Here is a 72,089-nt window from a genome sequence, read left to right as displayed (position 1 = left end):
TGGATCCTTTTAGTGATGTTTTTTTGTTTCATTTCATTTTTTCTTTAAGGTCTAGAGAAACCTGACTGCACTCGACTTCACTGCCAGTTGGGTTGCCAGATTAGTAGTAATGGCGCATCAATCTGCTCATGCCCACCTGGACTCCAACTGGCACTAGATAAAAGAACATGTAAAGGTAAACCCAAAGTTCTCTTGGATACTTCACATAGACCTCAACTACATCTCAGTATACTGTGATAACAAAATGGATTTCAAGCAGTCAAGCACAGTCCTGTTAAATGCTTGATTCTGGTCTGACGGTGTTCATTAATTATCTATAAGAGCAGCTCTGACAGTAGACTAATCATTTTCCATACGGGATAGTTTGAGGATTTAGGAAACTGCTGATCTCTTGGGATTTTCACACAGAACAGTCTCTAGTGTTTATATAGAATGGTGTAAAAATAACTAACTAAATAAATAAGCTTTAAAAATCCTGAGCAAGTGACAGTTCTGTGTGCGGAAGATGCCTTGGTTTGAGAGAGATTAGAGGTAAATGGTCCAAGCTACCAAGAAGGACAAAGCAATGCACTCTTTACAACCGTGTTGAGCAGGAACGCATCACAGCACACACAAAATATCGATTGTATGCATTTAGTTAGTAGATAACATTATCATCATTATATAACACAATATCGTTTATAGTAGTAGATCTGGAGTAGATCTATTTCAATTCTCACAAAATTGTGGAAATATCATGGAATTTTTTTTCATCCTAAATCCACCAGTGGCAGCTTGATGATCCTCAGAATTGAGTTCACAACCTTCTGATCAGTGGGCCAACACCTTAATCACTGAGCTATCACTTTCACTGAACTGGTAGCTCATTCATACCTTCATAATTTAACACACATTTCAAGTTTGTATTTGGGAAGTGGAAAGAAAACCAGAAACCCAGAGGAAACCCACATGAACACATGAAGAACACAAACTCCACATACACAGTGAATCAAGCTCAGGATAAACAAATAAGTTGTTTGGTTTATAAGCAAGTTAAATAATTACATAATTACATAACGTCTTGAATTACAATCAAAATTTTGCAGCTACCAGCTTGCAGCTTTTAGTCACCAGTCTGAGGTAAACTGGTGGATGATGCTGAAAGAAAGTTCTCAGAGAACCCTGGTGAGGACAGGTTCCCATGCAGTAAAAGAGTATAGTGTTTACAACCTAGTCTGTTATTACCTACCCAGTCAAGGAGACGATATTCAGTCCTGCTCACGCTCGACTAGTCCCCTTTATCATGAAATTCCCAAAGCAATGCCAGGACCGATTGCCAAATGTCTCTGAATTTTAATCAGTGTTAAACACATTGCCTACAGTAAGGTTTTTATTCATGTGTTTTTATTGGACTTTTTGAGAAAAAAAAAATGTCAACAGAAATGTCAGAATTCTGGAAGAATGTCTAAATTTGGGAGGTTTTGATGTTTGGTTGAGGTGGAAAAAAACAGAAGACGCAATATGGGGTGATGGAAACAGATGGAAACGCACTTACTACGTCATTGTTTATTTTTGAATAAACAACGATGTAGCAAGTGTGTGTTCCTGTCTTACACACACACACACACACACATGTTTGGCTGGTCCTGTTTTGATGACATCATCCTGTTGGTCCTCTTTAGAATATTCACCAGAACAGTAGTTGAAAGAAATGGAGGACGATTCATGTTTTCTTTCATGTTTTTTTTTTTTTTTTTGGAAATCTGCTTCATTTGGCAGAAGATTTGGACACAAGTCAACAGCTGGCAGTACTGTTACTGTTACAGTAAAGTAATAACAGACCTTACAGAAAGTCACATGGACTTCACCTGTGTTTTTTAGGCACTTTATATGTCAAAGTGGGTACAGGTTTTTTTTTACATGATTAATTTATATTAATATATGATTTTTTCATGATTCATTTATTTTAGCATGTTTTATTCACATGATTAATTTTTTTAACATGTGATATTTTTCAGTTCTTATTTTTATTTTTTTACATGATAAATTACATTTATTTATATTAAATTTCTCCTGATTTATTTATTTTAGCATGTTTTATTCACATGATTAATTTTTTTAACATGTGATATTTTTCAGTTCTTATTTTTATTTTTTTACATGATAAATTAAATTTATTTATATTAAATTTCTCCTGATTTATTTATTTTAGCATGTTTTATTCACATGATTAATTTTTTTTTAACGTGTTATTTTTCAGGGGTTTTTTTTACGTGATTAATTTATATTAATATATGATTTTTTCATGATTCATTTATTTCAGCATGTTTTACACATAATACATTTTTTCACTGTTCATTTTTCTCACGTGTACATAATTCATTTAAGCTTACCTGTAATTTTTCATTCCATTTATTTTCAAGATTCATTAACTTTCTCATGTGTATTTTTTTTTATTTGTATACATTTTTATTTCATTTACTTCAACATGATTTTTCTCAAATGATTGATTTATATTAAGATTTGATTTTTTTTTTTTTCACATAGCTTATTTTCACCTGTGATTTTTTCACATATGACTTGTTGTTTTTTGGGGTTTTTTTCACATGATTTGTTATTTCATATGGTTTGTTTGTTTTCATGAGTGATTTATTTCCTCATGTGTATTTTTTTCATTTCTTATTTTTTGGATTTTCACATTTCAGTTATGATTTTTTATAAACGAAATACACGTTTTTTCCACACAATTTTTTTTTTTATTTTCACATGGAGCAGATGTGTTTTTATTTTAAAATGGATTTTCATTTTACTTGATTCATTTATTTCAGCATGATTCATTTATTTCCTTCAATTATGTCATGAGTTTTTATTTTTTACGTGTGATTTACTCACATGAATAATTCTTTCTCACTCCCACTCTTCAGATGCTGACACGTTTACTTGAGTTCCTGTGTCCAGTTTCAGAAAATTTACCCCTGTTATATTGTTTTTTTAATCATAAACACATGGAAAGACTGTATGTGAAATGCATGTGATGTTTCCATAAGGCGATAGGGGATATATAGGACAGTTTACATATATATATATAGCATGTGCATTCCTAGGAGATTGTTTTGAATGTCCATAGTATACACTGTGTTAAAGTCACAATTAGTACGGAACGAAACAAGCATTTTAGCTGAGTTATTCACGCTAGTAGTTGACTTACCGTGGGTCTGTAATCTATTTGTGGAAAAACGAGAGAGAGAGAGAGAGAGAGAGAGAGCAAGAGACAGTGTTCCTTCAATCCTTTGTTCTTGCTTAACAGCGGTGTAGATTTCAAAGCCGTGTGATGTGGGGACTGTCAAAGCGGTCATTTACTCCAATTCTGGCTGCTTTTGATCGCAACAGGAAGGTTGTTTGTGTTTAGGGTTTTTTTGGGGGTTTTTTTTACCAGGAGTCCAGGTGCACTAAACATGTGTATGAATGTGTGTGGTTTTGATGTTTTGTGAATAAGCTTCTAACGCTGTGAATTACTGGGTGACAGGTGACAAATTAAAGGAAAAATACAACATACAGGGTGTTAGCAAGATGTTAAGTCATAACAAATCACCAGAAAAGCTTCGGTTCTCCTTGGCATTGATTCTACAAGTCTTTGTAGAGCTGTACTGGAGTGAACATGCTTCTTCTGTAAGATTTTCCTTCAGTTTGTGTTTGTGTTCTAGGGAACGCTGTCTATCGTGTCACTTCAGAATATTTGATATTTGCTTCATTAGATGGAGAGAGATCTTCATTATATGCTTTCAGAGAAGAACAGCCAGCTTGGTTCAAGATGACAGGAAGATTATAGTAACTCAAATAATCACTTTGTGCTACTATGGTGAGAAGAAAAGCATCTCAGGCTCACCAAAATTGGACAGATAAAAAGACAGAGAAAGCTGAAATAGATAGATAGGTAGGTAGATAGATAGATAGATAGATAGATAGATAGATAGATAGATAGATAGATAGATAGATAGATAGATAGATAGATAGATAGATAGACAGACAGACAGACAGACAGACAGACAGACAGACAGACAGACAGATAAACTTTATTGTCATTGCATAGTACAGGTACATAGCAACAAAATGCCATTTAGCATCTAGCAGAAGTGCAAATAGTAGAAATTATGTGCATATAAATATATAAATATAAGTACAACAAGTAAATAAAGCTATGTAAGGTACACGAATATGTGCCAGTAGTGTAGACAGCATAATATGTATAAATATATAATTATGTCTGAGCAATATGTGTGCATTGTCTGTACAACAGTAACCAAGATAATATAAAGTGTAGATAGAAGTAAACTAGGATAAGCAATGAATTTACAGTTATATACATTTATAATTATATAATGTCACCAGGTCTGATCTGAATTTCTGCTGTACCGTACAGGTGGTAGGGTTAGATGTTGACAACAACAGCATGAATTCATGGACACAGACTGCCTTGTGTCAACAGTTCAGGCTGGTGGTGATGGTGTAATAGTGTAAGGAATGCTTTTATGGCATGTCCCTTTAACACCATTCAGGCATGGTTTTTGAGTAATGTTACAGACTATGTCCATCCAGTGGTGGCCACAGTTTAGGTGTATTGTCCAAAATAATCTTAACATGTCTACTTCCAGCAGGATAATGTCACATAGTTGCCTCAAACAATTAATGGTTCCATGAACAGGACAATGCGTACAGTGTAGTTCAATGTCCTCCTCAGTCAATAGATGTAAATTCAACACAAGGTGTTTGGGATGTGGTAGAAAATTTGCTTTGTGGTTCTCGGTATGAATGTGCAACTGGCAAAAATCAATTCAATTTCAATAAAATTTTTATTTATGTAGCAGTTTTAAGAAAGGATATGGTCACAAAGGTTTACAGAAATCGTGGATATATATATTTGTTTGTCCCTAATGAGTAAGCTAACAGTGGTGAGAAAACATGAGGAAGAATTTGGGACTCAAAAGGGATACCATCCTCATCTGGATTGTGATTTTGACTGTCCAACATTTCTGAAAAAAACCTAAAGTAATCATTGGACAGAATCGCAAAGGAAAGTTTCCAACACTTATATGGGGTACAAAGAGCAAAACATTCTACTGAGTATTAAAATGCTGCCCCTAATAAAGTGGGTATTTGTGAAACTGCAGCAGGAGGTGTCCATACCTGCAGCATATATATAATACAAAATATTTAATGTTTTTCAACTTTAATGTGAATTTGGCCTCTAAAAAATATTTAGAGCAGTGGTGGCTCAGTGGTTAAGGTTACTGATCAGAAGGTCAGGGGTTCAAGCCCCAGCACTTCCAAGCTGCCAATGTTGGACCCTTGATTGAAGCTCTTAACCCTCTATTCTCCAGTGGTGCTGTATCAGGGCTAACTCTGGCCTCAATTTACTAACAAGTTGTGATATGCAAAGAAGAATATTTCACTCTGCTTCAAAGTCTATATGACAAATGGCGGCTTGTTCTTAATTGAATTAAATAATACCAATATAATTTAATGTACAGTATGTATAAACACTGCATACAAAAAAATAAACTACTATATTTAAAAGGATTTTTTCTGTTTTTGTTGCAGATGTAGATGAGTGTAAAGGAGCTTTCTCTGTGTGCCCAGAGCAGCAGACCTGCAGGAACACTTTCGGAAGTTATGCATGCGCATGCAGGTCCGGTTACATTTTGGGAATATTAGGGAACGCCATCACATGCAGAGGTAATTTCATTCATTTGTTGTAGACATGTACGGGCTTATAAAGTTATAAAACCACATTTTTTGCTAAATTTCAAGAAATTGTCACTGGATCTGGTGAACACAGGCAGTCCAGCTTTCTCTGCAGTTTTATTCGAGGTGTAAGACATGGAGTTTCATAGACATAGGGTTAAGAGGAAATATTGCAACTCTGCAATTCCAATAATGACGCTGGATGTGAAACTTCAGGGAAACTGTTGGGTTCAGAGTGAAAACTAGAATGAGCAAAAACATCACTCTGTCCTCACACTCATTCTTTTAAAAAAAATTTTCACCTCAATTACTCACAATCCTCTCAATGAGGAGACAACACCTAAATAAGAGTCCTTAATGAAGTATGCAAAAAAAATAAAGTACAGTGAAATACAAAACAAAATCAGTTTCACAGCAGCTTTATTCACAATCAGCGCTGTTCTTGTGAGGGAAAAGACACCATTTTCTCTGACTCACCTTTGTGCCTCACGTTACATCTTTTACCAAACGGCTCCAACTTTGTCTTCCACTTTAGGTATCAAAAATTTGATGCATATTTTTTAAATTGTAGAGAAAAGACTGGAAGTAAAGAGTAAAGTCTGTGTATATACTGCGTAATTACATATTTCAGCTATACAGCTATGCGTTTTTTAATTCTTAAAATGGCTTAAGTTTCTTTATCATCAAACACGTCTGCAGCTCTTTGGGTGAATACTAAAGGACCTGAAGGTCAATATAAGAATAGGTATCTATTATTTTTTAGCTAAATTTCACCCTGTGGTTCCAGGGAGAATCTAAAAAAAAAAAATCCTTGAACACACCGCTATATTATAAGTAAGTGTGTAAAATCAGTTTTATCTGAACTTCTCTGTTAATTTGTTAATTAAGCCATGGCCACTAATTGGTTTTGTTTACTGTAAAGTGCCTTATGTCAAAATTCATTGGCATGAACTATTTTAACCTAATAGTTTTTATATTCCACAGTATGTATATGTCTAAGGGATTTCTTTCACCAGCTGACATGTCGCCCTCCAGAGGTAACAGAGTGAAAAAATAGATTCAAATACAAAATTATGCAGTAAGGGACATGCTTTTATAGGAAAACCATCAACACTGAGCGGTGTGGTGTCATTTTGGAGTAACACAGCAAATCCCAATGTGATTCATTTCTCTATATCAATTTTGTCAAATATTTTTAAATATTAAATATTAATGTCACATCATACGGTTTAATTTTTTGTTAAACAGCTAGAATGATCTCACCAGTCTCACTCTTTTTAATAAGACATAATAAGACAGAATGCACTCACACTGGAGACTCTTTCCAAATATGCTAAGTAAATATCTCCTCACCGAAAACTGCACCACATTAAGCTTTATTTCTTAATTATTTTTTATGTGGAGCATCTGCCAAATGAGTCCTTGTGTAAGCAGAAACAGAAGCAGCAACATGTTAGAAAGAGAGAATTAAAATGAACCTGTGATTTGTCAGTCAGAATCAAAAATCCAACACCGCTGTGGTATAAACTTGCATAGTATTATACAGCTGGCAGCCTAGTGATGCCGAGTAGCAGGATCTTGTTTACATCATGCTAATAGTGAATTATTCAAACCAATTTGAGTCTACTCACTGACGCAGTTAGTATTGGGTTAGCCATTTTTTCAGTACACTGGCAATCCGGTATACTGGCAGAATAGCAATCGACTTATCAACATTTTCTTTAGGTATAAAAAACAATTTATTTTCTGGCTGATATAAAGTGAGTCAGGACTCTGTTAGCTTTCAGTGTAAGATGTGTGTTTTTCCCTCTGTTGGATAACCTTACACAGAATTTCAGTGATTTAAAATAAAAGCATCAAATTTCAGCTGCTTATAAACAAGCACTTGGAGCATCTCAGATATTGGTTTGATATCATCATTTACTTTGAAGGTACAAACTTTTGTGTGACAAAAAAAAAAAACCTTTCTGGGTTTGATTTTGAAACGTTTCTTTGAATAGTAGGCTTAGAAATATTTATGAAAAACCTCAAATTCTTAAACCCCTGAGTGTCTACTTTCATATGAGAGATATGTCCATTGATACTTCCATTAATCACCAATGTGGAGTGTGACATGACAAAGACATTCAGTGATGAACATGAACAAAAACCAAAACAGAAGGATTTTTTTTTTGGTAAAAAGAGTTAGTTAATATGGTATCTGGACCCCTAAGAATAATAGTAGTAGATGAATAACATTATTAAATACTTAGTTTTTCACTCGAACCCATGAAGATGGTTTAGGACTACAATTGAAGCTGTAAACAGCTTTGTACTCAAGTCTCCATGAGTGAACAGTTCAACAAAATAGCCATCATGTAATACTAGAATGAATTTCTTGGAAATTATTCATAATCACACCCAGATGAGAATGGGTCCCCTTTTGACTCTGGTTCTGGCTCTCAAGGATTCTTCCTCTTATTTTTATTTATTTATTTATTTATTTTTTTTGAGTTTTTTCTTACAACTATCACCTCTGGCTTGCTCATTAGTGATAAATTTCAAATGAATATCCTGAGTTTATAGATTTCTGTAAAGCTGCTGTGTGACATTGTCCACTGTTAAAAGCGCTTTACAAATAAAACTGAATTCAACACTAAGCCCAGCTGATAAAAAGCTGATTTTTTATTGCTCTGCACTAATGCTTTCTACAGGCACCATGCATGTGAGAACAAGAACACATTCGTTCCGCTTTCGCTAATGTACAGTGCGACTAAATTAAAAGCACTTGTAGTGGGCACAGACACGTGTTTCTGGAGCGGGGTTTAGCTCTCCTGTTCTCTAGTTGGCAACAGATGTTTCTTTTCATTGGATCAGGTTGACTCCTAGATTTGGTAGAAATACGGTTTAAAGTATTCCCTTAAACTATATTTAATTTTTAGCTACTTTGTCTACATAGCTCCAGTGTAAAACTTTGTTCAGATACTAAAACTCCATAACAGACCCAGCCGCATCATTATTATTCCATTGTTATTATTATTACTACATTATTACTCAACATTCCTGGCATCCTGCAGGTGTGGAATGTAAAACTTTCCTTTGCTCTCACACGACTATGGATCTCTTACTTTGTGCTGAATTTTTTCCTGTATCATATTTGTACTTTTCTTTCTGACAATGAAAGCTGTTTTTAATATAATATTAAAACTTGTTTTTGATCCATCTCATCTCATGAGTGTGTTTTGCAATAACGATGATTTTTAGTGAATAACTAATAACATAATGAAGGATGTAACTATGTTATTGTTTCCCAAAACGCTTCAGTATTAGAAATTTAATGAATATGTCGTAATGCTGCAATCTGTTGTATTGAGAACTCAGGAAACCCCGACATCCAGCAGGGAAACAATTCGAACATGAAAAAACTTGATCTAGTGTTATGGAAAGGTGTTTTGACAAGTTTCAATTTGTAACATAATCCATTCTGTTGATTTCATCCCAATCTTTCGAATGCATGTACAAAGAATTTGGCAGACGCCCTTATCTCATTTATACAACTGAGCAGTAAAGGGCCTTGCACAAGGGCTCAGCAGTGGCAGCTCGGTGGTCCTGGGATTTGAACTCACAGCTATCCGATTTCTGAAATATATACAGTATATCATATAAGATGATAGTGCCAGATTTATGAGGAAGGACGAACCAGACCTTTGACCTACCAACTTCTTCTTCAGCTCTCTTTAGTTTATTTCTTTATATGTTAATCAGATTCAGACCACATATAAAACCTGTAGAAACATGCGTTTGTGCATCCTTGTGAGAGCATGTGATATGCAGGTGATTTTTCAGTGCGACATATACATTATTTGTTCTGCTCACATAAACACAAATCCTGCATCCTGTACAACATCCTGCATAAAACTCTTCATGAATGCAGCCTCTTACTTCCCTTCTCATGAACCTCATGTGTCCCTTACAGATGAAGATGAGTGCCTGACAGGTCGCCACCGCTGCAGCCGCCACGCACGGTGTGTAAACGCAGACGGGTCTTACACCTGCCGGTGTGTGACTGGCTACGCTGGAGACGGCTTCAGCTGCTTGAAACGGAAAAGTGGAAGTTCACAGAACGGCATGTACTTCCAATATAAACTCTCGAAGCGAAGCAGGACGACAGATACGCGCTGATGAAAGAAGCAGGGAGAAAGTCTACAGCTGTGCTCTCTCTGGCAAGAGAGAAGTGTCAAAAGAGTGCACTGTGTGCTCCTGGTGTTTGTTTTCTCATCCATGTCTTATAACAGTTTAATTCCGTGCGCATGTGTTCATTTGAGCAGCTGGGATTATTATTAGCATGTCCATTTTTTAATGGCTGTATTATGGAATCTCATCATGTTTTGAATTATGGACCAAGAAAAATACAGTCTGCTGTCTTTCCACCCATTGTTTCAGTGTCAAGCTTTTGCTTATGTAAAACCCCCTTTTCCACCTCACACACTTTAGTCTCATTTCCATTGGAGGAAGCCAGACGAATTTCAGTTCTTCGGCCGTAGAGGAGGCTTTTAACCGTAATTTTACTTCCTATTATAAAGGCTGTCCTTCCCTGAGGTAAGAACTGTCTGTCTCAAGCTTGTAATACTGACCACTGCTAATTAGTCCTATCCAACGCTTCACATTTCAACTAACCATATAAACACCATTATTAAACTCTTATTACATGATTGCATTATGAAAGATGTATTCAACTCCCCTAAACATGCTGCACAGCAAATAAGAATTTTACTCTCATCTCTTGTCTGATACTGATATAAATGTCATGCACACACAACATAGCTACAATAAAGTACAAATCAGCATCAGCATCCTCACAAAACTAATAATGAAAATAAATCAGCTGATCATTCATGTACATTTAAACTGTATGTATACATTTCTATAGGTCCACTAAGGAGCAATGAAATGGGCTTGATGCTTAAACCAGGTTTAATAGAGAATCTGATTTACATCATTTAATCTGATTTGAGAGAGTAATGGGGAAACTATAGGCTGGTTTATACAATCTGAACTATTAAAATTGGATTGTGTAACTCAGGAGTTGAGTGAGGATTCAAATGCATGAGGTCTATTAGAATCGAGGCACTTAATTCACCAAATTCAACATAATCCATCATTAAAGGTGAAACACAATCAGGCATATAAAATGAATCCAAAGGGTAATCCAGAGAATAATCCAAAATACAAGCTCCATAACCCACACAGCTGTAAGCAAAGAATAACTACACCTAAATGATAGTAATACTTCGCAGAGTATAAAAGGGATCTGTTTTTTATTAAATAGTTCAAGACCCAGACGCCATTGCTACATTTTTGGGGAATATCTTGGTTTCTTATTACAGCTAGCATGAAAGTCGCTAATTAACATTGTAGAGAAACTGAATGTAATTTAGAGTAAAATGAGCCAAAGTTGACACATTTATACTTTAGGATACAGACTTACGCATGGATGGCTGAACAATCTGGTTCATTTGTGTAGCTGTAACAACAGATCAACAGGACAAAAAAGTAAACAATTTGCTCAGAAAAAAATTTACCAGAAAATGTTATTTAATGTAGAATATTTACATTACAGACTGTAATACCTTAGCAGCTAGCTCAACTAACATGTACCGGCTAAATGGAGTCTTTTAGTGGAGTTAATTCAGTGAGATAACTGATTGAATCAGTCGGACATAGTTCAGCATGTTGTGGTTGGTCAGTGGTTACAGATTTGAGTGACAGATTAGAAGGTTGGGAAGATTAGGAAGATCCTGGGCTCTCATCGGCAAAGCCTGGTGATTTTATTTGTATAATACAAAACATTGCAACAAAGCATGAGAGCGTCTTCATGAGACGCTACGAGTAAGAACCCGAATCTTTAAAATGGGAAAGGGTGGACTATCCACATCAGTAGAAGGTGAAGTACAAGTGCAGGAAGTTCCAAGCAGAAACAGGATTTGTTTGTAAAATACTGCTCTCTGGTGGGCATGTCCTGCAATGATTCTTGTGCTTGAATCTTTTTAATACTGTTATTCCAGTACCGTTATTTATTTTTACATTGCTGTAATCACTTTTCATAATAATATATAAACATTTAAATCAGTAACATGAGAACTGGGAAAAACCGGATGCATCTGTACAGCATTCATATCCAGAGAGAAAATAAAGAAGAAGAAAAAAGATTGAGACCTAAATCTTGCTGCGTAATTTTTTTATTTTATTTATTTATTTTTTTCTTACACTTTTTTCCTATTTATACTTGGATGTTATGGAACATCCAAGGCCTAGTAGGATCAAGTAGAAAGAATGTACGTATGTTTACAACTGCATATGAATACATTATTCACCTTGAAGAGATTATAAAGCATTTCTATATAAATACGAAAAAATGATAAATATGATGTACACTATTTGTATTTATTTAATATTTGTTATGGCTGGAAAAAAAACATGTATTTCACTAAAATATTCCAGACAGATACAAACAAAAATAATAATTGTGTGAGCTGAGTTTTTATTTATAATTTAAATATATTTAGTCTCTTTTTGAGGCCAAGAATGAACATAAGTGGTGTAGCTGAGGTTGACGAAGGTCATAGCCGGAATTCACACACCATGCTGACATTTCTATCTCTCATCTAAGGATGTTTCCAATGTTTGTTTTTTGAGAGTGTTTGGGGATTGATGCAGATGGTTTTTGAATTAAAGAAAACCTAAACACAGATATGGATATTTTGTGCATTAAACTGATACATATACACTCCTAAAGAGTATATGACCCAGTGTAAGATTGTCTAGAGACAGCAGTGGGAAGGAGCAGCTGCAGTGAGAGTTCGTCCCTGACCTCATTCATTCTCACCACAGCAGGTGTCACACTGGACCCTCAGGCTCGCACGCAGGCCAATGCAACCCTGGAACTACTTATGGAACGGCCAAGAACAAAGGGGTGAAATCAAGGAAAAATGCAGCCTCTTCGAATAACTCGCACCACAATGCCTGGAATAGCGGGGGGAGAAACCTGGTCTCTTTCTTTTCAGAGCCATCAGAAAGTGTCTCTACTAAAGCTCAACTAGAACAACATCGCGGATAAAAGGTTCCAGGCCCCTTTTATGAAATGGACCTCACACTAAGCTGAGTGTAATTCCTACCAGAAACTGGTTTATTTACCGAAAAATAATAAGATTTAATGCCAAGCAGTGACTGGGATACAAATAAAGGAAACAAGAAGGGCAAAGGAAGGAGGGAGGGAAGGAAGGAGGGAGTAGCCAGGATAGCAAAGACAGAGGAGGAGAAAAAGTGAAAAGGAAACCGGAATGTGGAAAGTTCCTGCATGTCCTTGGTCTGGTTTTCTCCATCCCATGAAGAGTCGATGACACTGAGAAGCCTGTGCCATGGTTCAGGAGGGAAAACAATAAATATGTAAATCTAATTTGGACATCTGCAGTTAAGACGACCCTGGTTCTTTAGGAACTCGGCACCCAGCTCGGCTTTCATTATGAAACAATATCGCCGTTTTCCAAGCAGCCGGGGTGAGTGATGACTCGGAGGGGTGCGAAGGGCCAACCACAATACGAAGTCCCCCCCACACACACACACATACACATACACAGAGGAGAGAGGAGGGAGAGTGTGATGGTAGTATAACCTGCCACCCACGTTGCTGAAAAGAGCGTGCACTGGAAACCCAGGTAGTGAAGTGTAAAACCACAGAAACCCCTGCTTTACCCAGACTGCCCCTTTCAGTTACAAGGGGGTGTTAAGCAGGGCCATCAGTCGGCATGTTTTCATAATGCCAGTGCGGAGAATAAGTGAAAGAGAGAGAGAGATAATGATGATTATGATGATGATGATGATGATGACAAGCTCTGTCTGAAGTGAGGGTTTTAAATCACGCTGACTCAGGACTGTGGTTACAGAATCGACTTGCTTCTGAATTCAACACCCTCTTAGACAGCTGACGCTTCACAGCAAGCATGTAATAATATTCCCTTTAAAAACACAAGAACATCATTTTTTTATTTATATTTTTTACATTAGCTTAAAGCTAAGTCAGGTCAAGCACATTCAAGGACAAACCCTAAGCGCTGTACATAACGTCATATAATGTTACATAAAAATAAGAGGTGAATCTGCAAGGGGAGATTGTTTTAGACTTCAGGACTAACCACAGAAAAGGCTCGATCTTCTTTTGTCTTAATACAACGAAGAGGACAGATAGAAGAACACACCATCAGAATTAAAACACTGATGCTTGCCTAGAACCCCAAAAACAGACCAGAACTCGTCTACCTCGAAGCATTTTTCATACCCTACACTGCACCACAGATCCTCTAGTATTGCTAAGGAAGTTACATATCAAGTACTTTAACTAGAAATTAAAAAACTTTTAAATAAATATATTACCCCCTAACAGAGTTTTTAGACTAATGGTGTTCTTAGTCTGTGTCCTATTGAAACAGTATTGATATATTCACTGATTGTGACTTTAAACCAGTGTCCATGCATTCATTGATGGAGCTTTTTATATGCTGTTCTGGATAATGGTATCTGCCAAATGATGTAAATGTACATGTTTAAAGTACTTCTGTAAGTCTCTCTGGATAAAGGCATCATCCAAATGCCAGAAATGTAAATGTACATTTAAGATGTAGGTCATAAGATCTTATTGTTCATGTAAACACTACATTCTTGATATTAGGTAGGAGATTAAGGATGGAGAAGGTCCATAACATACTGACAAGAGACCAGAGAGAGCTTTGTATATACCTAAATAAGAATCAGTTATGAACTTAACAGGAATCCAAAGAAGAAATGCCAAAACAGGAGAAATGTGATTCCACTATTTGGTTCCTGTTAGAAAAATATCTAACTGCTGCATTTTGCCCAAGATGTATGTGAGATAAAGAAGTTTGAGGAAAGCCAGCATACAGAGAATTACAGCAGTCTAACCATGTGATCGTATACGCTGATGAGGAAATGATGAGTTTGTTTCATAAAGCATCTGAATGCTCAGTTCTGTCTGGTCAATATGTATGGTTGATTTGTTTTCAAGAACAGAAGCTCTGAGAGTAGCTCTGGCTTCAGTGTTTATACAAATATATTAGCGCTTCTGTATTAAGAATGTACGCGGGAACTTTGCGGATGCTTCGCATAAATGTTTTTTTAAAATGATGACATTTTCCATAAGAAGATATTTTAGATAGAGATTTAAGAAATAAATACAGAGATTTAAGGAATACAAGATGTGCAAAAAAACAAGAGTTTACAGGTACAGACCTAGTGAGGTGATGTGCAAAAACCATTTTATTTATTGATTTTATTTAAAATTTCAATTTTTATAAGGAGTCTCCAGTGCAGTGCTTTTTAACAGTCAGAGATAAAGCTTTACATTTTCTCACAAGAACCAGAGAGCTGTCTTCTTTCTGGTTTCTCTGTAAAAAGGCAAACGTTTTTTTTTTTTTGTCTAAAGTTCAAGCGAGAGAAAGTAGACACTCACAACATTAAAAATCACTATAAACAGATTTTATTTTTAAGTGTAACATTTTGTTCTTTCATTAGAGACAAAAAGTGTAATTGTTTGGCAAATTGCTTATGTTATTTCTTATGTAAATTATAATATCCTTAGAGAAATGTTGCCGATTTCAGATCTGGCTCAGTCTACTGCCTGAAAAGGAAATGAAGAATTTCTTTTCATCTTTTCATTCAGTGTTGATCCTTTTGCCACGCTGTATGAAATACTCTAGGGCAACTCATGCCCTATAGCCGTGACATTTAAAACCACATCAACTTCCTGCAAAAGCTTAGCATCTATCAGACCTACCTGCAAGGTAGACGAATATTCTAAAGGTATAAGGTAATAATTCATGATATGACCGAATGTAGAAATTACATGCTTTTTTAAAAAAAATCTGTGAATTTTAAAGACCTTCACAAAATCAAGGAAACTATTTACTGTAGATTTCGACACTTATCAGAAAGCAGCCTGAACAACTAAACAACAAGTGCACAGTATGTCATCCAATTATGATCTTTTAACAACATGTACTTTTAACAAAGGGTTAAATATCACTTGAAATGAATTTGAACTTAGCACCAGAAATGAGTTGATAGTCTTTAGATGATTCCTGACAATCAAAAGCTTAAAACAGAAACATCTAAATATCTAAAGATTTCAGACATTCGAAGAGAAGATGCCAACCTCATGTGGACTTTGAGGACAACAACCTCCTAATTAGTACACAAAATAAGATTCTACATATGCTGTATCTTCATCATTGAGCATTTAAAGGCTTCAGTATGGAGGAGTATGTGCTGAAACTATAATGAACTCAAATGCTGAGCTAATTTATGAGTTGCTCAGGAGCTCCTGGTTACACAACTCCTACTGACTGTATATGAAAATTTATTCTTAATCACACTCTCCTGTGTTTATCACATTTCACAGTCTCCGGTGTTTATGGTAATTCACACTCTCCGGTTTCACCTAAATGAGGATGAGGTTCCCTTTTGAGTCTGGTTCCTCTCAAGGTTTCTTCCTCTTACCATCTAAGGAAGTTTTTCCTTTGCCACAGTTACCTTAGGGTTTCTCATTAGGGATAAATACAAAGAAATTTAAATATAAGTCTAATAATAATCTTGAACTTTTGTACTATATTTCTTTATGTTCTGTAAAGTTGCTTTGAGCTCCATTGTTCAAAGCGCTATACAGATAAAATTGAATTTTATTTCATTAAATATTAGTCTATAGAGAGTGTATAGTTTATCTACTACATTTTCAACATCATTTGATTGCTTGAAATTATAAACAACTGTAAACAGTTAAGAATCAGTTACACTGGTTGACAATCATGTCATATTATCAGTTAGCATATTGAAAATGTTGAAAATTAGGGACGTCGCCATCAGTGAAATGTGACGCAATATATGAGGAAAAACTAAGGTTTTATCTGCCAACCAATCATCATTCAGGATGAACTTAGCATGCATACAGCATAGGTGTGGCCTGGACCAATCAAAATCCATGTTCTCTTTACAGCCTGAGAAAAAAATGAACAGAGGATGTAAGTTTTAGCTGTAGCTGTCCTGCATTCTTTATGCTTTGTAAGAGCAATAAAATAAATGTATTTTTGCAGGTTTTATTTTGTGGAACCTTCTGGAAATTTCAGCACAGTAAAAACCTTATGTTGCAGCTAACATTAGATAACATCATATAACATTAGCATTAAATATTACTGACGTTACGTAGCTATGCAGCAGCCCTGTATTTAACAGAGTCATAAAATATGGAAATGACTTAGTATTTTAGCACTTCTGGTTCCATCATTCCAAAGTCAGTGAGTTTTATCAATGTGTTTTAAGTTAAATGCCTGAAAATGTCTAGAGATGCCCTGTGAGAGTCCCATCAAGCTATGTGAACGTATTTCTTTTATTTAACTGTAATTGCCATGAGTAGTTTTAGATACTGAACTCAAATGAAAAATGAAAATGATCCATTTAAATGATTTAATGATCCATTTTCTTGTAAGTTAAAACAAAGCTTACCTTTTGGTTATACTCACATTTTTAAGGCAGCAGGCGAACTTTTGTTTCTAAGTTTAACCATCTTGAAATGTCTAACAGTGTAGCTGGTAATATAATATGAAATATAGGTAGTGTGAGAAAAAGTGACCTCCAAACAGTACATTAACAATTACAGGTTCATGGTGAGATGCTAGGTCTCAAACAAATAGTGCCCCCCATTATTTTTTTTAAAAAAAATCATTATTTTATTAAAACCATCCTGAAATTTCCAACCACAAAAAAAGTTTCTCTCCAGAAAAACAGAAACCAAATCCTGACACAAGGATTTGCCAGAAACCAGTATCCAGGAATGGTACTAGATTCAGGAAAGATATAGAGTTTGCTCCTTGAGTGGATATATATACGTCTCTCCAGGACAGGAAAAATGTTCTATTCTAGAAAAAATCCTCATGGATGGGAATTCCTTACTGGAAGGGGAAGGAAGTGGCAAGGAGAGGAGCTGCTGCTGCTGAAAGTACTTTCTCTGTATACTGATTAGTGCAGGCGAGCTCTGCTTTGATACGACTAATTCTGCTTGAGATCACCTAATGGTAACATAACAGGCGGTCATTCACGGGTCACCCCGAAAGGAGGAATTTAAATCACAATCCTGGGTATTTGAAATATCTGTGTTGGTGGCCTGTGCATGAGAGAGAGAGAGAGAGAGAGATCCGTCTTTCAGGCTGTGAGTGAGAGAGTGTCACGTTGCTGCCTCGCACACGTCCTGTTTCCAGTGTTGAATGAGGGAAGGGGGTGCCATTCGTAGACTACAAAAAAAGAGAAAAAAAGACCATAGTGAAGGCATCAATTATGCCCCGATTAAATGAAAAGGAGGGTAGGGAAAAGGGTGAAAGCAGTAAATTTAGTTTCGAAAAGAGCTGGTCAATAACCCAATTGAAACGTGCGATCCAGGGCAGCTGTTGTTAGGGAGGGTTGGGGAGTGAGGAGAGGATGGAGGTGGTGGTGGTGGTGGTGGTGGTGGTGATGGAGGGGGATCTGGCAGTAGCAGAGATAAGCACAGATTTAATTAGTGTTGTATTGGAAGTGAAACAGTAGAAGCCTTGTGGAGCAAGACAGAACAGCTGCAGTGGACGCTTGGCACTCTTCTCTTTCTCTCTGTTCAAGATCTCGGCCTTTAAAATCGCATGCACTCTGTCTCGAAGCTCAGGTGTGCACACTTACACTAACACCTTGTCATAACAGGACTATGCAGCTTTTTTAGGTAAGGATTAAACACCTAGGAGGGCTGATGGTATTGGAAAGTAAACAGTGACATAGGTGTCTTACAGACTAAAATAAAACTATGGGCTAAAAATGTTAAAACCCTGAAAATCATTCATGCTCCACCTCATATCCATTTAATGCTGTGTATCATCCACAATATGGGTTATTTCCTGTTATGGCTTACATTATAGCAACTGTATAACATTATATTATAACAGTCATTCTTTCATCAGCCACTCTCTCTTTTTTTTAGTTTATTTAACAAAACTATGTTGCTGCAGAGAAACCACAAGCTGCAAAATTTGTTACAAAGCACTAACACTGGAGACTCCTTCCAAATATTTGAAATTAACAAAATATCTTTATAGAAAACTTCACTATATCCGTGCTTACATACGGTTCTCCTTTGTTAAATAACAGCAGATTTTTTTTTTTATCTGTTCATGATTTGTCCATCATGCAAGTGGTTATGATTAAAAAAGTATGTTGTATTACAATAAGTACATTAATTGATGTGAAAAACACTGTGATTTGAATTACAGCCAGAGCTGCTTTTATTAAAAATCACCTCCTGACCAATCAGAAGCAAGAATTTAACAGTGGTGAAGATAACAATTAACCACAACTATTAGGTTCATTCATTATATTTATATTTATATTTAAGTGTAAACGGCAGGTCACTTGTGTTTAAATGTGTTTAATACTAACCTCAATATTTTATTATATGATATAAAAATATATAAATTATATAATTTATTTATAATATAAAATAGTTCAGATTTAAATGTAGCTGGTTGAGGTTCTGTTTATCAGGAATAAAAAGAGCTACTCGTTCCCAAAATAAATTTGATTTGCTAAAAATAAATCTCTGCTTCAGAATCTTTGCTTATACCACGTGGGGTCCCTGTTTGGAAAAAAAAAAGACAAAGCATTCTAACCAGAAAGTTGTCTAAAAGCTCACTCCATATCCTGACTTCTTCCATAATATATATCTATAGCAGAAAAAGCAGAACATTTCAAGAAATTAAAAGACATAGAAAGCAAGCATGCGGAATGATATATAAAATATAAATCATTTTGAATGAAGAAAGTTTGAGTGCATTTCCGTAGTCATCCAAACAGAAAACGGTCTAAGAAAGTTTTCCGACAGGCGGTCAGACTGAAACGTGTGAATGCTGGACAAATGAGTTGGGGTTTGTCTCCTGTTTGGAGATACTGACATCTAGTGGAATATAAAACAAAAAGCAAAGCAAGAAATCATTTTTTTAACTGTTTTAATTTATATATTGCTTTTTAAAGACAACTAATATTTGCATTCTGTAACTTTAAACTGAGGCATGTTTTACACATTTTACTTGTAAAAAAAATCTTGCCTGGGCATCTTACATATTAATCTTTATAATAAAATTCTGATCTTTAATCTGAAAACTGCTTTCATCAACATGGCATCAATACCACTGCACCTGTCATTTCATAGATCGCTAACTAACTGAGCCAAGTATCTGCTGTAACTTAACCCAACTGAGTCTTATATCTGCATTGCATTCTGGGACATTGCATCCAGTAAATGGAGGTTCCACTATTTCACTTCCACTATACTAAGAAGGTCTTGAGCTAACAGTGACCTCTGACTATTATCACATGTATAAGATTACTGGATTTTTTCTTCCTATTAAACATCATTTTAACTGCTCTAGCAAGTCCGTCTGTGACACCAGCATTGCAAGAAACCACTAACTTTCCACAGCAACAAGAAAAACACAACATCAAGCAACAGATGAGCACCATTTTCAATATCTGGCTCAAGATTTTTTATTTTTAACTTGACATGTTTCTTCACAGCTAGTTTATAATCTGTAAGGGATTATTATTATAATAATATAATATAATATAATATAATATAATATAATATAATATAATATAATATAATATAATATAATATAATATAATATAATATAATATAATATAATATAATATAATATAATATAATATGCAGTTCATCTAGAATACATCTCTTACTACCTTTTCTCTCTTTTTATGATCTTTTGACCCTTACGGCTTACTATCACGTCCCCTACCCACCGTAATAGCCTGCTTTATTTTTATCCTATCCATATTCCGACAAATCCCACCTCCCTGTCTACGATTGGCTAGTAGTTCATACGAGCAGTCCCTTGATTGGACAGTTGATAAGTCGCGCATAGTAACTAGTAGTTCGAGAAAAGATTAGAAATACATAACAGTGATTTAGAAAGATCTATAAAGCGTGTTTAACAGAGTTCATTCATAATGAGAAGCTGGAGTACAATATAAAAGTGTAATAACCATGTTTTCTCCATTCAATCTGCGGAACGCTTGTGAGTACATACAGCCAATCCTAAATAAGAGGCGGGATTTATGAACGGAATACGGGTGGGGGAAAAATAACTTGTTTTAATTTATCTCCGGTGCAACGTAGTCGTGCGTATTTAAGCAAGACGTGGTGGAAAACCAGGGGTGAGTCTGTGTGGGGAAAAAAAAGGTTAACACAAACATTAGTGTGTTTTTCATGTTGTCGTTTTCTATCTTGTCCACAGATGACCGCAAATCAGCCGTTTAAAATGAGGTGCTGAGGCTAGTTGGCTAACGTCTGGTAGCTTCTAATAAACGCGTAGTGACAAGTTGGGACAAATTGTTGAAAATGATCGATTATACAACATGCGGAGAAATTAGTAGAGATTGTAAAGGTGACTTGTTCACGCAAGCTAATTTTGTTCCCTGACAGCTGTCAGTTGAAATTATGGAACGCCAAAAAAATCGTTAGTGATATAACTGTATGCGTTCTCGCGAGATCTTGCGCTCTCTGACGTCATCGACGTATGTACGAATATGCTAATGAACCTATGATATGCCTATAACCTATGATATAACCTATGATATAACCTATGATATATATATATATATATATATATATATATATATATATATATATATATATATATATATATATATATATATATATATATATATATATTTTTTATGTTATCTTTTTTTGCTGTTCTTTTTATTGGGCAGCACGGTGGCTTAGAGGTTAGGACTGTTGCCTCACAGCAAGAAGGTCCTGGGTTCGAACAGACAGGGCCTTTCTGTGTGGAGTTTGTATGTTCTCCCCGTGCCTGCATGGGTTTATTCCGGGTTTCCTCCCACAGTCCAAAAACATGTACATTAGGTTAATTGGTAATTCTAAATTGCCCATAGGTGTGAGTGTGTGTGGCTGTCTGTCTATATGTGGCCCTGCGATGGACTGGCGACCTGTCCAGGGTGTACCCCTGCCTTTTAACCAATGTGTGCTGGGATAGGTCCGTGACCCTAATTAGGAATAAAGCAGGTACAGAAAATGGATGGATGGATGTTCTGTTTATTTTTATAGAAAGCTGTTATACAGTTTTTGAGATATGTCCCATATAAACATGTTCAGTTAAATACTGTGTCTGTTGTGGTGATGTTAAAATGTGACCTGTCTCTGTTTCTGCAGTATACCCTGTGCTAAGCTCCAGGAAGGGCTCCATTTGGCCCTTTCCTAACAAGACCCAGGAATAATGTCTGAAAAACCGATCCGGATTGCTATCGTGAACCAAGATAAATGCAAGCCAAAGAAATGCAAGCAGGAATGCAAGAAGAGCTGCCCGGTGGTCCGAATGGGTAAGAACAGAGGAAGCTCTGACTCTAGTAAAAAAAAAAAAAAAGTAACCAAACATCTGTTTTTCTCTTTCTGACTTGAAATGAAATCAATGTTCAGTTACTAGCATGCATTAAACAGTTGCTTAAGACAAGGATAACACACCATGATGTCTACACAGGGGACCTAGTGGGCGGGGCTTATGTGAAAGAATCTACATACACATCTATATTATCTACAAGCAAATTAATTACATAGATCTTCCTTCTATGCATGACCCCCTGAAACAATAAAACTGTAGATGCATTTTCATACAAATCATGATTAAAAGACAATATTTGTTAAGATATCCACAGCTTGTTTTTACTGGATGTGAGCAAATTGTGGCAAACAGCCAAAAATGACGTTTTAGTCCGAATCCATAAGAAGTTTTAAATATATTTAATTAAAAGTATATTATTTTATAATATCATCCAATCTAACTGAATTTATCAATGTGGAAATGGTATTATTTATTGGTTATCTTGCTTAGACTAGCATATAAAGTGTGAAATAAGCATAAGCATGATTTGTTTATGCGAAAATAAGTTCAAGAACTGGTTCGAGCTGACAGCAAGGAACATAAATACCCACAACCGTGATGAGCAGAGAAGCATCTCAAAACGTGCATAACAATGGCTACAGTGGATATTGGCAAGACGGACCAGCCAGTATTCTTCCCAGGCCACAACAAATATGTGCAAGTTAATTAGAGATGTAACAGTAAGGTCTGGTCAGGATTCAGTTCTATTCATGTTACTGGCTTCAATACAGGTTCATTGTGTCTTTAAAACAAATTAGGTGCATTTGAAAAAAGTGTCTGACCTTGCGAAAATTATTGAATTAAATATAATGAGTGACGTTAATGCATCTGAGGCGTGATTTTATCTGGAAATAGAGCTCCAAAGTCATCTAAACTGTCCAATTTCCACATCCTCTTTCACACTTGTCATAGATGGCAGCATTGTGGGACTGGTATGTGTAACCATAACACCTAAAATGTGTATTGTGATCCGGATCTATTGTTAGATGATTCCCAGTAATAGTAGAGATTTTCCACTAAAATACGATCATGTGACCAGTGTGCGCCGTAACTCTATACGACGCAGAGATCGGGACCTCTGGTGGTCAGACAGTGTAAATGCGTTATATTGCATAATTAATGTTATGCTGATATCAGACATTTCCATGATGCACATTGCAATGAATAATGTCACAGTGAATAGTTACACCCTTAATGTTGATACAGTATGTGCTGCTCTCTGGTCTAACTGTGATTAATGCTTTGCAGGCAAACTGTGTATAGAGGTGACCACACAGAGCAAAATTGTTTGGATCTCTGAATCACTCTGTATAGGATGCGCTATCTGTATTAAGGTATGTAAAATCTTCTTGAGTTTTCTTGAGAATGGTTTGTGTGCAAGACCATTTAATCAGCCTAACTATATCACTGAAATGAAAGTCATTAAAAAATGTAGTTTTTTTATGTCAATTCTGTAGAAATGTCCCTTTGGTGCTTTGGCTATCGTCAATCTGCCAAGCAACCTGGAGAAAGAGACCACACACAGATACTGTGCCAACTCTTTTAAGCTACACAGGTAGGTTAAGATAAAATACTAAAAAGAAATACATAAATACACACTGTGTCCATGTATTATGTGTTAGTTAGTGTTTCATTCTTTCATTATTACAGGTTACCAATCCCTAGACCAGGTGAGGTTTTAGGGCTGGTTGGTACTAATGGCATTGGAAAATCAACAGCACTGAAGATCCTCGCTGGAAAACAAAAGCCCAACCTGGGGAAATATGATGTAGGTAACACAATATCACATTTAAAGCTCACCTACGTATGAAATTTTTACACATTTTTTTTTTCTACAGTGTTTGATATTTGGGTTACAGTATATACACCGATCAGGCATAACATTATGAGCACTGAGAGGTGAAGTGAATAACACTTAACATGATTATCTCCTCATCATGGCACCTGTTAGTGGGTGGGATATGTTAGACAGCAAGTGAACATTTTGTCCTCAAAGTTGATGTGTTAGAAGCAGGAAAAATGGACAAGTGTAAGGATTTGAGCGAGTTTGATGAAGGGCCAAGTTGTGATGGCTAGACGACTGGATCTATCAAACGTGGTCCAAGGAAGGAACAGTGGTGAACCAGCGACAGGGTCAAGGGTTGCCAAGGGTCATTGATGCACATGGGGAGCGAAGGCTGTCCCGTCCAACAGACGAGCTACTGTTGCTCAAATTGCTGAAGAAGTTAAGGCTGGTTCTGATAGAAAGGTGTCAGAATACACAGTGCATCACAGTTTCTTGTGTTTTGGCAGCAAAAGGGGGACCAACACAATATTAGGCAGGTGGTCATAATGTTATGCCTGGTCAGTGTATATAAACCTGAGCTATGTAAGAGATTACATTTACTAAATTTCCAACAAACGATGCAGATACTGAAAAGGCTGAAGGCTTGGAAATCAGAACCACGTCTTCTTAGTGTGGCCTACACAGAATATTGGCATAGCGTTTGTTTTAACGATTGCTTCTGCCTTGCCAGGCTCCCCCGGACTGGCAGGAAATCCTGGCTTACTTCCGAGGATCTGAACTGCAGAACTACTTCACGAAGATCCTGGAAGACGACCTGAAAGCCATTGTGAAGCCTCAGTATGTCGACCAGATCCCCAAAACTGTCAAGGTTGGTTGTCCAGCTGCTCTCAGATCATTTTGGATGGATTTCTGATGTTAATTGAGTATGAATGTTGATGGTAAATGAGTGTCTCTGTTTTTTTTGCAGGGAAGTATAGGCTCTATTCTGAGCAGGAAGGATGACACTAAGACAGAGGCTGTAGTCTGTGAACAACTTGGTATGTGTAATTTATTTATTTTGCAAGATGTCTGTTATGTACTGTAAGTTAGGAATAAAACACTTAAGGCAGTGCTGTTATAGGAAAATAATCAATGTTGGTGTTATGATACAGCCTGATGCAAGCCTGTTATCAGCCCAGAGAATAATTGTCGCATAACATCACATCCTGAAGTGTTTTATTCCTCTTATACCACAGCAATTTGCCAATGATTACTAGACAAGACACGTCATGTTTTTTTATCCATTTATAGTTACATTTCTGAATGTCTATAAACAATCGTTTCATCACCAGCCTCTCTTCTTTTTGTTTCTTGAAGCTTTGAAACTGTGAAGTCCTCTGTCCTAAAAACTTAAAGTTACAGCCTTAAATCTGACTGTGACAAAGCATGGAGTCAGGGTGGCTTAGTGGTTAGCATGCTTGTCTCACTCCTGTAGGGTTGAGGGTTTGATTCATGCTCAGAGGTTTCTCTGGTTTCCTCCCCCAGTCCAAGGACGTACATTGTAGGCAGATTGCCATCTCTAAAGTGTGTGTGTGAGAGAGATTGTGCCCTGTGATGAGTTGTTACCCTATCCAGGGTGTCCCTGCTTTTGAAATAGGCTTAAGGTTCGACTGCAAGCCTGTGAAGGATAAGTGGAAAAGAATGTGGATGGATGAATGTTACAAAGTGCTGACACTGGACATTGCTTCCATAAACATTTAACGAACAGAATACCTCACCATATCAATGATTAAATGGCTTTTAATGTACATGGAGCATCTGCCATACAACTTTATGTGTAAATTGTCTCTATAGAAACCGATAACATAATACAATGAAGAATTAATATGAACCTGTGCAAACATAACTACTCTTAGGGTTGCTATAATAGAAAATATGATGCTGACCAATCAGAATTGAGAATTATACAGTGTTGGTGTTATTAAGCTAGTTAGATGATGATATTTAAATATATTTCATATTACCATACTGGGAATTTATTCCAGTTTTATATGAATTTAAATAATGAGATCATTTTCTGTGTGTGTGTGTGTGTGTGTGTGTGTGTGTTATGACACAGATCTGACTCACCTCAGGGACAGGAATGTTGAGGATCTCTCAGGAGGAGAGCTACAGCGTTTCGCCTGTGCAGTGGTGTGCATCCAGAGAGCAGACATGTATGCTTCAGAAATCCTGTTTATACACTACAGTACAATCTAGTAATGCATGCACTTCTATGTGTGTGTGTGTGTTTGTCTTGTGTGTGTATAAACCTTACACACTCCTGAATTCCTGTTCGTTAAGGAAGTGTTTTTATCAATGTGTGGCTCGAAATTGTGCTGGACTAAAAGTGGATTTCACTCAAGACACTAAAGGTGAATACTTTTTTTAAACAATATTGGATTTAATTAGTAAGATATATTTGATATTGGACCTTTTCATGTGTACATTTATGGGACGGATTCCCCTCATGATGAATGGTTTTGTTTGCATGTACTTTACACATATGGTTGTTGTGTTTTTTGTTTTGTCTCCGCCTCGTCTTGTGTGCATTCATTAATGTAGGTTATTTTTGGTTCTGAATAGGAAATATAATCTTTTTTAATGTCTTTTTAGAATAGAATAAGACAGTAATGATATATTGACACATATATCATGAAATAAACTTTTCAGATATGTGTCACTTGACGTGACTGTATAAAGTGGGCGGGGCTTAATGTCACTATCATAGTGGAAAAGTTTGAGATATTTTGGTTGTCCTGAGTGGAGAAAAATAGTTAGTTAAAATATTGTATGTTATCTTTTGAGGTTTTTAACTACAGTTCAAGAGCCAATGTTTTATAAATGCAGTTTATTCAGAAAACTGACCTGACAGAAATTTTGGTTTCAACCTGTAGTGTATTGCTTTAAGTTTAAGCTTTAAGCTGTTTCCAGAAATATGAGATTAAGAATCTTTGACATAAACTGGACTGGATAGTAGGGCCTGAATACATTGAGGGCCTGAATATCAGCTGTATTTTAATAATATTTTGTATTTGTGACATTCTCATGGAAGCTTATAGACATGGAGAACGAACTAATCCTTTTCATTGTTGCTCTTTGTGTTATATCTGATAGTTTCATGTTTGATGAGCCCTCCAGTTACCTGGACGTGAAGCAGCGTTTGAAAGCTGCCATCACCATTCGCTCTCTTATCACACCAGACAGGTGGGTGGAGCATAACCGAGCCTCATATCACTTCTGTACCATGGTTGTTCACACAACCAGTCCTGATTTGGCCTTGAATTGCAGTCAGAAAGTGACTAGAAGTGTTATAATGATTAAAAAAGAATAAATGCAAGAGATCCAACTCATTAATAATTGGATTACTAGCATAGCTGAATGTAAAAGTTTGGAACACAGTAAGAGATGATAATACCAGTGATAATCCCAATCCAATCCAATACTCATCACATGACTCTTCGCACTTCACACTAATTTTTTTACTAATAAGTGTCAAGTGTGTGATTTACTGATACAGTCTGAGGGAGTATTTCCTCTCTGCGATCTCCTCTAGCTTGTACTTTAAGGATGTACATCTGCATCAGGATGCTCAATAGTTTTAAGCATGACTTTTCCTTAGTCTAAGTGAATATTTGCATTCTTAAATAATTAATACTAAACATCTCATTTTAAAATTTAGTACAGTTAGTGTGAAGAGAACAGAAAAAACGTTTTACTAAAAAAAATGAATATGATTTCTAAATTATTTAACAAAGTAAATATCATTCACTGTTGTAAATAAATAAATAAATAAATAATGTGCTATTTTTCAGTTTAAAGTCAAACATTAATTTAACAATAATCAAAAAAAAAATTGGGAAAATTTCTCTGTAAAATTTTTCTAATTAATTCTGATATTTTAATAGGAATATAGTACTTTATTCCTTTATGTTTTCATAAATATAGGTTATTGTTGGTCCTGAATATAAAATAAAGATATTTTTTAAAGTTTATAAGAACACAATGAGGTTTTAATGTGATATGTTAGTAATAATAATGACACATGTTTTGACACATATTTCAGGAAATAAGCTTTCCAGGGATGTGTCACCTGATGTTATTGTATAAAGTGGGCAGAGCTTAAAGGACCTTAAAGCACAGTGGATGGAGCTAAACATACTTTATTATAATATATACATATTATTTACACTTCCTCTAAACATCTTATTGCGTCTCTCTGGCCTCTTTTAGATACATAATTGTTGTAGAGCATGATCTGAGTGTTCTGGACTACCTGTCTGACTTCATCTGCTGTCTGTATGGAGTACCCAGTGCCTACGGTGTCGTTACCATGCCCTTCAGTGTACGAGAAGGTAGGCTATTGGTCACTTAAATGTTTCACCATTCATTCATTTAAGCTAGTATTGCCAGTTTGTATACAAGTGGGTCATAAAGATCACTCCGCTTCACATCAGGACACCATGAACACCACGCCACCCCATCGTTGATCATTTTCCTATAACAGCATGGCCCAAAGTGTTTAATTCTTTACATATTTACTGCTTCAGAAATTTTTTGCTTAATCTCAAAGCATTATAAAGTTCATGTTGTCTGAGACTGTTGATCTGTTTCTACTCGTTCACTTCTTTTACCCTTAAATAATATCCAAGGCATCAACATTTTCCTGGACGGATATGTCCCGACCGAGAACCTCCGCTTCCGTGACGCCTCACTGGTTTTCAAAGTAGCCGAGACAGCCACCGAAGAGGAGGTGAAGAAGATGTGTCGCTATCAGTACCCCAATATGAAGAAGGCCATGGGTGACTTCGAGCTGCAGATCATCGAGGGCGAGTTCACCGACTCTGAGATCATGGTCATGCTTGGAGAAAATGGTGAGAATAAGACGTCTAAAATAATTGTCATTAATCTTTCCTGGTACTTAATTACAACTTGCTTTGCTTTTCCCCTTATTAGTATAAATTAACAAATTCACTTCTGGCTCCAAGTCTGGTATAAAATGAGTCAGGACTCTGTTGTCTTTTAGCATGAGATGATTGTTTTCCCCTCCGTGGGGTAACCTTACACAGAATTTTAGTGGTTGAAGATAACATCTTTAAAACAAGCACTTGGGGCGCCTCAGAGAGCAGAAATTGGTTTGATGTCACCATTTATTTTGAAGATGGAAAAAATAACTAACCATATTTTTTTTACTTTTTATATGAAAATATTACCCCTAGTAGGCTAGATAAAAGCAGAAATGCTTATGACAAGCTACAAATTCTTAAAGCCCTGAGTGTCTACTTTTATATGAGCTTCATATTAACCACCACTCTGAATCAGACCCATCCTGTCAGGTGGGGATTAATTTAACCAGTGTCTGTTTTAGTCCATTGAGTGTCCATGTTTTGTTGTGGCATGCTTTGAATTTACAAGGAGGTGCTGCATATGCTGTGCATTAATAAAGTGCTGAAAATTTTTTCAGGAACTGGGAAAACTACATTCATCAGGCTGCTTGCTGGCCGATTAAAACCAGATAACGGAGGTGAGCGATGTTTATTACTCTTTGTCGCTACCATATGCGTGTTCAAAAAGCCTCAAATTCAACCTGTTCTGTTTCAGGAGAAGTCCCGATCCTCAACGTCAGCTACAAACCTCAAAAGATCAGCCCCAAGTTCAAAGTATGAAGCTGTGTGATTCTACATCACTGAGTATCCTGGACTCTGACGTTATCTGACACTTCCTGTGTGTGGTTGTGTGTCGTCGCAGGGTAGCGTGCGTGCCCTGCTGCACGAGAAGATCCGGGACGCGTACACGCACCCACAGTTCGTCACGGACGTCATGAAGCCCATGCAGATCGACAGCATCATCGATCAGGATGTAAGTGTTGAGGTTTTAAAGCTGTCTTGAAGTTGTGAATTTCTGCTGCAGCTGCTGCACTGATGCTCGTTACAGGTTCAGAATCTGTCTGGAGGAGAGCTGCAGAGAGTAGCGCTCACTCTCTGTCTGGGAAAACCTGCAGACGTCTACCTGATAGACGAGCCCTCGGCGTACCTGGACTCAGAGCAGAGGCTGATGGCTGCCAGAGTTATTAAACGGTAATGTCTTGTTTATAGAAATACCGATTGATCTGTTATTCCCGAAGGGGAATGTTTCCCCCATACTGAGAAAAAACTGAAAAGAATAATCTATATGAATGTGTTAAAGATGTAAACAGAATTTATTACTTGATTGTAAATTAGTCTTTTATTAAATTGGTTTTTTGACATCTTTTCATTTAATTCTTTAGTTGGCTCTCTCTGTACCCATCTCTCTCTCTCTCTCTCTCTCTCCCTCTTTCTCTCCGTCTCTCTCTTTGGCATTTCCTGTCTCTTTGGCAGTTCCTGTCTCTCTCCCACTCTCTCTGTTTGTCCCCACTCTCTCTCTCTCTCTCTCTCTCTATTTGTCCCAATTCTCCCTCTCTTACTGCCCCCCGTCTCTAATTTGTCCCCACTCCCCCCACACTCTCTCTCTGTTTGTCCCCCACTCTCCCTCTCTCTCTCCCTCTCTCTCTCCCTCTCCCTCTCTCTCTCCCTCTCTCTCTCTCTCTCTCTATCTCTCTCTCTCTCTCTCTCTCTGTTCATCTGCCTCTCACTCACTATATTTTTTCATTCTTTATCTCTTTTGGTTTCTATTGTCTCTGTCTGTCTGTCTGTCTTTCTTTCTTTCTTTCTTTCTTTCTGTCCTACTCATATATATTTACATTTATCATCACAGATTCATCCTCCATGCAAAGAAGACAGCTTTCGTAGTCGAGCATGACTTCATCATGGCCACGTACCTGGCCGACCGTGTCATCGTGTTCGATGGCGTCCCGTCACAGAGGACGACTGCAAACACGTGAGCACACATCAGATTCTTGGATATCTAAACTAATTCATATTCCATTATATTTCAGTACATTTTATCATTATAACAGTTTGTTTGTCTGCCTCTCAGGCCACAGATGCTGCTTGCTGGAATGAACAAGTTCCTTTCACTGCTGGAGATTACGTTCAGGAGAGATCCCAACAACTTCAGACCAAGAATAAACAAACTCAATTCCATTAAGGTATACTTAACAATAAATGATGTCATCTTATAATATTATGGCGTAAGGGGCTTTTAAGGGGGTATAGTCAATAAATATGGATAAAATTCTAAAGAATTACCTAACATACTGTATATAAACTTTCTCTCTCATTTATTGGCTAATTTTGTACTGACTACAAACTCTACTTTTTTTCATTATTTGCTTTTCATACCTTGTCTGATTAAACTGTCCATTCCTTTTATTTTCCACTAATCTGCAGGATGTCGAACAGAAGAGAAGTGGCAACTATTTTTTCCTCGATGATTAGCTCCACGCTTCCAGAGAGGACGAAGGAGGAGAAGAGAAACCCTGCTGCTTCTGAGGTTTTCTGTAATGCTGCTTTACGTGAGCTTCTGCCTCTGCTGGTAGCTGGATTTGGTTTTCCAGTCACAAAGAGGCAGCATCCTATCAGTATTTAAGAGGCTATAAATCTATATTAATCATCTAATTCCTCAGTGTGGTTCTTCTTTCTCCGATGTCAGTGTTTGACCACTAGAGGGCAGTAGACTATCTGTACAGCTGTCAGTATGGCTCGAAATACTCCTGTCTTTTAATATGTGGATTAAAAGTGATATGGATGAGAGACCAGTCGTTGGTTTCTAGTGTCTACACACAGATCTACACTGCACTCTTACTGACCCTAAACAAAGAAGTAGACATTGTTTTATATAGTTTATATAGTTGACTCCCATGTTATCATTTTATCTCTTGGACTAGCAACATTACAACTGTCTTATACACCAATCAGGCATAACATTATGAGTAGTGACAGGTGAAGTAATTAACACTGATGATCTCCTCATCATGGCGCCTCTTAGTGGGTGGGATATATTAGGCAGCAAGTGAACATTTTGTCCTCAAAGTTGATGTGTTAGAAGCAGGAAAAATAGATAGAATCTGATAGAAAGGTGTCAGAATACACAGTGCATGATGGGTCAGGGCTGTTTTGGCAGCAAAAGGGGGATCAACACAACATTAAGCAGGTGGTCATAATGTTATGCCAGGTTGGTGTATCTTCTAATATGTGAGGATGCATTGAGTATGCGGTACATGATCCTGTCCTGTTACTTTATAGAGTTTTACATGTCCTCCTCATGTCTGTCTGGGTCTGTCTGGGTGTCAAAGATACAATCACACCAATTTATCGCTGCAAGACTATGATGTGGCCAGAAGGCGTTCCTGGTTGCCATGATAATGAAAAAGTTCTTCAATGAGTGGTACAAGTAGCATTCCACTTAACAACAAATCAGTGTTCTTGCCGCTAAACATGAAACTTTCCGGAAAGAGATTTGTGTATAAAATTCAGTATATCATGAACGAGACGAAATTCAGTATATCATTACAAGATGAAGTAAAAGTAGCGTGTTTCTTTACCACAGATCACTTGCTCTCTACTGTCCTCACTCTAGTTGGTAGTCGCTCCATACTTGCGTAAAAAGTTTAACTTTTCTCAACTTTGTAGCATCACTGGACACACCCACAAGAGTCTCCAATACTCATTTCACAAGAAGCCGCCAGCTGTCATTGAAAATTAATGATCTCCGGTCACTTGACGCTGTGAGTCGCTGTGACAAGTGTGTGAAAGTGTGTGTGAATGATGTCTTGTGTATTCCGACTGTTTTCCAGGGATAGGACACAGATTCAAAGCCACCCTGAACAGAGGATACTAAAGGTATTAAATTATTAAGGTAAATAAATTAATTGATGATTAAATTAGTTGATTGATTATAAATGATTTTTTCTCCATGGGTCATCAAACACTCTTTATTGTTTCTTCATAACACATGTTTAAAATCAACCTATTTACTACAAAGCGCACTATACTGTATGCAGTTTTGCCATTTTAGAACTGTGTAGAAAATTCATTGCAAACACTAGAAATCCCACAATCTATTGCAAAAAACAAGCCTTGTTTGTCAAGCTGGATACAAATAAACTGTTCACTGGAGCATTTACACAAGAAAATTATAAGGAATAAATCCTTTGTTTCTCTCCTGGATTTGTGTTGATGTATAAGGAGACTGACTAATGTGATCCAGGATCAGCGTCAAATTGTGTAAAATTTGGTCATTTCTAAGCAAATCCACATATTAAAACAAGTTCGACTACGCATTCTATTAGGACAAAAGTAACGGCACCCATTTACATTTGGCAGATGCCCTTATCCAGAGCAACTTACAGTTTATGTCATTTTATACAACTGAGCAATTGAGGGTTAAGGGCCTTGCTCAAGGGCCCAGCAGTGGCTTATCTCAGTGGACCTGAGATTCAAACTCAAACTCCAATCAGTAGTCCAACGCCTTAACCACTAAGCTACCACATCCCCATAAAGGATGAAATATTAGTGTGTGTCTATAGTAGCTGACTCTCTGCAATGGCTTAGTGCGTATAGGATACACACTTTTATTTAGTTATTGTTTTGTTGCCTTATGTGTGGACGTTTGTGGGCGTCTCCAAATGTAAATCAGCTTGGTGCTTGGTAACTTTGCACTGATGTTACGGCTTGAGTATAAATAACATCAACTTTAATGTAAATGTAGTTTTAATGCAATTATGAAAACGTCTAGAGATCTGGTTTTGTTACAGCCTACCATTATTAAAGTTACTTTGTTTTGTTATAAGCTCCTTGGGCTCCTTTTTATTTTACATTAAATTTACATCTTCAGAATTTAGTCTAAAGTGTCTTCTAAAAGCGGTTTGTAGACTCCATCATCAAAAACAAATCCTCATGCTGGTCTGTATTGAACGCCCCCAGGAGCTTAGAATACTGTAAAGCTAAAACCCTGTTGCAAACGAGTTTGTTGTATTTGATTGGTCAATTGAATTGAAAAGGTTTAAGCCTTTCTCACAGTATACTAACGTTCTATTTTGCCAGTCGAAAACAAGACACTGTTGGGTTTCTGTGTATAGAGTATCACGACCCTATAGTGAGCTGCGAGGGAGCAGGGTGATCGGAAATGGAAGGAGTGTGAGCCACCTGATGTGGAAATAATTGACACATCTCCTTGATAACATTAAAGAGGAGAAGCCTTTATTTGTCACATATACTATACATTACAGCACAGTGAAATTCTTTTCTTGACATGTCCTGGTTTGTTAGACAGATGGCAGAGTGCAGAGTCAGCTATGATACAACATCCACTGAACAGAGAGAGTTAAGAGTCTTGCTCAAGGGCCAAAAAGTGGCAGCTTGGAGGTGCTGGGGCTTGAATACCCCCAGTCTAAACTCCATTAAATAGACAAAATATCATTATGCCTAATATATGAATATGCCTGATATTTAAATTGTATTACTTTTCTAAAGTAATTTGGTACTGAGATGGTCCACAAAATATGTTTTATAGTTAAATGAGTCCTTGACTGCAAAAAGCTTAAGAGCCTCTTGTTTATAAAATGCCGAATGTTTAAACTTGTGGTTCTGTGGGCAGAAAAATAAGCCCTAAAAAAGCTGGAAGTAAATACAGCAGTGCAATGTACACACTTAATACACACAGCAGTAATGAATAGAAAGCTAACAAGGTTTAACTTAAAGTCCCAGGATCTGTTCTACTTATCGAAGCAGAATTATTGTCTATATTTAACTTTTTTGCTTGTATTTACAGAACAGATGGCTCGTCTCTGCTCGGTCCATTGAAGATGTAATTTTGTTTGCAGCTGCATTACATTACTGAGATCCCAGGACTGGATGAAACACAAGCAACTGCTGATATCAATTTATCTACAGGTTTAACAACCGTGTACACACACACACACACGCTGTGTAGACATTGTGTTTATTCAGATCATAGCCTATTGCTTAAACGGTAATAGATATGAAGATAGATAGAAATAAAGCTAAAGCTTTGTCACTTATCATGCTAAGCACACACGCCACATGGGAAAGCTTATCAGAGGCCTGTGTCTAGTCAGGGACTGTGAGCGAGGAGGGTCTGTCTCAGTGTCTTTAGAGTGCCGTGGTTAATTGGCGCTGATCGATGGTGCTCCTCTGCTAGAAACCGAGGGAGCATGGGGAGTGCGGGCGAAAGAACGAGAGGGAGGGGAGGATGGGTAAACCTGATACCCACAAGCCCTCTCGGAAATCAGCCGGTTCAATGAAGGCAGTTTACCGGGCTAACTGCGTGACCTTCGACCCCCGCTGCTATAGTTAGAGCACTTTGGTCTCTGTGAAGGCAGAGGGAAGATCGATGGAGCGTTTGGCGGTGACATCATGCCTCTCAGACCTTTTCCTTATCCCTCTCAAATACATGTAAGGTCCAAGGAACTGTCTTTATTTCATCACCAAGCTAAGACTCAGAGACACTGAGATATTTTTTTCCAGGATGCTTTTCTTTTCTTTTTTCTTTTTTCTTTTGACCTGAATTCTTTTTCTTTGGTTTAAAACCTCAGAGGAAAAAAATTATAAAATTATTTATTTAAATTAAGATAATTATGTATTTATATGGTATATCATGGTATGGTATATTTTATTTAAGTACATTTAAGTAAATATATCAAGTCTTAAAAAATACAATTAAATATAAATACAAAAAATATTTTCCATCCTTGTGCCTTCTTATGTTCCCTGGCACCCAAGGGATGGATAAAAATATTACTCCACATATTATTTTTGTTTATTTTTCTGTTTACATTCAGTGTTAAGTAATTAATTCATTGTGATAGTATTTATAACAACTAACACTATATTTAATGAATTCTTACACACTCCTTTACTGGTGATATTTTTGTTGTAGTCTTTTGTTTGTTTGTTTTCAGTTTCACAATGAAATTCTGTTTTGAACTTTCAGTTTTGAGTTTTTACAATTAATAATTTATGCAGATGTAAAAGCAGCTGTTGGTGAGGATCTCAAACTGTAAAGGCTGTAACAGTGTTTTACAAAAAAATTAACAGTGTTTTAGTAAAAAAAAAATAAATAAATAAATAAAAATAAATAAATAAAAACTGGGATAACAAAATATCGAAATAATTTATAGAAACAACAAAATAAATAGTGGTTCATTCAGTATAACAGATCATTAAAATCTAAATACTTTCTAATATAAGATAGAAATTTATTAATCCTGAAGGAAATTCTACAGTTCAGTTTTATATATATTTAAATCAATAAATAGATTTTTTCTTTTAGCATTGATAGTGTAGAGTATGACAGTGCAAAACATTTCCATCTACTGTATGTTTTTGCAACTCTTTATATATTGGATCTAAATATTTCCTATGGAATTAAATTCTTGGTGGAAAAATAATCGGCGACAGGCTGGAGAAATGTCGCCTGATAGGAAGTGGAGCACATCCTGAATTGGTGCTTTAATCCTCTTAAACCACAACACAGTCATCTGCTGTTTGTACTTGATTAAAGAATAGATAGATAGATAGATAGATAGATAGATAGATAGATAGATAGATAGATAGATAGATAGATAGATAGATAGATAGATAGATAGATAGATAGATAGATAGATAGATAGATAGAGAGGCAGGCAGATAGATAGATAGATAGATAGATAGATAGATAGATAGATAGATAGATAGATAGATAGATAGATAGATAGATAGATAGATAGGCAGACAGACAGACAGACAGACAGACAGACAGATAGATAGATAGATAGATAGATAGATAGATAGATAGATAGATAGATAGATAGAGAGGCAGGCAGACAGACAGATAGATAGATAGATAGATAGATAGATAGATAGATAGATAGATAGATAGATAGATAGACAGACAGACAGACAGACAGACAGACAGATAGATAGATAGATAGATAGATAGATAGATAGATAGATAGATAGATAGATAGATAGATAGATAGATAGATAGATAGAGAGGCAGGCAGACAGACAAACAGAGATAGATAGATAGATAGATAGATAGATAGATAGATAGATAGATAGATAGATAGATAGATAGATAGATAGAGAGGCAGGCAGACAGACAGACAAACAGACAGACAGACAGACAGATAGATAGATAGATAGATAGATAGATAGATAGATAGATAGATAGATAGATAGATAGATAGATAGATAGATAGAGAGGCAGGCAGACAGACAGACAGACAGATAGATAGATAGATAGATAGATAGATAGATAGATAGATAGATAGATAGATAGATAGATAGATAGATAGATAGAGAGGCAGGCAGACAGACAGACAGACAGACAGACAGACAGATAGATAGATAGATAGATAGATAGATAGATAGATAGATAGATAGATAGATAGATAGATAGATAGATAGATATGTTATGGGTTGTGGATGTAACCATATTTAGATCAGTATTTACAGTACAGTACACATGTACAAACTGGCAGTAGATAATGAACATGAAGAACCTGGAGAGTCTAGAATATAATGATGTTAATGGTTGTAGTAGTGCAGTGTGAGAGTGTTATCAGCCATCACACACAGGTGAACTATTGTACAATGTTATTGCAAATGGTATAAATGACCTCCGGTAGCATTCTCTGTCACAACGAATCTGAACGAGTCTTTTGGTAGTGTATTGTAGAGCGGGTGAGACGGATTGTCCATGATGGAGAGCAGTTTGAATGACAGGATTAGTCGCATTTAATGTCTTTGAACGTCCACAAAACAAGTTTGTTCATGTTATCGGTTGCATTATAGCAGCTGTAAACAGTCTTTCCTTCACCAGCCAGATTTTTCAGTGTCTCTCCTAAAGAGAAAACCGCAAAATCCTTCCTCATGAACAAATTCCCGTGTCGGAGAGCTGACTCAGGAGATTCCTTCCATAAATGCTAAATAAACTTCTCCTTAGAGAAGATATCAACAATGAAACATTGTTGAATCTGTTTAAGTGGATCTCCAATACAAGTCCCAGTTAATTTGATGTTATTGTGGAAATGATGAGGTATTAATATCAGCCTGCGATTGTTATCATTCATATTTATCCATGTTATTTTTAGGTAAGGATTTATTCCTTGTCTCTGTAAAGCTTGTTTCTGTAAAACCCCTTTTGTGATAGTAATCGTACACACCTGTGTGCATTGTGCTTTCTCCTGTAGTAATGTAATGGTTTATTTATAAGTGGTGATCTATCATCTTTCTTTGTAGGAAAACACATCAGACATGGGAAACTTGCCATTATTGAAACTGTGTTTCTATTACTCTACAGGAAAAGGGTGATGTCAGTGTTCTATCTCTTACAATATCTCCAGATGGATACCTCCCCCCACTCTTTCACACACACACACACATCTCATGAGAAATGACCTCAGTGTGTTGTGTTAGAGGAACATCTGTGAGTACATTATCGTGACTTCAGTCCACACAGATTTCCAGAAATGTTTGGGGATGATGTGATATTATTACTGGATATTACATTTAGCTAGAACTGAATCTTGTGTCTGGATATATGTTCTATATCTACATTCAGAAAGTATTCAGACCACTTCATTTTTTGTGCATTAAGTTTTTTTCTAGGTTAATCCATATTCCATCCCCTATAATGACAAAGCCAGAAAAAAAAAACAGAATTATGATCCATCCATCCATCCATCATCTACTCCACTTATCCTACTTAGTCATGGGGAACCTGAAGTCCATCCCAGGAGATTCTGGGCACAAGGCAGGGACACCCTGGACAGGATGCCAGTCTATCGCAGGAAACAATCACACACACTCACACACTATGGACAATTTAGAGATGCCAGTTAGACTATAACACGTCTTTGGATTTGAGGAGAAACTGGAGTACCCAGAGGAAACCCCTGAGGCATGGGGAGAACATGTGTCCTCCACACACATGGTAGAGGTGGAAATTAAAACCTCAACCCTGGAGTTGTAAGGCCAACTAAATGAAAAATGATATTGACACAAGACTCCTCACTCTTATATTACTTAGTTAAGACACCTTTGGCAGCGATTAGGTATGATGTGACAAGCTGTGTACCATGTTTTGTTCTGTAGATCCTCTTCTGTCTGGTTGGTTGGAGAACATCAGAGAACAGACAGTTTTTCAGATCTCTCCTTAGATGTTTGACTGGGTTTAGGTCCAGGCTCTGGCTAGGCCACTCAAGGACATACGTGGCCAGTCTTGCGTTGTCATGGCTGTGTGCTCAGGGTTGTTGTCCTAAAGGTGCTAAACCCTTTAGCTACTGAGCAGGTATTATTGAAGTGATCTCTGTATTCTTAGCTTTCTTTCTACCCTTTCTACTCAGTGTCCAAGTCGGTGCTGCTGATAAATAGCCTGATGCTATCAATACCATGCTTCATCATTGGGATAGTATGGTGCAGGTGATGAGCAGTGTCTGGTTTCCTCCAGACATTGCACTTGAAATTGAGGTCTAACAGTTCAATCTTTTTTTGATCTGAGAGTCTGAGAGTCCTGTAGGTGTTTTTTGGCAAATTTCAAGTGGGCTTTTATGTGTCTCGGACTGAGTAGATGCATTAATCTGGACACTCTGCCTAGAAGCTCAGATCAGTGGTGTGTTGCCATGATGGTTGATCATCTGCAAGTTTCTCCCATCTCCACATATCATCTCTGGAGCTCAACCAGAGTGAACATTGGGTTCTTGGACACCTCTCCATACCAAGGCTGGGCTCTTCTTCTAGGAAGAGTTCTGGTTGTTTCAAATTTTTTCCATATTTTTTCCAAGAATTATGGAGGATATTGTGAAAGAATAATGTAAAACATTTTATCTTGAGGCTGCATAACATAAAATGCTTACATTTTATCTCATTATTTTATTTTTTATTTTTTTACAATTGAGGGTTAAGGGCCTTGCTTAGGGGCCCAGCAGTGGCAGCTTGGTGGACCTGGGATGCAAACTAACAACCTTCCAATAAGTACTCCAACACCTTAACCACTAAACTACCCCCCCACACACACATATACCACATATTAGCAGGTAATTTGTGGCATGTTGTACAGTACTGTAATTCACAGTGCACTAATTCACAGCAGTTTTATTGGCTATGTCTGATTTATTTACAATGAATTTGATATCTCAGTTAATTATTCGTGTCTTATTGTCCCTATTTCATGCCATTTCCAGGTCCTTTCTTTGCCCATTTGTCTTTTAGGTCTGTTAATGATCCATTAACGGCTTCAGCAAATGGCCTCAGAGAACCTGACATCATCTTGCTAGTGTTACAAGCAGGATAATAAATGTCAGAAATGTGTGTGTGTGTGTGTGTGTGTATTTGAGTGTGAGTGTTTGTGTATATATACCATATGTATGTACATGTATTTAAGTGTTTGTGTTTTGTGTGTGTGTGTGTGTTTTTTGGGGGAGGATGTGAAACAAAAATCTGCCATGTCATAAGTAAAGCTTTGTCTCAAACAGCAAAAAGGCGCATAGGCAAGTAAATTAGTTAGTTAGTACATTTTATTTATTTTGAACCCTTCCAGTATAGTTATCCATTTAGAGCCTATACAGAGAGACTGCATCAAGATGTGACTTATACAGAAGTCTTCATAAACTAATAAATAAAATGACATCAGAAAAGTTTTTTTTATATATATATATGAAGCCTTAATTTTATGAAGCCTGATGGCAGAGGTCCAGAGACTGGTATGCTGAGACAATAGTTCTGGGAGCCAAGCATGGATAAAAGTAGCTGAATAATTTCTTCTAAAACATTATTCTGTTCCAAAAAAAAATCATTCGCCATTATACTAAATTCTAAAATAGACAAGTTTCAGGTCTGTCTCTAAAGCCACTTGGGTAGAAGTTGTTACTACTATACGTCACGTTTAATACATAAAAAATTGGAAAATGGAAAATCAGGAATCATTCAGGGGCGTGCTGTTATTGGAAAATAATCACCTCCGTCATGGTAACAGTGACTTTTCTTGGCGTCAGGTTGCATCACACCGCTCTGTTGTTGATTATTTTATTTTCCTTTGTTTTTCCCAAGAGATCAGGCAGAAAGGCTTTGGAAAGATTGCACTTAAATAAATATCAGACTTCTATACACACACTATGTGTGGAGTATTTGATAGTCTAGTCAACACAGCAACACAGCAGCTGTTCCAGTCACCTGCTGCACAAAGCCCCATCACACACCTCCTCCGTTTAGAGGGAAGGACCACCCTCCTCACTCCGGGGGGTGGGAAAGGCAACTGCGTGTTTACAGACGGCTGTCGGGTCTCAGGGTGAGGCTCATCTTACACACCCCCTGTGTCCAAATATCACAGTTTGAGATAAATGCCATCATCCAAAGAGTTAATGAATCAAAGAGAGGAAACCACAGTGTTGTTATCACTACGCAAACTCACCACATGTACAACACACACCAAGACAAGGCACAATGACAGACAGACAGAGAGACAGAGAGACAGATAGATAGATAGATAGATAGATAGATAGATAGATAGATAGATAGATAGATAGATAGATGGATAGATAGATAGATAGATAGATAGATAGATAGATAGATGGATAGATAGATAGATAGATAGATAGATAGATAGATAGATAGATAGATAGATAGATAGATAGATAGATAGATAGATAGATCCCTATTAGATTATTGTTGATTTGTTTAGAAATTCAAAATTAAAATTCCTTCCTAAGCCACACCCACAACCTGCATCATGACAGTTATTTATCCTGATTGGTTGGATGACGACCCTGAAATATTCTATTCCTTCTATATGACAACAATTTGCCTCTAAATTGTTTTATTTATTAAAGAAACAACACATCATCCTTTTTATCCATTAATAGTTACATTTAATATCATTGAACTTCCACTATGTATTTTTTTCCTGTTATTTCCTGTCATTACAGTTACTCCCTCAAGAGCCTCTCTCTTTTCCTCTTTCTTGAAGTTCTAGAAGTTAATAAGATGCAGTTTGTCACTTGTAGTGAAGAAAGTATCGGCTGTTACAATGTGTAGACGCCGAAGAGAAAACTTCATCGTTAATGTGTTTATGTGGCTCGTTTGCTATATAGATCCCTGTGTATGTTGTTGTTATTATAGAAACATGAGTGTTTTGTGAGCTTGTAAATAGTCCTGTGATAATTTCATGCAAAATATTTGAGGATCATTTCAGTACATAGAACAGTAAGTGATGAATTCAGCATTTCCATTCAGAAGTTCTGATATATAGTTTCATTAGACTGTGTCCCATGCTCTCCATTGAAACAAGAGGCCTGCATAAAAAAAAAGGCCTTGGAGACAGCATTTAAAAATTACTCTAGATATTATTTCTAGACGGGATTGTTGGCTCTGTGCTGTGCTGTGTAACGTGAGCTGGCTGATGCTTGGCCGCCATGTTTGGCATTACTGAAAACTCTGACACTTCGCCAAAAGTCTCAGACGGCACAAAACGAAACCCGGTGTTGCCAGGGTCTGAAATAGGGCTGTGACGGTAAACTGGTTAATGCCATATTGCATTATAAGGAAACGTATGTGTGCAGATTCCTTGGGATATGTTTTAAAACTTTCTGTCCAACTTTTTGGAAGAACTAATGTGTATTTAAAAGGTATGATCAGTGGAAAACTGGAAAAAAGTGAGACATCTTCCAGAGATTTTTCCTCCCTTAGGCAACGAAGGACATTTGAACAAAAGAAATTAGTGCACCTTATAAAATCAGTTAAAATGTATTGTATATGGGACAGGGCTTCACAACTCCTAGGCCTAGGGTTCGATCCTGAGATGAATGTCCTGGGTTAGTGTCTGTGCAGAGTTTCCGATGCCTCTCCTCGTGTCTTCATTGGTTTCCTCTGTGTTCTCCGGTCTCTTCACAAAACATACAGGTAGGTGGATTTGGTACTCTAAATTGATCCTAAGTGTGAATATGTGTGTGTGTGTGTGTGTGTGTGAATGGTATCCTGAATGTAGGAATTTCCTGGGATTAAGCTCCGAATCCATCCTGACTCTCACCTTGATAAAGCGGTTATGGAAAATGAATGAATGTGTATGAGGGTAAATAGGGGGCGTTTCAATGCATATGACATGCAAATATGAGACTGGTGGGCGGGAGTTTGTTTCCACAGCAACTGAAGTAAAAATACTACTACTACTACTACTTATAATAATAATAATACTAATAATTTTTCTTTTAATTGCAGTATTTCACAAAAGTTACAAAAAATGTTTTTGCTGATGTGGATGTCACAGAATGAATAATGAATCTTTTTTGCAGTTAGTCTTTCTCTCTCTCTCTCTCTCTCTCTCTCTCTCACACACACACACACACACACACACGCACTCTTCCAACTCGCAGTGTTTTCCAAGATTTCACATTCACATTACAGACTCGGCTCTTTTCCCAGCCCGCATACTATCCTACTAAACAGTGCGCTAAAGCCGCACTCCTCGCGTGTTCGCCGCGGCGTAGCGTACTATTCTTACACACTCTTTAGTGCGCTAGTATGCAGGCTTCTGGACGGAGCCTCAGACTTGCTGTCGCCAATCGCGTGACGTCAGCCACCCTCGCAGTTCCCCTGCCTTTCTCATGTATATCCCTCCGCTTGAGTGGTAAACTAGTCCCGCCGGCGCTTATTTGGCTTTGTGTTTGAAACTATAAAACTACAATTTAGATGAGTAAAACTCTGTTAAAACGAAGCTCTGGTCATCAACTTAAAGATAAAGCTATTGTATATCAACATGTGTCATTAGAATATAAAAAGGTCTTAGGAAATCACTGTTTATATTGCATTATTTGCAGAATGTTATGTATTTTGTCAAGAATGTGTAATAGACAATACATTTATTGCATTTTACAATATGTTAAACATAACACACTCATACACACACACACAGATAGATAGATAGATAGATAGATAGATAGATAGATAGATAGATAGATAGATAGATAGATAGATAGATAGATAGCATAGATTATGCATAGCAGCTATAACAATATTTTCTCTTAAGCTGTGCATCTCTCTGCTCACTGTTTCCCATCTTCTCACTTTGGCAGCTGCAGAATAACTAATGAACCTGAGAGATCATCTTCTGCTGCCTTTTCCCTTTTCAATGCACTAACCTTCCAGATCATGTTCATCATATGTGTTGTATTTATGTTTACAGTGCATCCAACCAATCATAGCATCCTTTCACTATTACATATAACATACTGTATATTATATACAGATTATTTGAATTAAGATCATGTAATCAGATTAGACATTAATAAACAAATAATAAACTTCAAAATCTTTGCAGTGCCTTCTGTATTTAAACATGTTATATGCAAATTATATCATAAATCATACCTATATGTGTAGTGTAAGTATCCTAAATTTAGAATTCACAGTAACTGTTAATGAATATGAATAACTTAATAATATTAAAATATTTTATATTGGTTTATGATGTAGAAACTAAAAGTGTTAATTGAAATAATTAAAAAAAAAGATCATTCAGATATGTTATTGTTAAATCATGTTGTAATTATTAAACATTTATTAACTTACTTGTATTAAAATGTGTTGATGTTTGGGTATTTATTGATTTATGTAATTGCCATTTAATAATAATAATAATAATAATAATAATAATAATAATAATAATTAATGTTGTTCTATTTTTGATCAACAAAAATAATAGATTTGCAACCAAAATGTTTTTTTTTATAATTAATATAATTTAAAAATAATAATAAATAATACAGGAATTGCTTCTCTTTCTGCTTGGGCTCTAGCTTTCCCTCGCGCATTGATACGCGGTGCTTGCGCGGAGGAGTGAAGCGGCCCGCGACACACTGACGCCAGGCGAAAGCAGATCCGGTCAGCTCGGTTGAACGCGTCGTGCTCAGGGAGGAGGCGCAGGAGGTAGAGTAAACTTTATTTTTCTTTAAAAAACACAACAACCGCTGAGTGTTTGTCTCGAATACGCGAATGAGAATGAGAGATGGACACGGTTTAGAAGTTTAGATGTTAAACTGTATGAAAAGTGGGCTAGAAATAGCTTGTGCGCGCGCGCCTTGCAGTGTTAGAAGTTGGAGGTTGTAAAGTGATGAAACTCTGGAGAGGAGAATGGACTAGATGATGGGGGATGATGGATGGATGGATGGATGTGCGTTGGGGTATTATGGGATGTTGTGCTGTAAATTGCGAGGTTTTATATGCACAAACCTTATTATTACACTTCTGCCATGATTGAGTGTTCACTTTTCATTCCTAATATACTTTCCTTCATGCATTTCCTCCTTTAATTTTATTTTGCTTTTGTCACGATAACTTATTTTTCCGTTTATTTATAGGTCTTTCTGGCTCTGTGTCATTTCCCATACATGCTTTGAATGTTGATTTCTTGTGTGTGTGTGTGTGTGTGTGTATGTGTGTTTGTGTTTCCTCCATTATGGTTATTATACACTTGTCAGTGATGAAGGCATCATTGCAGCGTGGATGCGGGAGCTGATAGACCCAAGCCTGTGTGTGCCTGACATCAGTGAAGATGACATATCAGATTACTCAGAGGACAGGAATTCGTCCTTGTCTGTGATTTAGTCTGTTTTAGTTTGGTGCTAAACCGTTTCACTTCTCCATTTTGTGTCAGATTTGGAGAAGATTCAGCTTTGATAATTCTTTTAATCTCTTCATATTTTTTACAGTACAGGATTTCCTTAAACAACGGTATTTTTAGTGTGTGTGTGTGTGTGTGAGAGAGAGAGAGATGTATGTGGGAGTGTTACAAGGCAGTTCATGGCATGTGTGATGTTTGTGTGGCAGCTCACAAGGTCATAAATCTGCTTCTTCCTTTATGTTTTATCCTAAACAAATATCTATTTTTTTTTTACATGCTTCCTGTTCACCACGACCTTCACCCTTTTAGGATCTTCATCCTATGATCATATAGACTAGAAATAAAATACATAAACAATAACAGCGTGAAACGTTTAAGAGGCACGCTTCAGTGATCACATGATCGCAACATCCTCGCTGCATTATTCATCTTTTGCTAATGGAAGGGAGAGAAAATGATTATAGTCGTATCTGCAATGGATCTAAACTTTACTGATAAATTGAAAATGTGTTTAGTGTCTAAATAAGTTTAAACGGTGTCTCTGGATTGATGTTAAAGATATTTGTTGCAGGGTTTCCTACTTTTATTTTGTAATTTATTCATTAATAGTACACTTTAACTTGTTCCTTACTTGTAGCTAGTAACTCATACATCATATCCATTTTGAATGTCATGATGTATTTAAAAAAAAAAAAAAATTTATATATAAATATCGTGAGTAAATAGATACCTGGAATTTAATATATCAATTTCATATTTTTGTATCTTCTCCTTTTTAGTTGTTTTATATATTCTAACTCATTTTATATATTATAACTCATATTTTGGTGTAAACGTCCCTCAACATCCATGGCATCTAAATAACATTTAATATCAGAAACTCATTTTTATTTCCATCAGAATTATCTTGATATCTTGTATCTCGAGTTGTTTTCTTTCAGATTCTGATTTATTTATTTATTAATTTTAAAAAAATTATTATTAGATGTTACTAAATGGCATAATAAATATTATGTATTGTGAAATAAAACCCTACAATATTAATCCAAAAGCATTATTATTAATAACAATATTATTATTAATCTAATAGTTTACAATACATTTTTTACATATATATTGTTAAATTATACTTATTATGTTTCATAACAATCTTCTTCTCAAAACAGATATGCTTTATTTTCATTTTTATTTTTAAAAATGCCATTGTCTAATAGTTTGGTTTAAAACTTTCCACAGCTTCAGTGGAATGTCACTTCTATTTAAAAAAAATAAAAAAATAAACTAATAAAACACCTAATAAAAATAAACAGAGAGAAATAAACAAATGCTTTATCCTGATATCTTCTGGAAAGTCGTGTCACATTTAAAGGCAAATATAAGAAACAAAGGTGACCCCAAATATATCACATATAGGTGAGATAGAAATGTATCATATCCCAGCAATACACTTTTTCAGGCAATAAAATTTTTTTTGGAAATAAATGATTTCTTTTAACAATGAAAGGAGAAAAAAAATCAGTTAAAAAAGGTAAAGTGGAAAATATTAATATCACACAAAAATATATTATTAATGTAAATATAAGAACTAATCATTTATTTATATAATATAAATATTAAATCTTTTCTTTCTTTCTTTTTTTTTTTTTTTACAAAATTATAAACATATATGACATTGAAATTATATTGTCATATCAAATGATATTTTAGCATCACTTCTGTAGTGTCATATCTTAATTAATAAATAAATAAATTAATGAATTGATTAATTTAAAAAACAACACACATCAGTTTGATGTTTAGAAATCTTTGTGGGTTTTTTGGGAAGATCCTCTGTGTCCACCCCACCCCCTGTCTCTCTCTCTCTCTCTCTCTCTCTCTCTCTCTCTCTAGCTGACTGCATACCAGAGGTGACGTGTGTTAATTTACCGTCCCAAACGTTGGCCCTCCGTGTGTGCACAGGCGTAAGGCGTATTTGGACGGCCAGCCGTGTCCTGGCTCACAGCTTCTCGCTCTGCCGTTCTCTTCATTCCACACGATTACGAGAGTAAATTTACTGAGACGCTGATGTGTAGGCCAACGCCGATTCCTCTGTCTTGTGTGTTCCGTTTGACCATTCCCTCTCTCCTTTTTTTTTTTTTTTTTTTACTTTTTTTCGTAGATCTCAGTCCAGGCCTAATGGAGGTTCCAGGCTTTGATGAATAATGTACGTTCTTCATAATGCCGAGTCCCCGGAGAGGGCCGAGAGAGCATCATTACTGCCTCCTAAATTGATTAACGGCACTGAAGCGGCGCAAAATGATACATGGAGATGATGCAGGGGGTCAGGCTCGGCGGAGGCGTGTGATGGGTGCCACATTAGCCCGGGTTTCTGCGCACAGCTAATATTTACATGCACTCAGGCTCCGAGAGCTTCGGCCGCGATTATCGGGCTTTTACGGCATCCGAGAACGCCGTTTCTGCTCATTTGGGCAATCCTTCAACTGGAGGCTCTCTCAGTGGCAGATATATCACTCTCTATCAATCGTCCCATCAGGGTTCGCTCTTTATGAGTATAAATTATCTTCTTTTTTTTTTAAATTCATACAATAAAACCAGCGCATTACTGCATCTTAAATGGATTACAGGCATTAAAACAGCCCAATAATGTTGGAAGATCGTTCTCTCCTGCTCTCTAATGTTGACCTTACTGCCAACAGGAGGATCCTTTATACTGACAGCGACACAGCAGGGGATTAATGTGACCAATATCTGCAAGGAGTTTTATTTAATCTTTTTATAATTTTTATTTTTAAACCGAAAATAACTACTGTAAAAGCTCTACACAAATAACTCCTCAGCAAAATGATTCCAATAGCTAAATGACAAAAGCAGCAAGAACAATTAATGAAATTTGCCTGGATATGTACCAGAAATCATATCACTATAGAAATAGCCTTTATTTGTCACATATACATTACTGCACAGTGAAATTCTTTCTTCGCATATCCCATCCTTGGAGGTTGGGGTTAGAGCGCAGGGTCAGCCATGATACAGCGCCCCCAGAGCAGGGAGGGTTAAGGGCCTTGCTCAAGGGCCCAACAGTGGCAACTTGGCGGTGCTGGGGCTTGAACCCCTGGATCTTCCGCTCAACGACCCAGAGCCTTAACCACTTGAGCCTCCACCACCCCCAATATTAACTATTATCAATATTAACTTTGATTAAGTCAATTAGTTAATTGACTGTTCAAGTTAATTTTCTATATCAGCAGATCTGACTGTAGTTTCAGCTGTAAATCCAAATCACTGGTTTGTTATTAATAATACCGTATCTAATACCGTATTGTTACCATGGCAACAGACGATCCACAGGGACTTCGGATACGACACGTCATAATCTTCGCATCGTAAACGGATTGTTATATATAACAGTGATAAACATGTGACGGTTGATATGGTGTGGTTTATTTCACGTTTATGGAAGGAGTCTCCAGTGCAGCTTTTCCTGCAGCGATGCAGTCGCTTCTACGCTTCACAACCCGGAAATGTCGGTTTTCAGCTAGACGCGTCCCAAATTTGCATATTTATGTCATGTATTCCTTTCCTGTACAGCTACTTTGCTACACTGTCCATGGTTAATGGTGCTATAGAAATCAAATAAAATTGAATTGAATTGACTCATTTTAAGAGACGTGACTATTTACAGCTGCTATAACAGAAGTTCTTTCAGGAATAAACTCATTTTGTACACATTCCATAGCAAATTCAACTATAAATGTTTAAAAAGTACACCTTCATGTGGTGTAAGAGGAGTAAAGACACTTACACACTTACGGGAAGATCATCAGCTTGAGGGTGATGAGGATTAGTCAGGTGTCATGACGTGACTATGATGTCATTCTATTTCAGTAAATTTTATGCCTCTAAAGTGCAGACTGGTTTGTAAATTAGTCATGGTTTTGCGAGGAACAGGTTTTATTATTTAAGACAGATGTACAATTAATGAAGTTACAATATCAATGATTTTTTTTATAAATCAATAGAAGTACGAATAAATAATAAAGCTCAGTTCTAGATTAGATTTATTTTGAAGGTTTGATGCAGCACTCTCTCTCTCTCTCTCTCTCTCTCTCTCTGTTTTTTTCTCTGTCTGTGCTTATGTCTGTCTCTAGGTCTGTCTGTCTCTTTCTCTCTCTTACACACATTGTCTCTCTTTATCTCTCTCTCTCTCTCTCTCTCTGTGTCTTTTTCTCTGTCTGTGTCTCCGCCTGTCTCTCAGTCTGTCTGTCTGTCTCTCCCTCTCTCTCTTACTCACAATGTCTCTCTCTCTCTTACTCACACACTCTCTCTCTCTCTCTCTCTCTCTCTCTCTCACTCACACTGTTTGTCTTTCTCTCTCTGTATCTTTTTGCCTGTCCCTTCCTGTCTGTCTCTCTATCTAACTCTTACTCACTCTCTGTGAACAAGCCTCCACATATATTTTTGACTCCGCCCAACCTGGCAGTTTTCAGAGTATGGATCTCTTGATTTAGGATGTGGTCAAACCAAAGGTCGGATAATACGGATCCCCTAGTTCAGTTTGAAAGAAGGTTGAAACGTTTGGATAGAGCTGTTCATCATTCACACAGGTCAGATGTTAAACTCGGTCACGTGACCTGGACGGTTCTGGAGGCGGCTGGCGAAGGACGTGGAAAGGCAACGTGGTGTCCGTGAACGTAGCCCACCTGCTGTGTGTGAGTAAGAGCTCGGAGCCGTGTTTGGGCTAGAAAAGAGTGTTTTCAGAGTTTTTTCATCCCACACCAGTGAGGTTTTCTCCAGAATAACACCTGGATGGATGTTTGTTCAGAGCTACACTGGGTTTTAGACCTTGAGAGAAAGCCTGCTTCAGATAAATGTGTGTCAGGCAGCACTATAACAGCACAGCTAGCGCAGGTGTGGGGAACATTTTTTTTCCACTTAGTCACACTCTAAATATGAGGAACTAACATAAGAACTTTGCAGACCATGCAGATTTTTCGCTTACCGTCAGTCTGGAAGGCAGAAGTTCACAAAGACGTCAGGTTTCACTGGAGGGGTGAATGCTGAAGCTTTCATGGCATTTACGACATTTGGCAGATGGCCTTATCCAGAGCGACTAAGATTTTTTTATGTACCTGTGGGTTAAGGGCCTTGCTCAGGGGCCCAGCAGTCTCAGGTTAATGGAGCTGGGATTCAAATTCACAACCACAAAGTTACCCCATCATGAGCGATGCTGGTGTCTGAAAGAGACAAATTAATATATTGTTTTTTGTATTTTTGGCAAGAATATCATCATGATATGCGAAGACATTTTTGTAAGTCAAATGCTAAAAACTGCTACAATAGACAACTGTTATTTTTACACTCTGTGAGTTCAATTATACTTTAATTCTGTCTACAGAAAATTAGCCATCTAGGATAGCTCAGAAAAGTGATGTAGTTTATCATGATATTAATAATATATATTGAAATTTTGTCTCCAAAAATCTGCATAAATACCGAAATCTTTCTTTCATTCAATCTATCTTTTTTAACAATTATTTTTAACAGATTTAACAAAGGTCAAGCTTTTGCACAGCACATTTATCAGAATATTGAATTATTTACTTTGAATTTATTTATCTATTTATATGTATGGTGAGTTCCAGATTTTGTTCAAGCATATAGATGAAATTTTTCCGATGGCAATTTTTCCGATGGATTTTTTCCTTTGTTGAAGTCTTTAAAATGTATGAATCAGCATCTGGATGTGGTAAAGGAAAGCTTCTTAAAAAATGGTTAATAACCAGTAAATTCACAGGAAATAGTTAACAGGAAATGTCTATATACGATAACGTACAGTGACATGCGTCATAGTTTAATTTAGTCAAAGTTTAGCAAGAGTAGTTACTTAGTTAAATTATCATCTATATCAATAATTGTCTGTTTATTTTATCATATTGTATTAGTATGAAAAGAGAAAAATATTTAAATACAGTGGAAACTCAGCAATTTGATTTTTTCTGGAAGCGAGTTCTTAAGGTGAAAATTTGTATTGCGAAACGAATTTTCTTATGAGAAATAATGTAAAAGCAGATAATTCATTCCAGCCACACACAAATATGACCAATACGAAGCGTATGTAAACTCCTCAAGGGTCAAGGGTCCTCACAGGAAGTCGTGCCACCAAACCTGGGCTAAAAATAGAACAGACCACCCATGCCACAAATCTGTCAACAAAAAACCCCTTGAAAAATCACCTAGCCTTTGAACGCATGCTGAAGGCGACGTTGGTATCATGGGTTGACTCTTTTGAGGCAGCTTTTGCTGACTGAAAAAAAATCCATAAAATTCATAAACTCCCTTTCCTTGGCTTTCAGACATATGCGCGACTTAGTTGCCATTTGGTTTGGTTTATTTGTATGCCGAAAATGCTTCGTATGATGCAAATTTCTTGCAAAATATAAATTTTTAAGGCGACAACTTGTAAGGGAGGGCATTTGTACGCAGAGGTTCCACTGTAATACTAATAATTTGAAGTAATTAGCATCATTGTCGCCTAGGTTAAAAATTTAGTGAATTTTTATTCTTTTAAAACAAAAGTCTGCATTAGCTACTGTAGCTGAACAGGTCTTTGGTCCACCTTAGACACGCAGCCAGTCGTATACGTGACACAGCTTCTGTTCGAGAAATCTGCGTGTCCCATTCGGCTTCAGTTTATCCAGGTGTCTCCGACATGTGGCCTTGAGGTCAAGTGCAGTGGAGTTCACCTGCTGCTGTAGGAAGCGCCAAGCGGAAGAAGTAAAATTACAGAGCCGTAACTAAAACCATCAGACCCCCCCATGAGACGGCTGAAAAACAGTAGGTATTTTGGGATGGAGGTTTCTCAGCGGTAGAGGAGGGAAAACACCAGCATGGATAATTTGGGTTGAAATAAAATGACTAAGTAGCACCTGTAGAGGATGTAAAACAGTAAGCACTGTAAGCAGTCTTTAAAAAAATAATCCAGCAAGTCTTCTGTGATCTGTTTTTATCAGCTGTGAAGATCTGGAACCGGAAAGTTTTGGGCGTTCCTCTTGGTAAAACTGTTTACGCTCTGTCTGATTGGATAGAGACCGCATTTCTCAAGTCTTGTGATGTGTCCTGAATCAGATTGATGTCTGCCATTCAAGTTCTTGGTTTTGTATCACCCCAGTGTAGCTTTTGGAGATTTTGAGGTCATCAGAAGATGAAACAGTTGACCAGTTTCTCAGGTTTTCTTCTAGGATTTCCCTGTTTGTCTGGCCATCAACTCTGCCTGATGATGAGAAACATTCCTTCCACCACCATGCTTCACTGTGGGGATGAGTCTAAGTTTCCATCAAATTATTAGACCAGAAAAAAAGATTTCCACATGTTTACTGAGACTCCAGCATGCCTTTTGGTAAACTCATAAGTGGTTCTTTCCACTCTTCCAGCTTTGTGAAGTCCAGGATATAGTTGAACAGCTTCTCCCATCTGAGCTGTGGATCTCTGCAGATGATTCAGAGTTCTCCTTGAACTCTGGGTTGCATTTCTAACTAATCCCCTCATTGATTTTTGGTGGACAGCTTGCAATGTGCTGAATCACGATTGCTCCATATTCTGTGGAAAGTTCAAAGATATTTTTGTTTTTGACATTTGAAGGACTTTTTTGAGAGCTCCTTGGTCTTCACATTGCTGTTTATGTAGCTGTTTTCTCCAACAACACTTGCACATAGATCGACTCCATTAAACTTATTATGTGACTTCTGATACTCATTTAGTTGTTTCACAGCATATCATTTCTCAGGGATGATATATTTAGTGAATCGTTGCGCAAACCTTGTCAATTTTCCATTCCATATTTTGAGATATTTTTCCATTTGAAAGCTATGTTTGTTTTTCCAATTAAGATAACGATGCAAATATTTCCCTTAGATTTTCTAGATTTTGAAGCGAAACCAGCTCACAAAATTAAGCCCAAAATTGTTAAGATGTCAGTGTGTCAGTTTCTGTTTCAACCACATGCTTTTTTTTTTTTTTTCAAGAAGTGGAGAGTGTCTTTGAACCCACAGAAGTGAATCAGAAGGGGAAAACCAGACTGTTTTCTTCGCCCACGGGTTGGCCACCAGCACCGTTTTACAAATGAAGCTAATGACTAGACTGGGATTATCTAAGTTCAGTTCCCAGTGAACATCCTGTCTCATTTTATCGTGATCATATTGTGATGAAATAGTGCAAACATCCCTCAAATCTATGGCAGGATGCACATCTGGGCTTACAATGTATAAATAATACAGAGGAATAAATAATTAATGCCTCACATCGATTATTTAGTCAATTCTACAGTCGTTCAGTGCAATTTACTTTCTTGACCATACTATAAATTGCTAAAATATATACAATTTTATATACAGTTCATTAAAGAAAGACACTTTAATATCAATTTATAGTTACAGTCAGAGCCCTCTGTACTAAAGAGTGTCCTGTGTTGAACAGCTTGAGTGTTACAAAGCACTGACACTGGAGACTCATTTCTTTTCACCATGTCACTATTTACACACTTTTATAGCTTCAAGTCTCCTGTCACTGTGCTATGAAGTGGCCAGTAGATGTTCCTATTACTGGTTGCCATGGTGATGATGTTTATCAGTGGGTGGTGCCACTAGTATTCCACTAGACAATGAATCAGTTTTCTTGCTGCTAAAATGACAAATGTTTGAGAGAGATTTCTGTATAAAATTCACTAGTCTTCACTAGTTGGTGCAACATGTCGCTTCATATTTGCATAAAGTTCAACTTTTCTCAGCTTTGTCACGTCACTGGACACGAGCACATCTAGTCACCAGCACTCATGTCACAGGCAGTCATCAGCATTCGATGCTTGTTGCTGTATGTGTGAACGTATAAGTTGTGCAAGTTGTTACTACAGAAACGCTAACATATTACAGTGCATTAATACAAACTTTGCAGCCAGAACGACTGTCAGAGCTGCTGCAAATTACTCAACACCTCCTGACTCACCAGAATTCAACAATGCGATGGAAAAACCAAATCATTTCAGTGCGAAAGAAAAGGAAAAGGCATATCCGTGACAACTCACATCAGGTCTGGAAACCAAGAGGGTCTTAGCACAATGTTTTAAGTGTAACTTTTATGTTATCGTTGTTTTTATTCAGAAGCTATAGGGGAAATTTTGCACACAAAGGTTAATGGAAATATGTGGGCTGTGGTAGCTTACTGGTTAAGTTGTTGGACCACTGATCAGAAGGTTGTGAGTTTAAATCCAAGGTCCAGCAAGCTGCCACTGCTGGGCCCCTCAACAAGGCCCTTAACGCTCAGTTGTCTAAAATGAGATATATTGTAAGTCGCTCTGGATAAGGGCGTATGCCAGAAATGTAGATATTTTATTCATTTCATCCCAGCTCAATTTACTGTTCAGTCCAAAAAAACGAAGCTAATACAAGCTCATATCATTTTTCCAGTTAGAAGAGAACTTCATAGAACCTTCATAGTGAAGATGTTGGCTTTTACGCCAGATTATGTCAGTGAGTCCTCTGCAAGAATGCACTCGTAAGAAACAGAAATAGAAAGCACTCCGTGTGACCGAGCGCTGTACGGTAAAGTCGGTTATTTGATCTCCTGCTCTGATTAATCAGGAGGCCGTAGCCGTGCGAGCGCCGAACACTTCGAGCCGCTCGCTTTGTTGCACTTGGCTGTGAGGGACGTGCTTCCCACTCTGCTCTACTCCTCCCCGACAACAGCGCGAGTTCCCGAGCTTTTAAATTAGCTCTTGGCAACTCCACGGCTCTAAATATAGGAGGAACTTTTTAGCTTTCCTGTCATGGTGCTCTCCACAATCGGTGTAAACAGCACCTGTTTCCATTGAAGGGCTCCCAGCGCTGCGATCCTGGCCTCCGAGAGAAAAGCGAGCAGGAGTTTGACTTTGATTGGTGTTGCTCTCAACCATGAGAGCTGAGAGAGAGACAAAAAACGAAAGGGAAGAAATCATGAAAACAACAAATAAGTGTATGAGCAGGCCTTGATGTTGGGTTTTAATGCACAACAGAGTGTGTATCTCTATGACTTTTAATCTAGTAATAGACAAGGACAGTATCACACACACACACACACAGTTGTTTGTCTGTATTTGTCAGAACCTTCTTCTCACATTATTAATAATGCAGATAATTAATGCTGGACCTCAGTTTGCTTTGCCTCAGTAACAGCCATTTTTTTTGTTTTAGATTTTTTTAATAATACTTTCACTTTTTGTAGAAAAAGTGCATTTTTGCGTGGTCTCCAGATGTCCCCATAAGGTCAAACTGTTAGACATTGTTTATCCTTGTGGGGATATTTGGTCCCCGACATGGTATAAAAACATGCCACACACACACACATATATATGCAGGACATAAAATTAAATTATTTGAAAATGTTTTAATTTTACATTACAGTCTTTTATTTAACTTAAAGATTAAGTTAAATAAAAAAGAACAAAAAAAAGTTGTAAAATTGTAATAATGAAATCGAAATTGCTTCTCAGTTCCAAAAATGACAAAAAAAATAAAATTAAATAATTATTTATTAAATTACTTTTATTTATTTATTTATTTATTTATTTATTTATTTATTTATTTATTTATTTATTTATTTATTTCAATCGTTTTTAATCAAATACCCACAAAAATCCCAGAGAAATTTTGTAACATCATTTCTCTTTCAGTTTCCCCCAGCCTATTCATACAAGATTTGGGTTTTTCTTTCTTTGTTTGTTGTTTTTTGATATGCCGTGTGGGTGTGTGTGCATTTATCTGGAATGACTGAACATTTTTGTAAAATGAAAAAGGAAAAGGAAAAACAACCCCGGATAGTACAGAGCGTGCTTTCCATATGAGTGTTATATAGACATGTGACTTACACAAATCCACAAGCTATACTACATAATAAAGGCCCATTTGTATTAAAATGAAGTGATGGATAACCGTGCGTATGTTGTGAGGCCACGCCCATTTCCTAGATTCATCAGTTTTGTGAATCGTCTCCCATCCAAACACTAGTTTAATCACGTGACCTGACGTGTAACTGATATCACATACTCTGTAGGATTTTATTAGAATCATCTCAAAGGCATCTAAAAGGTGTGCAAAACTCATAAGACAGCGTTAATCAGCCTTCTGACTCTAGTGTTTTCCTAGTTTATTTTATGTTTTAAAAACAGTTGGCAGGACCGTGCACTGAAAACACAACCGTGTGTGTGCAGCCTTCGGTATAAACAGTCACGTAACCACATGTTTGTTTCTTAACCCTCAGGTCAAAATGACCTATTTTACTTATTTGTGCTGAACAGCCCAACGTACGGATGCACAATACGGATTAAAAAAACATTTGCGATATGCTTCGAGCTCTATCAAAACACATGATAGGAACTTTTCATATGACATGGTTTATAACTCGTCCTGCATTGTTTGAAAAACATGTCGAATCATGTCGGAGTCGTGATTCATCCGGACAGAAATGCTCACCTGGAGCAGCATTAAAAAAAAAACCACATTTGTCTTTTTTGGCACATTTGTTGGTGAAATCGTGTGTTTGACTTTCGTTCTTCTTGCACAGATATGTGTGCAATTTTGAATCAGAATCAATTTGATTCTTTTGATTTGTTTGGTTTGGGTTGATTTCATGCTGCGAATAATTAAACAAGCCAAAAGAAAATATGGAAAATGTAAAAATCATAAAAAGGTGAAATGAAAAGGCTTTAAAATGTACATCATAAATTTTTAATTGAATCAAATTTTATTTCTGGAAAAATCCATTAAGCACAACATCACTTCCATTGTGCAAAATAGAAAAAATTATGATAAACAATTCTCACAGATTTCTGCATCACATTCAGTTTTTATTTTAGCTTTCAGTGTGTCTGCTGAACACGTGGCTTTTGGGTAGTTCTACAGCTCTGTCTTTTGGCTCAGCATCTTTAGTTCACTTTCAGTCAATTGAGTCAGTTAAATTAGATTCAGAGTCGAGTCACATTCTCAGTGCGATAGAGTTCGCTCAGACACTCTCGGAAACGGTATTTTCGTCCTGCACCTGAGTGTGATCTCTGTGTTCTCACTTAAATAAACAAACCTGACGAATCAAACCGTGACTAATCACTGCTGGGTTTAGAAAAAATATACAATGATGCATAATCCACACTACAGGAATGAGACTTTGTTATAAGGAGTCTCCAGTGTTCGTGCTTGCTAATAGTCAAAGGTAAAGCCACAACATTTACGCTTTTAGAGATGTGGCAAAGTCATCAGGACAGAGGAGTTTTTTTTGTGCCTTGTGAATTGTAAGGGTACTAGTGGTTCAGCGGTTAAGGATCTGGGTTAGTGATCAGTGCCAAGCTGCCACTCTTGGGTCCTTGAGCAAGGCCCCTAACCCTCTGTGGCCCTGGATCATGATTGACTTTGAGTCTAACTTCCTAATTAGCTGGAATATGCCACAAAAAGTGTGAAAGCTGTATATTTGACAACTTGTTATTATTATTATTATTATTATTATTATTATTATTATTATTATTATCATTATTATTAACTTCAACAGTGCTGCTGGGTGTTCCATAATAAATCATTTACACCGTTTCTGATAGAGATGCCTTTAAGGGTATTTTATGATAAATGTTATAGTTGTAAGAAAAGGACTTGTTCAGTCTTAGACTTTATATTTTTCTCTTAGTTTTTCTCCCATTAGGATTCTCTCCCACCTCTCCGCATGAATAACGGTTGAAGCTTCAAGCGTTCACTCTGAATTATTTCAAAAGAAGCATGAACTCGTGTTTTCTGCGCCGTCTCTCCGCCTCTGTAATCGTTGTCCGGCTGCTGAATTGCTGTCTTGGGATCTCACTGAATGGTCACTTTCATCCTCATCCAAGCAGCGTTTCCTCTCACGACGTCGAGGGCAGAAGCTTTTAAATGTGCTAGATACACTGTTGTCTTTCTGATAGGCTTTGTGAGCATGCTGGGAAAAAAATTACAGAAACATAATTTTGACATCTTTGACATATAGCCGTGTAACTCTATAGACGAAGCCAGCAGTGACTCGGGAGGATATTCAAAGCCACTCAGCATCACTGACGGATATGTGCCACCGGTGATATCCGAGATCACTGTGTGAACGCTCGGCCGTACCGGAAACCATTTTGAGAATGCTATGTTGACTGGACATACTGGAAAGCCGCGCATTGTGACTCTGATTCCCAGAAGCAGTGATGTGTGAGGGAGTGATGTCACACCATAAGGTCAAGGATGTGCAGCCAGTTGCTTCTCCTGTAGGTCTGGCATTGTGTTGACGGTCTCCCATGGGAGAATCTCACAGAGGAGTTTTATAATAATGAGCAAATCTTTTTCTCTCTGCAGGTCAGCTGGATATCCGGGTCCGTTTCCTGCTCTGCCAGTGTTTATGTGTTTGTGTGAAACCTTTCTGACGTACGCCATCCGCAAAAAAACCAGCCAGGACCCGGGACCCGCGTAGGATGAACGTGACGTCGCTGTTTTCTTTCACCAGCCCGGCGGTGAAGCGCCTCCTGGGCTGGAAGCAGGGAGATGAAGAGGAGAAGTGGGCCGAGAAGGCCGTGGACGCGCTCGTCAAGAAGCTGAAGAAAAAGAAGGGCGCCATGGAGGAGCTGGAACGCGCGCTCAGCTGCCCAGGCCAGCCCAGCAGCTGCGTGACCATCCCGCGCTCGCTGGATGGACGACTGCAGGTGTCGCATCGTAAAGGGCTGCCGCATGTCATCTACTGCCGTGTGTGGCGCTGGCCTGACCTGCAGTCGCACCACGAGCTCAAAGCGCTCGAGTGCTGCCAGTTTCCTTTTGGATCCAAGCAGAAGGACGTATGCATCAACCCATACCACTACAAGAGGGTGGACAGTCCAGGTGAGCGCAGGCTAACTGTCATCACAGCAAACATATTTACACACTGAAACGTACGGATAGTATATTTCTCCAATTCAATCTGGCAAAAATCTGGCAATCTCCGAACATGAACTGCATACGGGTGATTGGCATTATCTGTCCTGGGAAAGATAAAGTAAGCAGGTTTCGGTGTGTAAATGTAAAGAAACTTTGCTGTATATCATCACAGATTCACTTCATGCTCTGTTGTTCAGCATGCGTTTATACATTCACACAGATTATATCCCCTACATCCTTCTCTACTGGATCAGGCCTTTACTTTATCATTAATACTACAGAGCAAAGACTAGCAATAGTGTTAGAATGTGTGTGTGTGTGTCATCTGACAAAGCGAAACCTCATCCTCCACTCCTGCTCAGGGAAAAAGGCGACTTGAAACACACGGCCCCCCTTTCTGTTGGTTTAGCAGAAGAAGAGGGTCAGCTGACAGGACAGAAACAGCTGTCCGCAGTGTGTGTGTGTGTGTGTGTGTGTGTTGAGAAAGAGAGCAAGAGCAGGAAATTCCATTCAGAGGGAGAATGAACGCTTTGTTCTGTCAAGTGTGTTGAGCGTTATGCGCGTGTGCAGTGAACATGTGGCCGCGCGGAGGAAAAGTGCAGCAGGAAGTCCTGTCGACGGCTCACACAATAGCAGGAAGGAATGGAGGCCTGCCGAACACACACTCCCTCAGCACCTGTCTTACACACTCTCCTCTCTCCTCCTTTCATCATCACAGACATCTTTGATCAAGAGTCGATATAAATTAGATATCGAATAATCACACTATATGTAATATTAGCTAATGCAAATATAATATTATATAGAAACACTTTGTATACATTACACACGTAGTATATGTATTTATACACGGGCCCTCATTACTTATTACAGGTTTTTACACGTAAAAACGGCAAGACGAGGTCTGCAAAATCATACTTCGTCCAGTTTTGTGTCTTCGAATATTAAAATTTCGGCATTTCACATGCAAAGTACAAGCAGTGTCTATGCAAATTGATTCCTTTAGCGACACACACTGAGATTTATTGTCAGCTAAAAGTCTCAACAGTTATCGCATGTGCAAATTAATATCACCTTAAACCAGGAATCTGTTCAAAATTTTCAGAGAATCCATTCAAAAATAATAATAATTATGGTTCGTATTGAGCATGTTTATCATGATTGTGCCTCTGTACAGTTTCAAAAGTTGCCGTTGTATCAGATAATAGGTAACAGATAACAGCCACCGCACGTGCGTATATTTTATACAGTTTGTCATCACTTTTAATCTCTGTCACGTGAGTCAGTTTGAGATCCAATCTCACCACAGATAGCACTCACAAAAGTGACTTCACCTCTCCAGTGTCAGTTATCATCTGTCTGGTTTCACGTCTTCTCTCCGTGTCGTTATGGGCTTCCTCCTGACATTAGGTGAAAAAAGCTCCACTGAATTGCTCCTAGGTGTGAACGATGGTGTGAATGGAGCCATGTGACCGAACGCAGACATCCAATCCACAAAGTATTCTTGAGAACTCTGATGAAATAAACCGTTTACTGAAGATGAATATATGAGTAAAAAAAAACTCATCCAACTCTTAGGACCTTTTCTCACATGGCACACAGCTTTTCTTTGTAAACCCAATCTGCACAGTTTGTTGCATCTCACCGACGGATTGTGTTGGTTCCCTGTGTCTGGAAATATTATTTTTTCATCTGCTATAAAATAAGCAGGTAGATAAACATATATCCTGGGATTGATCTTAATTTTTCAGCAATAGTTGAAAAAATGCGTTATTAAATTTATTATTTCTTTAAAAGGAAGCTAATGCTACTTTAAACATCCTGTAGTATATTATAAGAGATAATGTGGTATGATGTTCACATTGTAACACTTGTAGGTTTCCATCATACTCATCTCTTTATATCTTTGTATTTTCACACTGTTTCTTCAAATTAAATCTTTTTCCTCCTCTAGTCAAAATGTATTGATGTGTATCTCATTTTGCACAGTTCTGCCACCGGTCCTGGTGCCTCGAAACAGCGAGTTCAATGCCAAGCTGTCCATGCTGCCACGTTTCCGCAACCCGCTGCACCAGACGGAGCCGCACATGCCCCACAACATTAAATACCCGGAATCATTCACCCAGCAGCCAGCGGGCAACAGCTTACCGTTCGGCCCCAGCTCTCCCTCCAACAGCTACCCTGGCTCGCCCAACAGTGGCACGGCAAGCAGCACCACCACCACCAATACCAACTTCCCACACTCACCTGGCAGCTCTGAGCCCAGCAGCCCCTTCCAGATGCCAGGTGAGACTGATCCTCAGGATGGTGCAGTTTTTATAAATGCTAATGAGCATCATTGTGCTTTTTTACAGTAAGATTTCCAACTGAAAGTTTTCTAACCATCGGTTTTTAATAGCAGATGTGGCAGTAATCACAGATTTATATCCCTACCTTAGTACATTACCGTTATTATAGTAACAACAACAGGAGCATTTTATTAGGAGATTATAACTTGGCAAATCGCTGTGGTATAAGAGGAATAAAACACTTCGGATCATGGTGTTTTAGAACAACCGTCCACAACATTGTGGTGCGTTGCAGCCCAAAGTAAAGCAGCGTTACTGTTACCACTTCAGAGTTGATTGTTTTCCAATAACTGCATGTTCTGTTACTAAGACTGACTCATCATTGCGTAGATCAAAGTTTAAAGTTAAACTTTTAAAGTTTAAAGTTTGTGTGTCTGCTTACAGAAACTCCACCGCCTGCGTATATGCCCCCCGAGGAGCCCATGACACAGGACTGTCCCCAGCCAATGGACACCAACCTGCTAGCCCCCAACCTGCCTGCAGAAATCAACAACAGGACAGGTACACACACACACACACACACACATACAGCCCATACCATTCATCACCTCTGCTTGACATCATCCTCTTGAACTTTCACACTACAGGTGCAGGAAGACACACACACACACACACATGTGCAGACATAGTGTAGTATTTCTACACACACCCACTTCATCCTTTCCGGACAATTCTACTGTGAGCAAAAAACTGTGTCCCATGGATCTGCTTTTACCAAATCAATATTTAAATAAATTCTATAATAATAGTATAATAAATTAGCATGTCACTCTTTGCATAGTACACGTATGGTTTTTTCACTGTGCACTGCAGCATGGTGTCAAAATAAATCTGTCCACTTTTGTGTGGTCACTGAGTGAGCATAGGTCGCCTAAGCGGAATTTGGTTACATTCCTGTCTGTTTACTAGGGCTGCATGATGAAGTTAATATCCATATTCTGATAAATGATGTCACAATACTCTGTTCCTAGATATCATGATTATTGCATATTTTTTTAAATAACAGGTACTAACTCAGATTGGACATTTTGTGATGATTTATGAATTTAAAATGGTAAAATATTCATAATTTTTTGGGTTTGTTAAAAAATGCTAAGTAGTTTTAAATCTTCAAAAAAAAAAAAATGTTAGCCCTTTTTTTTTTTTACAGATTTCTTTCTTGAGTTTTTTTCTCCTTTTTAATGTTCATTTTAATTAATTACTAATTACATTTTTTAAACCTATATAACTACTGTATAGCTGACGTTTTTTTATTAAACTTCTATATCAAACAGGTTGACAGATTGTTGATTGGTTAAATACGATTATACGATTAAATGTGATTATTGTTACTTGAGTCAGGCAATGGTTATTCTATGAAAAAAAATAAAAACAATTGAGATGTGCCCTTAATGCAATTAACCAAGCTCTCGTAAGAGAAGTCACTGCAATATGTGAAATCATGTGGTGGAGAATTGGCAAAATTTTACTGACCGGTGAAACAGTGTGACTCAAGGTGGTCTGTGATTGTTATTAAATGGCTCTCTGACTTGTGATTTAGACAGTAGAATGATATACTGTACAAATGCTATGGAAAAGAAGCTGTATGGTTCAGTGTATGAAGGCATGGAGTTTTTTAGTGAAGTTGTGTGTGGAGCAGGAATTTTGGGATCTGAGCTCAAGCTGCATCCTGTGTAGCTGTGTCAGGATCTGCCTGATTGTGAGAGTAATGATGGGAAAAGGGTAGACAAAACACACCTGCTACTCAGTGCCACCCGGCTCAGGAAGCAGAGGAGCTGGATAAACACAGTTCAGCTCTCTCTCTCTCTCTCTCAGAGGAGGAGGAAGAGGAGGGACGAGGGCAGACACGGGTCACAACACAAACACACGTGTTCATCCGACATTCACAACCGATGCTCACACAGCTAATCACTAATGTATATAATCTAATCAAGGCTCTGATCACACAACTGTATTAACTAATACAAAAGCTATTCACACACCAGACTCCGTATCTGAATAGCTTTTGTGTTTCGTTAATACAGCCGTGTGATCAGGGCCCTAATTAGATCATCTACATCAGTGATAATCTGATTAGAATATGATCAGATAATGTCAGTTTGGAGATGTTGACATAGCGGCTTATTAGGTTAGACTTCAGCCCGGATTATTTACACGAGCTCAGATTCATATTCATCTGCGGATTTTTAACGTCATTTATTGAATTTATGGTGCTTTATGTTGTCTTTTATTTGTAGTGAAATGGTTTTTCTTAGCTACTATTCCCGCAGTGCATGAATGAACAACAAACATTGTATTATAAAATATAGAAGAAAAAGCATATAATAAAATATGATAGACATGGAATAAAATACACCGATCAGGCATAACATTCTGAGCACTGAGAGGTGAAGTGAATAAGACTGATGATCTCCTCATCATGGCACCTGTTAGTGGGTGGGATATATTAGGCAGCAAGTAAACATTTTGTCCTCAAAGATGTGTTAGAAGCAGGAAAAAGTGAAAGGATTTGAGCGAGTTTGACAAGGGCCAGCAGCTCTTGTGGGGTGTTCCCGCTCTGCAGTGGTCAGTAGTATCCTTTAAGTCCTGTAAGTTGCGAGGTGGGGCCCATGGAGGCATCAACATCTTGGTGCCAAATACCACCGCACACATTCAGGGATCTAGTGGAGTCCAAGCCTGGAAGGGTCAGGGCTGTTTTGGTAGCAAAAGGGGGACCAACACAATATTAGGCAGGTGGTCATAATGTTATGCCTGAATGGTGTGTGTATCATAACATAACTTATGAATGTATTGAAATGTATGCAAAAAATAGTAATCGAAAGTTGTTACCCGACAAGACTTCTTTTATGACGGTTACAAAGCACTAACACCGGAGACTCCTTCCACAAATGTAAGATTTAGTTAAAACCATAGCAGTGATTACACAATTTATCTGGCATGAATTCTGACTGATCAGAGTTAAGAATTTATTGTACAGCACCGTGGTGTAAATATGACATACTGAAATGAAAAGTCATTATGCCGTGTCTCTGTGTGCAGATGTTCATTCGGTCGCCTATGCAGAACCCAAGCACTGGTGCTCCATCGTGTACTATGAGCTGAATAACCGGGTCGGAGAGGCCTTCCTGGCGTCCTCGACCAGCGTCCTAGTGGACGGCTTCACCGACCCGTCCAACAACCGCAACCGCTTCTGCCTGGGCCTGCTGTCCAACGTCAACCGCAACTCCACCATCGAGAACACACGCAGGCACATTGGCAAAGGTACGAAACGGGATGCTGTGTACGTTACGGATACCTGTGCGGTTTTCCGTGTGGTTTACCTGACGATGCAGTTCATCAGCTCCTGCAAACTGATAATATAGATTAATGTTACTCGCTCTGCTTCCTGGAGGTGTACTGTGTAGCCCGATTTCAATCGATCAACAAATTCCCATCAGGATCATACTACAGCGTCCCAGTATCAGAAAATATAATACCACAGAGTGACATTCTTCACTTTGCTTATACCGTAGCTACATTTGCTATGTGTGTGCTTTGTTTAATTATAATAATGATTAAAAAATTGTTTATAGTTATAAATTCAGATAGAGTTCTAAGCCTAAGCTTTAAGCCTCATCATATTAAAAGGCAGACTTTGAAAACAAATCCCAAGACCTCATACAAACAAGTCCTGAGAAATTTATTAGCTTTATTAGGCTTATTAGTAAATATCCATCATATAGTATACTGTATTCATGGTTCTACAGTAAGAGGAGCAGTGAGTTCAATCTACATTCACATCGTCCTGATATTTTTCCAGCCAATCAGAAACAAGAATTCATAATAGCGACGGTATAAAATATATAATAATCATTAAAAATCATTTTTGTACTAGGTGTTGAATTAATTGAACTGAAACTAGACAGAGTGTTTTGTTACAGGAAAATAATGGAGCTATACATTTCTATACATTGAAGAATGAGGTTTTACTTTTTTAAAATTATAGTAGCTATAAACAATCTTTCTGTTTTCTCTCAATTGATGTTACTTACACAAAAAATGCAGCTTGTTACATGACAGAGAAACTGTAAAATAGTTAAACTGCACCATATTGATTATATTTTATTTTTGTTTGACGCAATTTATTTTAATTAATCACTGGAACTTAAAACTGGAACTAATGTTAGAGCTGCTTTCCGACCAATCAGAATAGAGAATTCACCAGCAGTGCAGTACCGTAATTACTGACCACAGTAAACCGGTGTTAGTGCAGTTCTAACAGATTCGGACCTTTTCGTGGCAGGGGTGCACTTGTACTACGTAGGAGGCGAGGTGTATGCCGAGTGCCTGAGCGACAGCAGCATCTTCGTGCAGAGCCGCAACTGCAACTACCATCACGGCTTCCACCCCACCACCGTGTGCAAGATCCCGAGCGGCTGCAGCCTCAAGATCTTCAACAACCAGGAGTTCGCCGAGCTGCTCGCCCAGTCGGTCAACCACGGTTTCGAGGCCGTGTACGAGCTCACCAAGATGTGCACTATTCGCATGAGCTTCGTCAAGGTAGCGTGGATGTCTTAGCGTGTTCGCTTCACCTCAGAATGAAAACCCGAGCCTAATGGCTGTAATTAATCAGTAGAAATGCAGTTCCACGCCAATACAGAGGTCTCGTATTGATGTATTGTCATGTAAATGACCTTTAGTAATGGAATTTTAAACCAATTAATCAAATTCACATTCCCAAAGTGTCTGCTCTGCATGTTGGAAAAGACTGAGGGGTTAGGGAAGATGTCCGGGTTTTAAATAAGAATAAAAAAGACTTTTAAAAATACATGTTTGGAGATTAATAAAAAATAATACCCCCCCCCATTTTTTCCTTTTGTAATTCTTGGTTTCAGCTTTAATTACATGTTGTATTGTTTACCCCACTGACGCACTTTAACTCTACAATGTAGAATGAAGTCTGAGAAATATTTTAGGTTTCCAGTTGATTTATTTTACTTATTTGCAAAATCTATCTATCTATCTATCTATCTATCTATCTATCTATCTATGTTTATTTTTATTTTATTTTTTTTATTTTATAACCCATTATCCTATTTGCTGCTTCATTATTGAAAAATTAAGTAAATATTTCTAAAAGTATATATATATATATATATATATATATATATATATATATATATATTCATAACTATTAAATATATTTCAGGCATGTAGACAGAAATGAATAATAATGACTCTTAGACATTTATGATGTCACAGTGTGTACAGATCAGTGCTAATTTGGATTTGTGTTGATTTGCAGGGCTGGGGAGCTGAATACCATCGGCAGGACGTGACCAGCACCCCCTGCTGGATCGAGATCCACCTCCACGGACCGCTGCAGTGGCTGGACAAGGTTCTCACACAGATGGGATCTCCTCACAACCCCATCTCCTCCGTGTCCTAAAAACTCCGCCTCCTGGTTTCCGTGGAGACGTGCTGGCGGAGAGGAGAGGGAGTGGGGTTAATGACGGGGTTATGGGGCGGGGCGGTTGTATATGATTCGACTGGCAGCGGGCAAAAGTGGCCAGTCAGTCAGTGAACATCTGGAAGATACTTGATAACTCTGTGTGACCAATCGTATTCATTGATGAGGCCATCGTACTCGTTGCAAGTATCCTCCATCGGTCTTGTGACAGCAGGCGCTTTCCTATTTCACATTTTCTCCTTTCTTTTCTTTCTTTTTTTTCCTCGTTCGCAAAAATACGTCAGTATTCCATCGAAGGGGGGGGGGATTTGTGTAGGTACAGTAGAGGGGTTATGTGACACGACTGACCTGCTTAGAGATGATAAGTCAATAATTGTAGACATGATGCATCTGATGAACTTTCTAGAAAGTGTCTGTGCTGTGTAGAGCAGAATGTATTACCATTTTTATGCTCTTTTTGTTTTTTTTTTGCAAGAAAATGTAGCAAAAATGAGGAAAAAAAAATCTAGTGGGGGTAAACAAAGAAAAAATGGAGAGGTCGAGGTGAATAATCAAACGTGTTGTACGGGGAAAACAGTATGCAGAATAAACGGCATGATGTTCGTAGAGTAGGAGCGCGTAGGCAGACTGGAAAAGCGCTCTACTTTTATTGCATCCAGCTGATTTCAGATGATTTTTTAAAAAAAAAATAGTGTAAAAAGTAGATGTGCTGATTGTTAGAGAAAATGCTGTGCAGTCTGTTTTCATTATTATTTTTTATTTTTTACCCCCAGTATCATTTTAACAGATAAGAGTAATAAGTATGGGAGAAGAGGCAAAAGGCAAGCACTGGTCATCTAATTCCTAATGGAAATGTGTCCCTTTTTATTTTCTTTACTAAACCTTTATAATAATGAATGAAAGACACCGAAGTCCGTTCTCATTAATGGAAATGAAATCACGCTAAACGACACACACAGCTCCAGCAGATTGCTCTTGAGAAGCAGCTGCTAAATTCCCTGAGCGTGAAGTGCAGCTTAGAAGGAGGTTCTGTCTTTTACATTGCAGGTTCATTAACAAAGGATATCGTTAATTATGAAACTTATTAAACAAATTAATGAAACAAGGACCGGAATTAATCTCAGCATGGAATTAGTGAGTAATGTTTTGAGTAATATTCTAATCACAGCGTGATACCGTGCAGTTAAATTGCTAAATTGAGTCGTACGTTTCATTATAAACACGTTAATGTTAGTGATATGGTCAACAAAAAAAGACAGCTTGCTTTTTAAAACCGCAAAATCCTAACAATGCGACAACCATCACGGCCCAGGAGCCAAGAGAGCAAAATCAGCCACGCCCTCGGGGTGGGAGGGGCATGTTCTCTGTCACCTGTCAATCACAGCGAGGGAAGCCAGAGGTGTGAACTCTTGTATGCGGAAGAGGGCAGAAGAGGAGGGAAAAATAGGAGGGAAAATCCCCAAAAATAAAAATATAATTGTTGTAAATTTCTCTGAATAGTTTTTCACCAAGATCGTAAAATAATATCGCATATTATTATTATCATAAATAGAATTGAGAATGATGCATACGATGGTGAGACGTGTCTTTTGCGTGTTCTTCTGTGCGTTACAATTTTGCGTGGAATTTTTTTCCTCGTACATGGGTTTCATACAGAACATGCAATATTTTTTCCACAGCCTACTTAATATAAATATAAATAAATAAATAAATATGCATTAGCAAGCAGACAGTGTAATATATCAGACCTGCAGTAATATGAGGGTCTCCTTCATGGGGTAAATCGTGTTTGTCTAAATTTAACAATCAGTTTTTCGGGACGTTTGTAAACTTTAAGTCTCAGATCAGTGATAAACGACTAGAAGACTTTCATCAGCAGCTCCGTTTTCTTGCTCCACTCCCCTGATTTAATACATCTGGATCGAATCTGGTTCACAATTACAGAGAAAGGGATTGTGGGTAAACGTCGAGTCGTATCATGTGTTTGCTTTTAACTTCATAACATAAGAATGCTTTATCTTTTATTTTGGATAAAATCCGGTCTGCTTTATTCCTCTTAAACCACAGCAGTTAGCACTTTTTCTTACACCAAGAACACCAAACCTTCTTCCTTTTATTCATTTTATAGTTACGTCTGTGAGACAGATTAGCTCCGAGTGTCACTTTCATGTTAGCACCGTTGATCCGAACCGGAAACACGACTTGTACTGCCCATGTGCGGAAACTCGGGTTTTGTTCTGCGCATGCACGGAATTTGCTGCCAATTATAACATGATATTATTAGCAGTGTTATAATAAATTCCGCCCATGCGCAGAACGAAACCCGAGTCTCTGCACATGCGCGGTATTAGGGTTAAGGTTAGGGTCGATCCGTACCGCAAACACGATTTGTACCGCACATGAACAGTACAAACGAGCATTTTACACGAGGAGACATTTAATGAAAACCCGAAGTGGCTCAGGAACTAGACAAAACAAGTTATATATATAAATATATATATATATATATATATATATATATATATATTTTTTTTTTTTTTTAATAAAAAAAATTTATATATATACACTACCGCTCAAAAATTTGGGATCACTCAAAAATTGTATTGTTTTCCAAGGAAACACACACGAAATTAGTCTGAATAGAAAATGTAGCAAAAGAACAGGACATGTGGACATGTCAGAGTTAGAAATAATGATTTTTGATGGAAATGATGAATGTTTTCTTCTTTGCCTTCATCAAAAAAACCACCTTTTGCAGCAGTTACAGCCTGGACAGTCTAGCGGTCAATTTTTCAAGATAATCTGATGAGATTTCACCCCATGCTTCCTGGAGCATCTCCCACAAGATGGACTGACTGATGGAGTCTTCCTCTGCAGCTGAAATCAAGCTGAAACATGCAAGTGATCCCAAACTTTTGAGCGGTAGTGTATATATATATATAAATAAGATGCATTTCAGTGGACATTTGGAGCTCAGTACCTTCTGATCACTGTTTAACTGTCACTTCACTCTCAATCAGTCTGACAATAAATCCTCCAGATGAATTTCCTGTGAATTTGGAAAACTTCTAGTCTGATCCAAACCCATGATAACACACTGAGACTTAAAATAAAGCCATCATCACTTCAGGAGAGCCTTTCATACTTTATTACCCAGTTGTTCATCATTAAAGCTGCAGTCTTGCCTCTTTTCTTAAAAAGTATTTTAAAGAAAGAAAATTAAATAAACTGATTTCATTCGGTTCATTTCTAAATAGCACTATTTGATTTTTTTTTTTTGTAAAAAAAAGTTTATATTTGTGATTGCCTTTCATTTTTTTACTCAAGAGAAATCCCATCTGCTGTTTTTGTTTGTTTGTTTATTTTTTAAAGAAAGTCTATTGTCATTCTGTTGTATGTGCACTTTCACATGTGGCTTTGTGTCTTTCTTTCTTTCTTTCTTTCTTTCTTTCTTTCTTTCTTTCTTTGTGTTTTCCTTTCTTTCTTTCTTTCTTTCTTTCTTTCTTTCTTTCTTTCTTTCTTTCTTTGTGTCTTTCTTTCTTTCTTTCTTTCTTTCTTTCTTTCTTTCTTTCTTTCTTTGCGTCTTTCTTTCTTTCTTTTCTTTTTTTTGTGCTGTTGTTGCTGTGTAGTGTTTTCCAGAAAGCAGTTTTAGCCCTGAATATCAGAACTCTCTACTGGAAGATACAATAATAAAATTGTTTCAGTATCACCGACTTCAAGCGTCTTCTTTTAAAAATCCACCACGGAACAATGTACAAAGTCTCCTCTTTTTACTCTGTGGATCTTTTTAGGTTTTTTACTTGAAGGTTTAATGTTGGAAAAAGTAAATAATACTTGTTTAAAACATTAAATAATAAAGAAAAAGGTTATATAGTACAAAGGTTCATGAAACTGTAGTGCACGCGCACGCACTGTATCTACACATCTAACAGTTGAATATTTTCCACGGCCTTCACTCTGGCGCACTGCTGCCCCCTTCGGGCATGTGGTGGTACTGCATGATTTCTGGAATTTCTTTCTCCCCTCTATAAGACTAGACCTTAAATTCATGTTAAACGTGTTTAAACGTGATGCTCAACACATTAAGGGAAACAAAGTAAAGTTTTTGAAATAAAATCTATGGACATAAATTGTTTTAATGAGGTCAGAAATTCTACATGAAAATTATATGTTGGTACTAATGCTGAAGAAATGAAATATAAAAATTCCGTTTTTCATATTTATAGTGTAATAATAATAATAATAATAATAATAATAATAATAATAACAACAACAACAACAATTTAATGTCAAGTTAATAGTTATAAATAAAAATTGAATGAATAAATAATATATATATATATATATATATATATATATATATATATATATATATATATATATATATATATATATATATATATATATAAAATTAATTATTTAATTAGTAATAATATATGTTTCTTATTAATAATTAATAATTGTATTTTACTTACATTTAATAATTTAATTTTATTTACAAATTTTCGATCTCGGTCGAAGCTGGGTTACTTTCGTTTTTAAAACCAGACTTTTATTATGGAAAAGGAAAACGCGGCTTCAGGACGCGACCCGGTAGAGAAAGTTAGCCCTCTAGTCCCTCGCGTTGGAAGTCAATGATAGTGGCCGGATCTCAAATAACTGTTCACTCCATCTCACTGTGCACTAAGTAGGGATTGAAATAACAGAGTTTCTCACCTTATCTAGTGCATTTGGTCTGGCGTGTGGCGGTTTTAGGGACGCGCCCGCTGATTA

General features: G+C 37.3%; 3 protein-coding genes across 6 annotated transcripts in view; all 3 read left to right on the top strand.

Moving 5' to 3' along the window:
• The first annotated feature begins 20,921 nt into the window (after positions 1 to 20,921).
• LOC131345244 (ATP-binding cassette sub-family E member 1) lies at positions 20,922 to 31,727 on the top strand. 2 transcript variants are annotated; one of them, XM_058378054.1, is made up of 18 exons: positions 20,922 to 21,006; positions 22,025 to 22,191; positions 23,499 to 23,584; positions 23,708 to 23,805; positions 23,901 to 24,018; positions 24,767 to 24,904; positions 25,004 to 25,073; positions 26,135 to 26,231; positions 27,172 to 27,261; positions 28,288 to 28,409; positions 28,707 to 28,928; positions 29,519 to 29,578; positions 29,656 to 29,714; positions 29,803 to 29,913; positions 29,989 to 30,131; positions 30,790 to 30,912; positions 31,012 to 31,123; positions 31,365 to 31,727. In XM_058378054.1, exons 2-18 carry the CDS (start codon positions 22,089 to 22,091, stop codon positions 31,410 to 31,412), a joined length of 1,800 nt encoding a protein of 599 aa, XP_058234037.1. In that variant the 5' UTR covers positions 20,922 to 21,006; positions 22,025 to 22,088; the 3' UTR covers positions 31,413 to 31,727. The 2 variants fall into 2 exon arrangements, with proteins under 2 accessions (XP_058234037.1, XP_058234045.1); XM_058378062.1 differs by lacking the exon at positions 20,922 to 21,006 and adding an exon at positions 21,009 to 21,031.
• Positions 31,728 to 44,829: 13,102 nt separating this feature from the next.
• On the top strand, positions 44,830 to 69,851 carry smad1 (SMAD family member 1). Of its 2 annotated transcripts, none has more exons than XM_058386171.1 (7): positions 44,830 to 44,897; positions 58,968 to 59,483; positions 61,509 to 61,805; positions 62,252 to 62,368; positions 64,907 to 65,128; positions 66,150 to 66,406; positions 67,152 to 69,851. In XM_058386171.1, exons 2-7 carry the CDS (start codon positions 59,084 to 59,086, stop codon positions 67,293 to 67,295), a joined length of 1,437 nt encoding a protein of 478 aa, XP_058242154.1. In that variant the 5' UTR covers positions 44,830 to 44,897; positions 58,968 to 59,083; the 3' UTR covers positions 67,296 to 69,851. The 2 variants fall into 2 exon arrangements, with proteins under 2 accessions (XP_058242154.1, XP_058242153.1); XM_058386170.1 differs by lacking the exon at positions 44,830 to 44,897 and adding an exon at positions 50,079 to 50,300.
• Positions 69,852 to 71,986: 2,135 nt separating this feature from the next.
• mmaa (metabolism of cobalamin associated A) overlaps positions 71,987 to 72,089 on the top strand; it is a 9,598-nt gene continuing 9,495 nt past the window's right edge. The window contains exon 1 of one of the 2 annotated variants that reach the window (XM_058377983.1): positions 71,987 to 72,089. This exon is cut by the window's right edge and continues 75 nt beyond it. The gene's annotated coding sequence lies outside the window, so the exon portion shown is untranslated. The other variant, XM_058377992.1, reaches the window with a different exon arrangement.

This window comes from Hemibagrus wyckioides, linkage group LG03 (assembly GCF_019097595.1).
Source record: "Hemibagrus wyckioides isolate EC202008001 linkage group LG03, SWU_Hwy_1.0, whole genome shotgun sequence".
Classification (NCBI taxonomy): domain Eukaryota; kingdom Metazoa; phylum Chordata; class Actinopteri; order Siluriformes; family Bagridae; genus Hemibagrus; species Hemibagrus wyckioides.
Note: the sequence above shows the minus strand (reverse complement) of the source record. Positions and strands in the feature narration are given on the sequence as shown.

Bases quoted from the DNA above. Each gene is read 5' to 3' on its own strand.
- LOC131345244 (XM_058378054.1), top strand. From the start codon at position 22,089: ATGTCTGAAAAACCGATCCGGATTGCTATCGTGAACCAAGATAAATGC. The intron at 29,579-29,655 runs GTGAGCGATGTT...GTTCTGTTTCAG, and splicing joins ATTAAAACCAGATAACGGAG to GAGAAGTCCCGATCCTCAAC. The intron at 30,913-31,011 runs GTGAGCACACAT...TCTGCCTCTCAG, and splicing joins CAGAGGACGACTGCAAACAC to GCCACAGATGCTGCTTGCTG.
- smad1 (XM_058386171.1), top strand. From the start codon at position 59,084: ATGAACGTGACGTCGCTGTTTTCTTTCACCAGCCCGGCGGTGAAGCGC. The intron at 62,369-64,906 runs GTACACACACAC...CTCTGTGTGCAG, and splicing joins AGAAATCAACAACAGGACAG to ATGTTCATTCGGTCGCCTAT. The intron at 66,407-67,151 runs GTAGCGTGGATG...GTTGATTTGCAG, and splicing joins TTCGCATGAGCTTCGTCAAG to GGCTGGGGAGCTGAATACCA.